Genomic DNA, 72,089 nt, shown 5'->3' with positions numbered 1-72,089 from the left:
CTATTGGGCAGACGGGTGACCCAGGGGGGTGCTTCCAGTGTTGCGATCGGCCCGCACCATGCGCAGTGTCTGTCGGAGCCTGGGGTTCAGCCGCAGGGTACTGAAGAGCGACCTCCGGAACGACTTGCAGAGGAAGAAGTAGATGAGCGGGTCCAGGACAGAGTTGAGGGCGGACAGCCAGAGCGTGCTCTCCTTCAGGTGGAAGAAGAACAGCTTGAGGGCGCAGTCGAACAGATCCCGCGTTTGGCTGATGGTGTAGGGCACACGGGCGAAGTGGAAGGGCACGAAACACACAAAGAAAACTGCCAGCACGAGGAAGACGTTTCCCTTCACCTTGCCCTTCTTTGGCCTGGCCCCTGGCCCCGCTCCCCCACTCTGGCTGCTGTGGGCACGAGTGTAGGAGTTGTACAGCTCCTTGGTAATAAGGATATAGCACAGTACTACAGTGGCTAGGGTGCCCCAGAAGATGATCTGGCAGACGTGGTTGACGACCTCATGCCACTTGAGGCCCAGCTCACTCTTCAGGCTACTGCACTTGAAGTGAGGGGAGGGTGGGGTCTGGTTGGTGAGGATCATGTTTGGGAGACCAAGGGCGAACATGAAGCACCAAATCGCTCCTGAGAGGAACTTGCGACGGGTAAGGCGAGTGGGGTCGGTGCCAGCGAACGGCCGGAGGGTCTTGCGGCAGCGGTCGATGCTGATGAGACCGAAGAACAGGATGCTGATGTACATGGTGAGGTAGAAGACCACGGAGGAGACCTGGCAGACAAAGACACGCAGCTGCATGGACGCCAGGTTAGAGTCAGACAGGATCTTGAACGGGAAGGTCAGGGTCATCAGGACATCAGCCAACACGATGTTCTTCAGGTAGATGATGAAGTGAGACTTGCTGGGGATGTTGAAGAAGACCCACAGGGCCAGGCTGTTGAGGGACAGGCCCAGGAGGAAGAGCAGGGAGTAAAGCACTGGGAATACCACCGTCTTGAACACGTTGTTTCTGGAACACTCTTCAGGCAATTGGCTGTGATTGGTCATGTTCTGAATAACAATCACCACAGAAAATCCTGTCACATTGTCCATCTTATAGACTTTCTGTGAGGAGAAATTTCTGAAAAGAGCAGAGTAAACAAGAGTTAGCAGGAACCCATCCCAAAAAAACAGTTCTGACAGTCAAATAGCATGCTGTTCATTTCTTCTTCCGAGTGAGTTCCTGATTCCACTTGGCTATTACCTTCAATTGTATTCAGTTTGTAATAATTAATTCACAAATTGAACTATTCAGGAATTGCAACTAAATGATTGTTAACCATATCTCAACACATAACTTCCAGTTGAGCCTGCATTGGTGTCTTGCTGGATGAAAGATTTAAGGTTTAAGGATTTCATGGTATAAATCTGTCTGACAAAAATGCAGTAGCTCTAGTGATATCAGCATACTTCAAAAATCTGCAAAGAAAAATATGACACCATATACATTTTTCAGGGTGTGGATTTATGATCACTACACAGTGATAAAAACACAAATCATATTATGTATAATTATTAAATGAACAAATGTATCTGTCTAATTAAACTAAATAATGGTCAGTGCATCTTTTCAGTAGATCTGTGACATTACTTACTCTCTCCTTGTGAGGTAAAGGCAACTGTGGGAACCCAAGCTCCGGTATAGCCGTTGGTCCTCGTGGTGCTGGTGAGTCTATTGTCAGGAGCGAGGAGACCCCAGGTTTTTATAAACTAAGAGTTCCAGAAGAAATGAAAGAAAGTGCATTTTACCCTTCTGAATATGTACGCCAAAGACATTGGGGAGTGGGGCCAAACTATCCTTCTGCTTTTCGTTTCCTGCTTGACTTCTGCAGTGAAAGTTTGGCCTTCAAAATTAGAAAAAAAAAAAAAAAAAAAAAAGTTGTGTAATTAAGGCTTGCAGCATGTGGTATGGGGCAGCCGCCTCACAGCAAGGAGGTCCTGGGTTCGAATCCCGGTCGGCCGGGGCCTCTGTTTGTATGTTCTCCCCGTTCTCCCCCATTTTTATTTTATTACACCTACTTATTAATGCAATTATCTAATCAGCCAATTGTGTGGTAGCAGTCCAATGCATACAATCATGCAGACACGGGTCAGGAGCTTCAGTTAATGTTCACATCAACCATGAGGATGGGGAAAAAATGTGATGTAAGTGACTTTGATCTAGAATGATTGTTGGTGGCAGGCAGGGTGGTTTGAGTATCTCAGAAATGGCTGATCTCCTGGGATTTTCATGCACACTCGTCTCAAGTGTTTTTTTCACTGAGTGTACTTCGCCTATATATTTTGAAATCTGTCAATTAAATTGTTAAATATAAAATGAAAGGTTTATTTATAGTGTCTGTTAAATCTGAGAAAAAACATATTTAGCCTAAATTTTGAAGAAAACATCTCATACAGAAATCATTTGAATATGGGAGAAAAAAACATGAAAAACATGACATTTTATTTTACATTTGGCACCCCATACACAAAAGCAAAATAGTACACATTATCCAAGACAAAGCCGAGCCGATATACCAAGCAATATATCAAGATTTAAAGATGAATGGACAGCCCCACATTCTGTGCGGGGTTTGCTTTCACAGAAATGACAGATGAAAAGGTGGATGCTTTTTTTTTTGTTATGGCTTTACTGGTAAACAGGTGTGTGTGTTTGTTGTGTAAACAGACATGTCAACATGTCTCTAGAGTGCATTCATCTTTTGATTTTCATGGCTCCCTGCCTGGCTGTCATCCTTCGCTCCATCCATCCTCTCTGTCTTGGGATCTGTATCACCCCACGGTCTTCATTGGCTCGGCACTCATTCACTAGACCTGTGGGAAAAGTGAGAGGGATTTTGTGAGGACTGCATTCGTGAGTGGGAAAAATTCAGTGACTGCAGTCATTTGTCTGGTCTGGTCTGCTCAGCAGAGGTTTGAGTGGGAGGCAATGGGTTTTTAATGATGACACGTTATTGCAGGTTGTGTACCTGTTGTAAGAGGTACTTACTTGCAAATTCTTTACATGATAACTCTCCATTACTTGAGCTTGACTCAAGCATACTATATTTAGTTACGGGTCAGAGACATCTGTCGGAAGAAGCAGAAACAGGAAAAAATACAGACTAAGAACTCTTTATGGCATTTATTCAGAAATAGTTTCAGGTGTTAGTCAGAACTGTGTGTGTGGCCAACACACTGTTGGTTTTCAGGGGACCATGAAATCCTCTAAACAGTGATTCTGGACATGTGACCTATAATTGACCCCTGATGACCTCTGTGTCTGTGAGCCTCAAACAACCTTAGTTCCAACGAATTTAAAACACACACCCACACACAGACACACACACACACATGCACGCACACACACAGCTTTTGTTCATCGGAACTCTCCTGAGAAATAATCTTACCCAGAAGTGCCTGAAAAAAGAATTAACCATGTAATGGGTGCATATTAAGATGTAATGCTGCTCTATCTCAAAGTGACATCTGGTGATCACCGATTCACATTCTTCAGATTCTATAAGATGTTCTTTCATGGTAAACTTGAGGCAAACTTCAGAGGTTGACTGTTCTATCTCCAGTTACAGGAAAACATTTTATGGTAAAATCCAAACTTCTTTTGCAAAAATAGACCTGTATGAAGGAATTTAGGTTGTTAACCTTGTTAGTATACTGAAACTTTTAACTGAACTTTTTATACGATATTCAAAGAAGGAATCATCACTTTAATTTTGAGAAATTGGGAATTGGGAGAACTTTGGCTGCATTAAAAGGAGTGTTGGCTGTTTACACAGATTGTCTTGCATGACGAACACAGATGTGCTCGAGGACCCAGCCAGGTGGAGCGGGACAGTGATCAAAAGTGTGTCTGTCAGTCCCAAACATGGCATTCCGGGACTTGCCATTCCATAGCATTTGCCCATGTAATGTTATCCCTGATGGTGTGCTCTCACTGTAGAGATGCTCCTGGTCCAGTCACACGAGTAGGGTAGCAGGCAGAGCCATTTTCTGTCCTCATGGTGTTCAACCAGAAATCAAACTGACAGCAACACCTACCTGTCCTGCTGAAGTTATTTTGAAAGATCCATCCATCCATCCATCCATTATCTTAACCCGCTTATCCTGAACAGGGTCGCAGGGGGGCTGGAACCCATCATAGCATACATTGGGCGAAAGGCAGGAATACACCCTGGACAGGTCGCTAGTCCATCGCAGGGCACACACACCATCCACTCACACATTCATGCCTACAGGCAATTTAGACTCTCCAATCAGCCTAACCTGCATGTCTTGGACTGTGGGAGGAAACCAGAGTACCCGGAGGAAACCCACGCAGACACGGGGAGAACATGTAAACTCCGCAGAGAGAGGCCCCGGCCGACAGGGATTCGAACCCAGGACCTCCTTGCTGTGAGGCGGCAGTGCTACCCACTGCACAATATTTTGAAATATATAAAACAATAATTTTAGCTCTTCCAGTTGATTCTGTTATAGTAGATTGTGCAGGCCCTGGTGTGAGTGCATCCCTGGCTCATATGGTGTTTTCTTTACATCTGTTTGCGGCTGTGTCCGTGCAATTTCCTTTCTTCCTTTTCTCTCATGTCCAGGGTCTAACCATGTGTCAAGGAAAAAAACTAATCTCAGGCCTTTAGGCCTTTGAGTTGGACAGCAGTGTGCTGACTTGGGCATCGGGTCAAGAAATAATTTAATTCTGGCCATTGATGTGAGATATTTGAAAAGCACTCTTGATAAGAATTATTTAAACAAATAGGCAACTGCAAATAGGCAACCGCAGTGGATGCATAAATGCAGAATTTTTTCCTGGAATTGGCCATGTTCTAAGCAAGAAGGTAGGAATGATCTTTTTGAATGTTCTTAATTGAATTTCCCTTTTTTGCGCTTTCAAAATAGGAACTACTGTAGAACCATATCCATGTAAATGTAAACAGAACTGGAGTAGAAGTGGATCTGAAACTATGTGCAAAGGAGAGGGGAAAAACACAGACCACTGGGAAAGGAGCCAAGGGACCTTGAGTAGTAAACGTTTCCAGATGAGGTTACCACAGAACATTGCATAACTGTTTGCTGGAACTGGCTGGTTTATAATGGCTTGGAAAGCAAGTTTGAAAGCCGCATCACCAGTTAGCCTTGTTTGCAGCTTCCGCTTTCATTGATAGACTATTACTTCCTCAGCTGTAGTAGTATGTGCATAGTGAGTTTAGTTAGAAAAGTGGTGGTGTTACATATCCTCTGCACATTAATAGCGCATATTTCACATCAAATTGCCATTGGAGCACATTGCTGATTTGCAGGGAGCAGGTGCTGAATTCCGGGATACTCTCCGGCCTTCTGGGATGTGATGGGATGTCTGGATTGGGTCTGTAAAATGGACAGGTGTGAAGGTGGAACAGAAGTGCATTTCAGCCAGGAGAATGGAGGGAGGTTAACCCAAACCACAACAGTCTGGGCTGCCTGACTAAAGACCATGCATGTACATTTTTTCTGGGTAAAAGGACGAATGATGTTTAAGAGGAAAACTTAATGACTGTCTCCATGGGGAGACAGAGGATTTCAAGGAGAACTGACCAAGAGACATAGTGATTCACTGCTGATCGTGAAAACAGTTCATACTGTGTTTCCCGCAGATTCTTCAGTTAAGGTGGTGGCTAGCTGGACTCATGCGCAAGTCCAATGTATCACGCCTGTAGTTTATACAGTGGACCTCTACGAATGGCCTTTGCAATGGGCCATATATTTCATGGGCCATGTTTAACCCTCTGCTCCTGCATATTCTGCAAAACATCCCTAGGAATAACACAATGACTTAACATTTAAAATAGACTATACGGTATGTTACAAAAATTTTATATGAAATAGCAGCAATTCACGTGGTAATAGTTTTTTTATTTTATAAAATATATATACATAAATGCACATGTTATAGTATTCCATTTTGTAAAGCCAGACAGAGTATTTTTTTGCCCGTAAACCACTGCGGATATACCAAGTCAAGTCTCAAGTCTCTGAGCTAGAGTTCAAGTCTCAAGTCATCACAATTCCTATGCTAATTGAAGACATAGAAACTAGAAATGTAGAAGACATATTTTGTATATGACATCAAGTGTGCGACAACTGAAAAAGCAGTAGTATCAGGGGCACACAGATGGTGTTTATTTCGTTTATTTATTCATATATCAATGACTACCTGTCATGTTTCTGATTTTAGTCTGTTAGTTATTCTTCAGTCACTAGTTTTGGGTAATGAAATTTAATCAAGTAAACTAACATACTAATGTTATCTCCAGTTGTGATTCTGCTCTGTAACTTTGCCTCTCTGTTCTATCACTAATTACTTGCTTTGATTCAGCGAAGTGTTCACACCTGTTCTCTGCTATCACTACATCTCTTAACTCTGTGCAATTGTCTACTCCCTAATGACGTGGTTGATCCTTCATCTTTTATTTTAATTCTCCACATTTTGCAAGTTGCAATCATTTTGTTTGGCTCGATGAGCCCAAATTATTTAAACTCAAAGGCGGAACAACATGCGGAACTGTAATCTTTGCGAGCTATGCAAGAAATACAGCGTAGGGTGTAGCTATAGTTGGAACAAAAAGGCGCATGGTGTGGCGCGTAAAACAACATTGGGTGTGTTTTAACTAAGGAATATATTTTATATAAATAAATAATAATCATTGGCTGTGACATTATTCACCTTGTCATTTTCACGATGCCATTTGGCAGAATCTTATTGTTCACGAGTACTTATTCACAAGTCATTTTTGGACGAGTCCAAGTTGAGTCTGGAGTATAGTATTTGTGACTCAAGTGCGACTCGAGTCTGAGTCACTGACTCGAGTCCCCATCTCTGGCGGATTCACCCACTCACTCGGTGTTTAGAGGTTTACACAATATGAAGAGGGGGTGGAGGAAGCGGTGAGGAAGGCGTGCGGAAGATGGGGACGTTGTTCTGCTTGTTCGGCTTGTTCGTGGCTGGAAGAAGCCTGGGATTTTATCTGCCACCTCTCCTTACAATGCGAGAGAAATGTACTCTGAATTTGCCTACTCTAACTAGCGGCTAGTCTACTGATAAATATTGAGAAACAGACATGCAAAAGTCATGGTTTCAAAATAGCATGAGAAAACAATTATCTAACTAACTAGCAAAATATTAAGATTAATAATTAACTCTCACCTCAAAGTTGGTCCCATTTAACAACTATTGAATGACAAACTGGACAATTTTATTTTCAACCAGCAGATTCTGCTGTTCGACGTCACCTTGCGGTGTAGTCATTTTTTTATTTTTATTTATTTATTTTTTTTTATTCAACGTTAGTTATGGTTTGGCCATTTTTTTAGAGTGCTGAAGAATCACCACCTTCCTTAAGAACAGTATGCCACAGACTCCATTACCTGCTCCGTATGGAGACAGATACACTGTTCATGTGACTTCACAATCAAAGGATGCTTTGATTGTCTTTGATTGTGAAAGAATAGGCACAGGGAAGTGTGTGAATGAGAGGAGCTTGAAAATAATGGAGGATGGGTCATGATTCAAGTGCAGTAGCGAAATTTTACGAAATGCCAGGGATCCCTGAGCGTAGAGAATGCTGAGATGCAATCTGGATGAATTGCTGTATCACTGATCTGTTCACCCCCATTGTCATTACAGAGTAGGTATGGGACCCCATCTTGCTTAGTCATCGTCTTTGTCCTCTGTGTCCTCTGTGATAGTTAGCACATTAGCTTCCGCTCTAACAATAGAATTGCCTGTCTGCAGATCGAGGCCTGCATCCTGTGTCTTGCATTTCCTGTGTGGCTGCCATGGTGACAATGGTCAGTGTCTCGGAGGAAATCGGTTACTCAATTGGCTTGGTCACTGTATAGTTAAAATGTAGGGGAAACCTAACTATGAACGCTGCTTTAATATATTAAGGCTGTTCAACTTTTAAGCACAAGTTCCATGCACCCTTGTATGTGCCAAAGCTGAGCCAATGGAAATATTATCAGCACCGCATTTCTCTGACCTTGTGCAAATCCAGACGTCTGCAGGTTCAAATTTCTATCAGGTGTGTTCTAGGGAAATGTTAGAAGTTGAGTGCCCTGTGTTTGTCGATCCTGTGCTATTAGTGCTATTTATGTTCAAAGATTTTCCTCATGGTGAAAGGACACAGAAGAGTTGCCTTTAATTTTCTGAAACAGCTTATCAAAACAAAAACAATATTGGTTGCACGAATAGTAATTTTCTGAGACATGGTTCATTGAAAAGCAAAAGAACAACACTAGAAATTTTTTGTACCAAATTATTTTTATTGAATGCTTTCATAAGCTGCAGCCTGTGTTCAGCTGGCTGAGAAGAATTGTCTACCTACCTTGTTTGCAGCTTTTGCTTTCTGTAAGAAATTGGCACAAGGGACGCCTGTTGAAAAAAACAGTTCAAGCTACTGTAGGTTTTGAAACAGTTCGTAACTGCTTGACCAGTTCAGACCAACTCCCAGCTTGACATGGTTTGACCAGCTCAAGCTATGTTTTAGTTATGTTTGTTAACCAGCTTCCAGCTCAGCCAAGCTACCAGGACTAGCTGGTTGATCAGCTCATACCCAGCTAGACCAGCTTTATGACCAGATTGGCCATGCTGGTTGACCAGCTCATACCCAGTTAGACCAGCTTTTTGACCAGATTGGCCATGCTAGTTGACCAGCTCATACCCAGTTAGACCAGCTTTATGACCAGATTGGCCATGCTGGTTGACCAGCTCATACGCAGCTGGACCAGATTATGACCAGCTCGACCTGCTCAATTTTCAAACTGGTCAAGCTGGCATAACTTTTTACAGCAGAGACCTGATTCATCTGAGTTTTTGCTGTCAGACCAGTACAGCTAAATTCAGTATATAAAATAAAGAAATAGCATGTTGATTAAATGCTCTACATTTTAAGGATGACTGACACGTTACGAATCCTAAACATTTGGTATTTCTCCTTATCTGGTAGTTGTGGGTATAGAGTATACACCACAGTGTTATATGGCTTGGTAATTCTGAACTTGCGATTGAAATGAACAATAGTTTACTGTATGTTCACTAGTATAAATTCTGTTCAAACCAATAAGTTTGATCTATTGAGGAGTTTGATCTATTGAATAGAGCCCTGACCTTCTGTCTATCTTGGATAAAGAAATACAGACCACCTCAACTACTGTGTATGTGTGTGTATGTGCGTGTGCCTGCGTGCGCGCGAGCATATGTGCGCATGTGTGTGTGCTTTATTTTCTTGATTCATGTCCAAAATAAACACTTCCCTGAAAATTGCCCCATCGCCAGGCTGTTCATATGAATGATGGAGGGGGGGTCAGGCTGGTTTTAGTGGACTCTGCATTTCCAAGCTTCTGATCCATTCTCCAGTAAATGATCAGACTGCTGGGAAGCCAGGAAATGAGGTCTGAGATGGTTAAGTATGTCTGGCCCTGGTGTCAAATTGAATCTTACAAAGTACTTCCCAGTATGCTTTTTCATCTTTATGGAGGACTGTCAACATACGGTAGGAGTGAGTACTCCCTGATAAACAGTAGGCTTATGGCCATTATTTGTTGATGCTAAGGAATGAAAATGACAGCCTAATAACTGACATCGGATTGTCACATGTTGAGCCACAAACTTCCTGATAAAAGTGTCTGACTTGCGCTTCCTTTGGATATGCGTGTTTTCGGAGGCCGGGCCAGCAATGCTCTGAGTGGCACGGGGAGGGGGGGTGGGGGTGCAAGTGAATATATGTGTGAAACGTGAAACCCACGTCCTGCTGGAGTGAGCGAGCATGTGGAATCAACAGACGATGGAAAAAGACTAAATCATGGACGCTTTCCACTGTTAAGCCCTCTCCTTTATGTGCACCCCGCCGCTGCCCGGCTACCGTTCTCCTGCCCGTGCCAAAACAAACACCAGACCCCTCTGGGAAGTAGTCAAGCTGGAAATGTTTCTATCCCAGCCTCCCAGCTGTGCTAGCCTGCCTCAGCCAACCAAAATAATCTCTTTAGTCTTCATATAAGGTCTTAACCCCCCTGCCCCCCCACCACCTGACTAGATAGCAACTCTGGGATTGATTAACCCTTTGACGCATACGGTCACAAGGGTGTTACAGCACTAGAGTGGTCCTGGAAGCGTATGCTCACACCAGTGTGATTAGAACACCAGAATGTCTATTTATAAATGATGCAACAGTGAAACCTTGGTCTCTAAAAGACTAGCGTTTTTTTTTCACAAAACACTGCACCAAATATGCTCATAGAAATGTTGCATTTCCTCCCAACATAACTCCTATTAATTCCCCATCAAGTTTCTAGGGAGATCAAGTGAGAAAACAAGTTATCTTAGTCATGTTAACATCTTTGGTTTGACCAGATGATGTTGTATTGCTGCGACCGTGTGAAGTGTACAATAACAGTTGTGTTGTATTACTTTTATGTTAGCATATCGTGATCGGTACAAACCTCGAAAAGGTAAGTTCATGGGTGTGCATTACAATATCTGCTAGAATTGGAATACAAAATTTTTGAAAACATGCAAGTAATATAGCAAACAATTAAGTTTTCACCTCTGGAGCCACATTATCTGACATTGACTGATAAACAAAATGGACAGAGCATGTAGCTAGCTAGCATTATTGGACTATTATAATTACAATAATTATCAGGACACATATCAAGGGCTAAGCCTACTTCCACTGAGTGAAGGCAAGTGTGATGTGACAGTCAAATTCTAGAATAGCTGTTACAGGCAGAAAAAAACTCACTCTGTGTGGCTGTTGGAAAGATTTCAGAACTGACGTGTGAAAGGGTTAATACATTTGTATGTATTTGTATGTTCCTGATGCCATGCAGCTATGACTAAGTTAATATGTTCCAGAGCGATGAGATATCAGTCTGTGCACCATGGCAGGAATGGGAGTTATGACGGGCATATCATACATTTTTTTATTTGACAAAAGATCAGAAATGAGCTTGACAAACTTTGGGGAACCAAAGGGACCATTTCTATTCTATTGCATGGATGGGTTCCATGGGCCGGGAATGAGTCCTGATCGTACTAGACCGTACTTTGGGCAGGAGCTAGCAGGGCAATGCCTAACTGGTGGTACTGTAGCATTACCTGGGGTTAAGGAAGGTTCAGTCTGCAGGGAGGCAAGTCTCATTGTTCTCTAGTGACCCTCAATGGTTGATTGGGAAGATCTGCCAGATCTGCCAGATCTGGTTATAAATGTCACCTGGCATTGCGTGCTTCAGAGGGAAGCATGCACTTGTCTGTGCTTTCTCAAGTAGTGGAGGATCCTGTAATGAGAGATTGGGCTTTACAAATTGGTGAAAAAAGGAAGGAAACAAAAAATACTTTATAACTTTCAGTGATTCGCTTTGAACTAAGAGTAGCCGATATGTACAAAGCAGTTTGTGCGTGTGTATTTGCAGTTGTTGGCTAGCTGACAGCTTGTGGCTCCTGAATGTGACTTGCATGTGCCACAGCCCTAAGTTTCAGTAAGGTTAGTCCTCCACTGATCTTGGTAGCACGTAGAGTACCATAGACCTGTTCAAATGGACTCTTCACTGCAGAATACCTCCCGGAATAAGGACTATCCCAACATACCTCTGAGCCGTCTCATGTAACTGCGGTTGGAGAGGGGAGTCAAAGGTCAGCCCACAGCTCTCCTCTCTGACGGGAATTGTCCCACTAGCCTCTCACACACTCAGAATGAACAAGGAGAGAAATTGTCGGAGTAGCTACTAAAAGACTCACATTCATGAAGAAGATTATGCAATCAGTGCACGCTGTAATGGCTAACAGCCGTATTCAGGCAGCAATGACGGGCCCCAAGCGACCAGTATTAGCCTTGAGCAGGTCTGTCAGTTCACTGCTTGTGCCAGGCTGACTCCGGACCACGCTGCATTGGGACAGACCTGACTCAGCTATAGACAGCTAGACCGACTGCAATTTGTTCAAAACGAAGCATGTGTCTTGGTGACCCTTTTCTATCGCGACATGGAAAAAAAGTTTTTGGTGTAGGCCAAGGCTTTTTATTCAGAAATGACATTCAAAGAAAGTGGATGGGGTTGTTTACACAGCTGGGGATTGACTGCAGCAGCCCAGGTAAAAGACCTAATCACACAGCTCCGGCAGCACTCATCCACCTGGGATCTGAGTCCACAAATCCACCGGCCCCATGTTCAGAGCAGAGAGCTGCCCCTATTCAAACTCCCTGTCCTGTCCCTAACACACACACAGCCTTTCCCTCCAGTGAGTGCCCTGTATTGATTTTCTTATTCGAGAATGTCGGTTTATGCTATGGTATGTGACCTTGTTAAAGCATTAGCTGATGATTCTTTTCTGATGTGGATGGGAGACATGTATCCACAGCTGGTGTCAGTGCCTGTTTGTGTAATCAGGAGGATTCATCAGGGCTGATTCATTTGTCTGAATCAATAAATCAATTTTACACTTGAGAGTGGAATTCTCTGGGAGTGGAAATGCACATTGGTACAGAGAAATGGCAGGAATATTGAAATCACACAGGAAGTAATACAGGTACAGGAATGTTGGCATCCTTCCCACACCACTGACCCTTGACCCCTGACCTGACATTTACATGGCCTATGTGGGGGCTGGGATACAGCATACTGTGCACCACTTTTAGAGGTGTGTGCTGATGCACAGCACACTCTCTGGATTTCTTTCACTGGTTCCTTGCAGGTGTCCACTGCCCTTGTTTGGTTAATTTTAGAACTTATTTTTAGAGAATAAGTCTCTTATTCAGCATTTGTTTCTTTAGAATTATCTTCCTAGTGTCACTTTCATTTTATCTTCCTCAGTCTCCCATCCCTTCATGTGTATCTAAACCAAAAAAACAAAAACAATGCACACACACGCACACACACACACACACACACACACACACACACACACACACACGCATACTCAAATGTCACAAATAAAATGTAGGTGACATGATGAGTAATGTGACAGTTACTGGGATGCTCATGAGCAGTGTCAGAGTAGATTTGCCATTGTCATGTGATGCCTGTCTGTGGCTTCTTCATGCCAGAGTCAGAGACATTGACAGCAGTGTGATCCTCACTGTGGCCAGGGGCTGGCAGCACTGCTGCATTCTACAGTCACAGTTCGCTCCTTGTTATGCTCTTCAGACTGACACTGTGCCCTACGTTCTTCTCTTTCTCTCTCTCTCTGCATGTGCCCAACTCATTCATTGCCCCCATTCCCTTATCACACACACACACACACACACACACATGCATGCTCACACATACAAACACACATACACACACATGCATACCCAGACATACACACACACGCACACACAAACAGCTCAATACGCCCAAAATGCACAATCAAAAACTCAAAAGCATTTCTTTTCAAATACTGTTTGTGACTTGACGTGGTAAAGGGGGTATCATCGCACAGCCCTCAACCAGGGGTGCTTGAAAAACATTGTCAGATTTGATTTTAGTGAAAAATTAGATAAGCACAGATCTGGAATCTTGAAATCCTCACCAATCATTCCGCTATAAATACATTACGTTGCAAATACAATGTGCAAATACAAAAAAATGTCAAAACAGAGTCGCTAGCTTTTCTTTCCAGTCTTCTTTGTTGGTGAAACAGCTGTAGCAATGAAATATATGCAAATTAAGTGGTATTGTCACAGCCCTTTTGACTTGCTTTTAAAATTAAAATTACAGCAGCACTGTAAATGTGTCCTTATTTTAAGTTTTGCAGGATAAAGTTCATTATAGCTATTATTATTATAGATTATTATGCTATAATGCTGCACAAGGATGACATTGCTAATATCAAGTTTAAATAAACACTGCCTTTATATTAAAGAAGGAGATCGTGAGTATCGGCCAGTTCTTACTATAGGTAACTTCCTGGTGAGAATCTGTGACAATCTATAGGGTGCCAAATGTGACAATAAACACAATCATTGTTCTGTGCATTTTTTCCCCACATAAAACATTTAGCTAAATATATGAAACACTTAGTTAAATATTTAGCTAAATATATAGCTAGATAAATAATTAGTTAAATGTATGCAACATTTTGCTAAATACTTATCTAAATATATAAATCTTCTCACAAAGTGTATGAAACATTTAGCTAAAGTTTCAAAAGTTCATTTATAAAGCCTATGCATTTATTAATAAATATGTTCAATAAATTTAGGGAAAGGTTTTACACATTTATTTAGATCTGTATATCTAAATATTTAACTAAATGTTTAATATAAAAACTAAACGTTTTATAAATAACACATTTAACATTTACACCTGTCATTTCAAAGATCGTAAATCTGGGAAAATTTGAGGCCAAAAAATGATATTTTGCTTAAATGTGGGAAAAAATCCACAGAAAAATGATAGTGCTTAATGTCACATTTGCCACCCCATAACAATCTCTCACCAAACTTCTGTCAGGCACATATAATTTAACCAGCCATATCTCCAAAATTGGTCAATCCCAACAATCATTGTGTAGCTATGATCTTATAGTTTTCAAAGACCCCCTTTACCACATTTGGTCACAAATAATGCCATGGTTACTCAAAAACATCCACAGAGTGTAATTTGTGCACGGTTCCACTGAGAACTCTCTAGATGGATATATAGTACTCTGGGTAAGTGGAAACATATTTATTTCATTTTTGGGTGAACTGCCCCTTTAAGGCATTTAGACTATTTGACACAAACCCTCTATGTATTCAGACAGGAGCCGCACACTATGCATCTCAGTGGATGCTGGAGCAAAGCCTGCTGTAACTACTGAGGCCGAGAGAGGCAACACCCACTCCTGGCTTCAAAGCCAACGAGAACACTCAACTGGACAGGCAAAGACAGGAGTGGGAGGCCTGTGACATCAATAAACTGATACTTGTCTGTTGTTCACCCCAGGTCTGTCTCATATCTCTTCCAGCTACCTGACTGAACAATGGATAAGATTTTTATGTTTCACTTTTGTGCTTGTGTAAATTATAAAGAAAGCCGCTTTAGTTGGGAGTGGCTTGGTCTTTGGAAACAGTGCAAGGGAGACAAGGAGGGCACATGCTTATATTTTGGTCTCATTTAAAATCTGGGGCACTCCAGTGCTCATGTGAAATATTTGCACGTCATGAAGAAAAAGCTGCTGTATGCTCTCTGCATATACAGGAGGACTCATATGTCCATCAAAAATATGTTTATTGTTTGTAAAAAAAAAAAAAAAAGAGTTTTGTTAATTACAGTAGGTGTGAGCTTCTTGTATTCTATCATTCAATCCTTAAAAACAGAGTTGGAAAACACATTTGCATAAGAATAATGCATATTAAAACACAAGATATTTGGCTGGGAGGTAGTTTTTTTTATTTTTATTTTCTACCTAAAATAAATGACCTGATGCTTACACACATTGCCCAGCAGCAGAACTGGAGCAAGGGGATGCACTAGAGTGCATTCTGCAGTGTAGAAATGTGCACTGATGAATTTATGAGGTAATGCTGGTGGCTAAAGCATGCTGTTGATGTTGAAAGCAGGAGTCCTGCAGTTTCACATAGCCTGCAGGGCCTGTAATAACAGCTCCATGAAACCAAAACGGCTTTACACTTCCTCCATGCCAGAGCAAATAAACCCCAGATATACTGTACTCTCACACACACACACACACAAACACACACACACACACACAGAAGCATACACACACAGCTCTTAACTTTCAGAACTGCATTCCTGCTGTTTTCAGAGTCATGCCATAGGTGATATATAGAACTGCAGGGAATAGTGAAAGACATCAACAGTGCTAGTTTTCAATGTTGGGATAACAGGTATGCCAAGATACATCGCAATGGGATAAATATCAATAGCAAAACATTATATAAAATAATTATATATGTATATGAACACAACATATATGAACTAAGTGATACATTATATGTAGCTTTTAAGCTGGTGTCGCAGATATTGAAAATGTACTTCTGTTTCTATCAGTAAGAATAGGATATTGGTATAAATATGCTGTAACTATAAATGTGTTTGTAACTTACAGGTCCAAGTTCAAGAGACTTCAAGAGAACTGTTTAAGCATAGCCAGAATGGCTGCTTTACAAATTCAGGAATGGTGGGCTGCACCTTTTCTGAAAGAAGAGTGTTATTAATATTGTTGTTATTATTAATAAATCAAATGTACTACTACTCCTACTCCTACTACTACTCATAATAATAATAATAATAATAATAATAATAATAATAATAATAATAATAATAATACATTGTCATATTGTCCTTATATAAACTAATGACGCTGCAGTAGTTCACATTGGCAGCCTTTACTTTCAGTGATTGGTCAGTGTTCCCAAAATGTACGAAATTATTATATGTATATAGTTGAATTGTTGGGTTGAAGCCATATGTTATATATCATGTTATACAAGTTGAAAAATATATGGCCTGCATGCACATGCCATGTATGCTTATTAAACATGATTTCTTACCCCTCAATGTGAGGCCATACATTCCATATGTAAACAACATGTGGCTTCAGCTGAAATATATACATCTTCTACAGTTTCTTGAATATGAGAACTAAAGACAAAAACACTTCTAGCATAGCGGGACAGGGAAATGACAATATTTTCTCTCCTTTTTTGTTTCCTTTTCTCCACAGTTCCATAGAGTGAATCAGCCTGAGTTAAACCAAATGATACTTCCATTTAAATAAAACAGGTTGAGTTTCACATCCATGGTCTTTTATATTCATTCAATTCGCTTATTTAATTCACACATACTGTAGCAAAGCTACAACAACAGCTTATAGACACAAATTACCAGTAAAAATGTTTTAGTTTGTTCTAGGAGACATTCATATTTTCCTTGATGATTTTTAACTTCCTCTGGAAAAGGGGCAGTTAAACTGCTGCCTGGGGAGTCAACTCTAATGTGAGCCAGGACCACCAGTCATTGGAAGGAGATGAACAGAGGTGAGACAGGAATATTTTGTTCTGGATAATTAAAGAGGTCTGGTGGTACATGTAGGAAGACCAGAAGTTCAAGACTAACAGAAGACCAGATGAGAGAGCACGAGGTCCTGGACTAGGAGATGCACTAAATCAATCGCTCAGGCCAGGTGTAATAATCAGAGCTGACAGTGGAGTCAACAGCTTCCTTGGTTACATTCAGGTCTTCTCTTTCCATCCTCTATTACTTCCAATTTCTATACTGACTGTGTGAATCACATCATTCCAGCAGAGGAAATGAGGTAAAGTCTGTTGCAGTGACCCCTGGTAGGCTGGATGATCGCAAGGAAAGCACTTTGCTGAGAGACAAGGCCTTTTGGAAACATGGTGAAGTCACTGTGTTGTGGAGTGAGACTAAGCCCAGTTCGCATGTTGAGCTCCTCACCTCCTTGAAAATGTGTGGAATGTGCCAACATTAATCAGCCTCACAGGAATTCACCTGAAGAATCTAAAGAGTACCGCAGTGTAGAGGTTATGGCTGACAGGTGAGACATCAGCGCTAAGCAGACGTTTGTAACAGGATGCTTCACATCTCCCAGAGTTAGAGCAATGTTATCATTTTACTGTGGTTATGAGAGTTAGGCCAAAGTCTGACCCCAGCATGTGACAATTAAACTTTTAGCTCCATGAAAACCCCTGTTTGTATTCTAATGACAGTGACTTCCCAAATGCTGTGCACTCAATCTCTCTCATGAAGTTCAAACCAGAACATTGGGTTCTGCCATTGTAAAATCATCAACTTTCTCTGTTCTTTGTTGTTTCACTCCAGAACCCATCAGTGTCATGGAAACAGTGGCAATTTACTTAACAGAATCCTGGAAAGACTTTTCAGTCGACCTTTTCTCCCCACGGGAAAAGAGAGTATGTGGTAATATAATTGCTCTTGGCCTGTTCCCTAGGAATAAAGAATACAGGCACTTTGTTCTCCACATTAATCTGATGGAGGGGAATTTCAGTGGAAGGCTGTGACTGCAGTGATTGAAGTGATAGCAATTTTTTGCGAACAGAAGAACATGACATGATTTCATATAAACACACTGTGTTTGCACACCACTGTGTGTCAGTCGTGTGTGACTAAGAAACATCAGACACATGGTTCCTCAGATAATGACAGATAGGGCTGAATGAATTTTTAAACAGGAAAAGTAAGTCTTACATCTTTGAGGTTGGGCGTGTATGGTTAAGTATTATTTAGCAGCCTGTCTGGGATTGTGCAGACCTATGCTCCTCTGGGTCTTTGATATATTATAGTAAAATATAGACCGCCCCCACCAGATTTACTCCCAGAGAGGGAACTGTCTGGATGGGAGCCAGCTCTTCAGGCCTATGAATGAAAAGGCAGCTGACTAAGTCTGTTTTGAGAAGGTGTTTATGCGCTGCAAGTTTCTCTCTGGCTCAAATACCTCCAAGTGAAATGTATCCACGTCTTACCACCCCTCCACCGGGGGCTTCTTTCATCAGGACCATGAGGCCAATATTGTCAATTTCCAGGATTTGAGATTGTGGGAGGAGGTGATACCAGAAACTGTATGTTGAGATTCTGTTGGGATGTACTTTTGTTCCTTGGGGAAAAGTTCCCCAGTGTGGAGGGTGATTCTCCAGTATGCATGCAGAGGACAGGGATCTGGCTCCCAGGACGAATCCCTGCAGCCAACCCGCACAGCAGAACAACATCCTGATGAATCTCTGCTTTGTGTCCAGAGGGCGAACGTGTGGATTCTCGCATTCAGATGTGAAATTCAGACAGCGTAGGGAATATAGAGAGACACACTGATCCATATACGTAGTGGGGTGTCGTTAACCCCTTCAGAGAAAGCCCACACTCTTCCACAAATGCGCCGCTTCATTCCAAGTCTGGTTTCGGCTTTTTTCTCCTTCCAGCATTTTTGTTTAAGTGGTTGTGAACTTTACTGCCATTTCTGCACCGAATGTTGGGATAATTGACCATATTTAACTTGGCACGCACTTTTCTTCAGCATCCAGGTTTCCATGTTCAGTCTTATTTGTGTGTATTGTATAATGTTTAAAGAGTCTGAAAATTATGTGGAGTGGAATTCCGTTGACTAACCAAAACTATGTCTCACTGTTGCTGGAATCTGACTCTTTCCATTTGCTTCAGCCTCCTCAGCCAGGGTTTCTCACTTGCTTCTAATTCTTTTGAGCATGGACCTCTGGGGCAGTGACTATAGGATAACACAGACATGTCCTTGCTGAAATTCAATGAATTGGCCAGCCAGTTAGCTGGACCAGAAAGCAAACATTAAAGTAAACACTCAACTTGTGGAAACTTGCAGAAAATGATGATGATGAGGACACACATACAGAAGCAGAGTGGGAGAAGGGGGTTAGGAGACCTATGGCTTGCTTAAAAACAACAATGATGGTGATACAGCGATGCATTTAATGAACCGGGCCCCCAGATTCCAGCTCTTTTAAGTGTTTTAAGTAATGGTGTGGAGTTGGGCTTTGCGAGGGAGGGGGGAGGGGTTGGCAGTCCAATCATTAATCATGATAACAGAGGTCCCAGGTTTCTGTTTGAGGCTCTCCTCAGCCACGATCATGAAAGAGAAAATAAACATCACTGGGCCCACACAGGGCCCATGGGGCTCTGGTATGGACTGGAAAATGGAAACTGGCTCAGTTTCTCTGTGAGGTGTGATCCTGGGGCCGAGGCTTCCTATATGGGGCTGGGAGAATCTTTGCCATTACAATGATGGGATTTGACACACGATGCCTACTCTAAATTGGGACTACTTTGCCTTCAAATCAGGATTTGACCTGTAACAGGAATACTCTCCTCTCAAACACAGGTTATCCCAAGCAAGTCGGTTTGTCTCCACTTCTAAAGAACTGATCGTGTCCTGGACGTGTTTCTGGGTGGGCGGCCATTTCCAGTCAGGAAACAAGGTGGTTAAAGCCAGACTGCCTCTTTTTCACTTTTTCCTGTGAACTGTCTGCTTAAATGCTATTCTTTTCTTTTTTCCATCACATGGTTGGAAGAAATGGATTACATTATATCTTGGCGATCCAGATCAGAAGTTTTCTGAGAGGCCAACACAGGTAGCAAACATGGCATGGCCAATTGTGAAGTATAAGGGTCTGTTATTTTAATGGGATAACATAAAATCATTTCACTGCAGTTATATGTGACATCAGCATTTCCCCACTATGTTAGTAACAGCAGTAAATGAGAAAATCATATACCTGGTGCTGGTCTCACAGCAAGGAGGTCCTGGGTTCGAATCCCCGTTGGCCGGGGCCTCTCTGTGCGGAGTTTGCATGTTCTCCCCATGTCTGCGTGGGTTTCCTCCGGGTACTCCGGTTTCCTCCCACAGTCCAAAGACATGCAGGTTAGGCTGATTGGAGAGTCTAAATTGCCTGTAGGTATGAGTGTGTGAGTGAATGGTGTGTGTGCCCTGTGATGGACTGGCGACCTGTCCAGGGTGTATTCCTGCCTTTCGCCCAATGTATGCTGGGATAGGCTCCAGCCCCCCTGCGACCCTGTTCAGGATAAGTGGGTTAAGATAATGGATGGATGGATGGTTGGTGCCGGTCTAAATATCTGTTCTGAAGTAAAAACCTTCCAGTCCCCTCAACACACTTTGGGAATGTTAAACTAAAATGATAAAAACAAGACCAGTGCAGTTCAAAATGGCTCATTAAATGACCAGCTGTCACATTTGAACAACTTATGAATAACATGTGTTTATTGTAGAAACACTCTTGCCTTGCCAGATAATTGTCTATGTGTGTACTTATACACACCTGCAAGGGCTTTCTCCAGGTGTTGCAGAATTTTCAACATTGAAATTTAGTAGGGTGCATTCCATGTTCCTTCCACTACCTTCCCAGTCCATGACACTCGGTTGGTGATACAGCTGTAAATATTGTATCAGAGCTGTTGGAATAAGAATAATATATTTCTAAATTTGAGCAAGTGAGACTGTGGCAAACTCATGATCAAATGTTGCTTTGTAGCCACCTGAAAACAGTAGCAAGGATGTTTTTCTGCTAATTGTAACCCTCCTCATAAAGAAACTTGTAATTAGTGCGATTTCCTCTAAAATGATTCCCAGCTGCAGGGATTTTATTCGCTATAAATTACTCCTGGTAGATTCAGTTCTTCTGAGCCAGTGGTATAGAGAGGAATAAAAAGGGTGTGTAAACATTCACAGTAAAGATGCAGATGCAGATTTAATCTTCAGTTCATTGAAACAAATCACCTCTCACTAACAAAAACTCTTCACATTTAATTGAACTTGAAGCGATTTAAGATATATGACCCGTTTTTAAACAGAATTTTTGTAACTCCCTCTACTTTCTCCAGTTGCATTCAGCTGTACAAAAAACAGACAGAAATATAAACCATGCTTTAATTAAATTGACATTTATATTAGAACTCATGACAGGACGGGTTTGAACAATGGTCTTCTTTGTTTTCAGGAAGATTGTAAAACCATCAAATGAGTACTGATTATATGATTGTCGTGGCACTGAATACAATGATAGGACTACAGTGCCAGTTGAATTCAGGCCCCCTCTTGAAGAGGTGGATTGGCAAACACTGTCTGTAGCAAATGTGTTCTGGAGAATGTATTCCCCAATGTTATTATTAATATGTTTGAGTTCCTCCAACAAATCCATTTTGCCTCCATTAAAATGTTATGCATTGGTCATAAAAAAAAGGACTGCATAAAAAATGCACACAATGGTAGGGAGATGGACCCGGCATGTTTCTTGTCCTGCTAAAATACTGGCCAGCAGCCCCATCGGGTGGGGAATAATTGTCACAAAATGTTTTATTAAAATATTAAATGTATGCCAAATTTCCTAAGCCTTTGTTCACACATGGATACATCAGAATGATGTACTACATCAGAAAGCATTCAGTTTTGGCTCTGGTTAGCTTCTGGGATTTGTACTTAAGACGACTTTGGATTTTATTGGCGTATTGGAAAGGTCAGCTTCACCTGAGTATGACAACAACAGAGAGAAAAGTCACATAGCTCAGACCAAGACAAAGTCATAAACACCTTTAGACAGCCCTGGAGTTTATGGACTCTTTTTTCTCCTGGAAAAGGCAAGACACCATGGATCGCTCTGCAAAGTCATTAATTATGTACAACACACACACACACACACACACACACACACACACACACACACACCTCTGCAGCAGCAGTGTGATGGCTCTTTATTCCACTGGATTTTTGAACAGCTGGTTGTCTTTAATTTTACAAATGATCCTGCATGTGCATAATTATAGGTGATACGTAACATGTGGGTATGTGGGCCTACAAAAAAGGACATTCTTGAAGTCCAGGAATATGCCCTAGGCCTCATTTAACCAACTTGCTCACAGAAAAAAGACAAACATTGAACACAGAACATGTTTTTATTTTGTAAACATTTTTTAAGAAGGTGGTCAAACGTCCTTGTCCTACTTTGAAGGACACAGGAATCAGATCCATGGTGCCCCACTAATATTTTTCCGTATCTTTTGTATCTTTAAATATGTAACATAATCTTGCCATGAACAGGCTATCTACAGAAAAGGCACTGAATATGTAAGGGAAATAACTGCCTGACAAGAGTGCTGCTACGGCCCAACATGAGTTATTTCCTCATAACTGACTCGTTCATTGGGTATTATCCCGCTTAACCCATGGCTAACTAGCCAAAATAATGAAGCTATCGACTATTTCTTTTTAGTTGTATGTACAAATGTATTCATTGAATCACAATGTTAATGGAAGATAAAGAGTCCCTGTTTCTGAGAAAAAAAAGCCAACTGCATCATCGCCGAAGGAAGATTCGCTAGCTCATCATTGGCAAAATAAAATAGTTAGGCTATTAAGTAATGTTAGCTCACAAAATAATGGTAAGACATTTATCGGAATGTCATGCTGTATTCCATATTTCAGTGCCATGCAACTGAACGGAGCGCTCCCTATTTTGAACTGAAGTATAGAAAGACCTCAATCTTCATTGAGTTTCATTGACAGCACTATAGCTGTCGAAATCAGCTGTCTTATCTCGTTCTTGCAGCTAGTCCTGCAAAACGTACATATAAGATTATTACGGATTTATGAATTAGAAATGCATTGCATAGTAGAGTATGTTGCGCGCATTGATATTTGTTGGATATTTTAGATGTGAAAAAATTCTACACATGTGTTTGATCTCTTCTCGTTAGCAAGGCTTTACAAAATTAATCACCACCCACGTGACATGTCTCTCCAATCAAAATGTGGTATTTGCCCAAGGGCGTCTGTAATTTTTCAGTGCCGTAGTATAACGCAGCATAATTTTGCTCTCACAGATTACATTAATTACATTTGGCAGATGCTCTTATCCAGAGCGACGTACAGTTGATTAGACTAAGCAGGAGATAATCATCCCCCGGAGCAATGCAGGGTGAAGGGCCTTGCTCAAGGGCCCAACGGCTGTGCGGATCTTATTGTGGCTACACCAGGGATCGAACAACCGTCCTTGCGTGTGCCAGTCATGTACCTTAACCACTACGCTACAGGCCGCCCTACACTACACAGCTAGATCACTGGCAAGAAATGAAGACACAACTGCCTTCATTGATAATTATTACATTCTTAAATGCATGTGAACGTGCTACTGACTGCTCTGAATCTACAATATATTCCTTGTGTTATTGTTGCTCCTGTGATATATGTTTAATGTATTTTTATGATGGCCTTGAATAATGCAAAAACATAAAAGAACATTTTCCTTGATCTGGTTTTCTCTTAACCTGTATGGATATTAGCAATAGCTCTCCAAGCACAACATTGCAACATGGAACTTGACAATCACCTTTCACCTTGAGTTTAATTGTGTGTTTGGGTACCAAAAAGTTATTAATATATACAGAAGAAATAATATATTCATTAAAAAATGCATAAATATATTATCCACTAAAAGTGATGTACATTTGAATGTACTTTGTAAAGTTATTGAAAAATGGTATAAACAGCATTTGAATGGTGTATAATTCATTTACATCCATAAAAGGCGATTCAGTGAGCACGTTATTAGGTATTTATTTGACTTATTTTTAAAACTTATTGGTCTGATGCTGGTGTAGCCTATCCACTTAGAGGTTTGACAAGTCGTGTGTTCAGAGATGCTCTTCTGCATACCACTGTTTAATGTGTGGTTATTTGCGTTACTGTCACCTTCCTATCAGCTTTGACCTGTGTGGCCCTTCTCCTCCTCCTCTCATTTACAAGGCATTTTTGCCCACAGAACTTGTTTTCTGCATCATTCTCTGACTGTTGAGCATGAAAATTCCAGGAGATCAGCCGTTTCTGGCCCTCCTGTACAGGTCCTCCTAATAAAGTGCTCACTGAAAAATAAAAAAGACATATTTGGCCCAAGCCTTACAAAAATCATCTGGGTGAAGAATGCAATAATTCTGATATCAGAATATATCCAGTGTGTACAATTGGTATCTTTCAGAATACACCAAAGGTATATAGGTAGATATTGCTTCATACAAGAAGACTGATCATCACTTTAAAATTTTGTAAAAAGTATGAACTTTAGACTGGCCTTGTAAAATCTCTGCTTACCCCAAACTTCCTCTCTCTCTCACCCATTTCATTAATAGGTCAGTCAATTGAGGAATAGCACCTTATGGGTTGTAGTTTCCAGAAACTCTCTTGAGGGCCATAACTGAATCTCCACCTTTTCTGGGTCAGCCATTCACAGTTGTTAAAGGGATATGCTTCCCAGATCTGGGCTACTGGCCATTCGAAATATGTAAATGAGAAACAGTTGAGAAGCCTATATCATTACAATAAAAATAACGCTGGGAATCTGCCACAAGTCTCTACACTGTAGAGTCTGTCTCTCCCTCCTTCTCCTTTTCTGTCTCATTGCTCATTATTCATCGCCTGCCCACTGTTGTGAGATGTAAGTAAACTCAGATATTCCACAAGCAGTAGCCCTCAATGATCAGCACAGGATACAGTCTGGTTTCTTTCTTGCATTGACTAGAATAGAAAGTGGGGAGTGCATGTACATGTGCCAACCATGTGCCATCGATCATTAGTTCTGCTTTCTTTGCCCACTTTAGGCTGTCACAGTACATGGACGTATGTGGCCCTGGTATCCGTGCCCATGTGATTCTTGGCCATGCACTTGTAGGTTCCTGAATCAGAGCTGGTGGGTTTCTGAATGACCAGCGTTCCCTGGGGGTGGAGCAGCTCGGTGCCTGTGTTCCGGCCCTTATTGGCTGTGGACAGGACAGAGCGGTCCGGCAGCTCCCATGAAATCTCAGGTTTGGGGATCCCAATGGCCATGCAGTTAAGCTGCACAGACACTCCCACCACCGCCCGCACATTCGTTGGAGGCCCGTTGGTGATGCGGGGAGGATAGGCGATGATGGCGACGGGGACAGAGAGCACTGCCTCACCCATATCGTTCTTCGCTCTGCACAAGTAGTTCCCACGGTCATGGAGGGTCGTCTCCCGAACTACAAGAGTCCCGTTCTCCAAGAGGTGGTAGCGACCACTTACCTGCGGTCGAGACAAGACTTGGCCTCCTGGGACGGTCCAGTGGATATTAGGTCGGGGGCTGCCATCAGTGAGGCAGTGGAGAAACAAGGAGTCCCCAGACACACCGCGGATGATTCCTCGAGGACGAGTCACTATGTATGGCCTCTGTCCCACCTCCAAGACCACCAGCTTCTCTATGTAACCCATCTTGTTCTTAGCGGAGCAGCGGTATTTGCCTGTGTCTTCCTTGGTGGGATTGTAAATGACTAGGTTGCCATCGCTGCCCAGATAGTAGCGGGATGTACGGGCGTCATTGGTGAAGCGTGTTCCGTTGGGCAACAACCAGCTGATCTCTGGATTTGGATTCCCATCGGCAGAGCAGTTGAGCACGACGGTCTTCCCCAAGCGTGCCACCACTCTCTCATTGAAGGGGTTTTTGAAGATCGGCCTCCTTAACATGCTCGTGACCTCCAGCTGGACCACCATGACTGCCTCCCCACCGTCGTTCCGTGCCATGCATATGAACTCAGCCGTGTCCGAAGGGCGCACATTCCGGATCTCCAGAGTCCCATTGGGGTGGACGTTGATCCTGCTCCCGTAATAGGGGGCGGAGAGGAAGATGTTGTCGGGCATGATCCAGGTGATCCGGGGTGGTGGACTGCCCTCTGCTTTGCAGTCAATCAGCTTCCTGGAATGCTTGGAGGCTGAGTCTTTGACGACAGTTCTATTTTGCCGGTGGCCATTGATGATAGGAAGGTTTCCATCAATTGCCAGGTTGTAAACCTTTCTGTCGTCCCCAGCAGCATTGCGAGCCGTGCACACATACTCCCCGGCATCGACTAACTTGATGTCCCGGATGTCCAGTGATCCGTTCACATGCATCAGGTAGCGGTCGTTGGAGGCGGCAATCATGTCATGCGAGGGCAACATCCAGAGGATCTTTGGCTTGGGCTCACCCACGGCCTCGCAATCAAAGCGCATGTTCCCGCCTGGTTTCAACTTGGCATAGGTACGGCTGGGCCTAATGCGTGGGGCTGCTGTCAGCACGCTGATATGCACATGCATCTCATCTTTGCCCAGTGTGTTTTCAGCATAGCAGGTGTAATCCCCCTCCTCTGTCATGCCTATCTTGTTGAAATAGAGCGTTCCATTGTCGAAGAGGACGTAGCGTCGTGTGCGCCCCCTGCTGTCATCTGCCTGCATCGCGCTGTTCAACACGGTGCCATCCGGTAGGCCCCAGGAGATCTCTGGCTCGGGTGTGCCAGAGGCCTTGCAGTCTACCTTCAGGTCATTGCCAAAGGGCACCTGTTTCTTACCCAAAGGTTTGGTCATGATCTTAGCTGGCTTCATGGACACAGAGACTTTCATAAGCTGTAGGTCATCCCCAATCTTGCTGCGGGCAATGCAGAGATAGTCTCCAGCATCCTTGTCACTCACAGAGTCAATGATCAGGGTACCATTTTCTAGGACTTGAATCCGACTGCCCATCCTGATTAAAGATAGAGAAATACAGACAACATTTATGAGTAACCAGTGTAAAATTATGAACAGGAGACAGGTAAAAAAAACTGAAAAACACTTATTTGTTTTCTGAATATCTTTCCTTCGTGTAATAGCACTGTTTTCTTTTGAACATTTCAGTTTTACAACACAATGCTGAAAGGACAATTACTTTTTGTGCATATACATAAAGATACCATATATCTGCTCTCTGTTGTGTGCTACAGTATATGGAGTATTCCATGCATGTATGCAGACAGAGAAAGAGACATGCCTTGCTAGTAACAAGTAACAGAAAACCATAGAACATTTATTCATACTTTTGCAAATGAGTTCTGCTGCAAGCTGCAAGTTTCAGCAACAATAAAGCATGCAATAATCAAGAAGACAGAGAATATTCTTCCCAAAGATTGCTTTGATTGTCCAATTTTCTGTGCAAAACAAAAAGATATTAAGGAAATCTTAGAACCACTGATCATTAATCTTTCTTGGGAGTAACACAAAATATTTGTGGAAAACCACTATGAATGCAACCAAACAAAGAATTAAATGCAAGTTAATTTTATGGTTTAGAAGACAAATTATGAAAACAAAGTTGTCTGCCATAGCACATATGATATGTTTTATGATCATTCTTGAGACCACCTTTTGACATTACAGTACAGGCTGCAATCATGGAAGAATATTGAGTTAAATGCTTGGTAGAATATGATGACCATGTTCTGGATGCCAATATTATTGTGCTGTTCTTATGTTGCTCTTTTAAGACATCATGCTGTATTCACGATTGAAAAATCAAAACAAGACTATTCTTGTTTAAAAAAGCAATTTCCACAGACTGTATCCCCTGTTGATGTACCCTTTACAAAGCACCTTTCCTGCTAAGAACAACACAAAAACTAAAAGAAAAAATGAAAATCCTGCTTAGATTTTTTTGATTTTATTTAATCAGGTTCAATTCATGACTGTTTTTGGCTTAAATTGCAGCTACAGTATGTCCTATTATCCAATATCTTTTACTTTTTGTTTCTCACCTAAATTTATCATTTACATTAAAACTGGAACGTTACATGTGGTCTGCATAAACCTAAATCACATTGTAAACACATTGATCACATAATTACTTTCTTGTAAACCCTACTGAATTTTTGGTCAGCAGAAACCTACATTGGAAAGATGTCCAAGGATCTGGTTTCATTCAAGCATGCTGTACATTTGAAAGTTAGGTCAATTCTAGACTAAATAGATCCAAACTAGTTAATACACATGGTTCCCTTACCCGGCTATAAAAAATTAACAATTATCTTTTTAGAAATGTTCCATTGCAGAAACATAATTTGTTTTCAGTTTATGCATTTCTGGTCTTTATTGCAGCCTCCCCAGACAAGCATGCTTTCTCCTCCACAACATGCCAAGCTGTTGCTTCTTTTTACTCCAAAGTTTGCTAAATCAGAGTAGGATTTATGAGAGTTACTCTGTAAGATTAGCCCACTCGGCAAGACATGCAAGCCCCACTGTTTGAGCTCCCTCCCTCATTGGAGAAAGTTATAACCAATTCTGGCAGGGTCCACATTCACAGGGTCCACATTCACAGGGTCCACATTCACCCTTTATTGTAATTCAAGTAAGCTCAAACCACTGTAATAACTGTCTGTGGCCTACTTAGTTTGTTTCCTCCATCATCATTGATAACATGACATAAACATAGAATTCACAAAGGAATAAATTGCCATGGTTAATCACATTAAACAACCAGACGTAAATACAATTATTTAAAATCTGGTTAGTGGAGGCCACAGATGAAGTCCATGTAGTTATCTAGATTGAGGTAGACTTTTTATACCCGTTTTAAGTGTCATATCATGCTCTTCTCTGGTGACTAGCTATCATGCTGTAAAGTTAGCCAAATCATGACTGAGGCTACAGTGTGCAAATGGGGTATATATGGGGTATTCTATCTGACCATGTGTGGAAGTTAATCTATTGATTGAAAATTATATAACATAACTGGATAATTAGTCATAATTATCTATCTAGATTCTGATATTCTAATACGTAAATAAGTAACTAAGTAATCAATACCAGTAGTCACAGCTAATTATTCCTAATATTATGTATTTGCTCACATTATCATTTTCTTTACAACACACAGATAATATGCCCAGATTATTCTAATTTGATGCAGGTTAAATATGCCCTACATTAATTAACTGTGCCTGACTTCAAGAACAGTGAAGATGAAAAAAGGAGGAGTTGAATATAAAGAAAACAATAATGATATCTGGTGATATCTTTGACCCAAATATGGGATTTAAAAATAAATATAATTTAAAGATAATATAAAGTAATACCATTTTCAACTGCATATTTGGAAAATATTTCATACAAGTTTTATATATACAGTAGATTAAACTGGTGCACAATTAGACATCCAGACTGAGGTGGAAAGGACACCAGGTTTTAAAAAGAGAAAATATCCTTCCTCTGAGAAATGTAAGTGTTAATCTGTGCTATACTTTGAAAGAGATTGAATTTGATTAATTACTTTTAGTCAGATTTGACTACTCCACACAAGGACTTTAGGCTGTGTGTGCTGAGGGTATGCCATTCCAGGAGGGATAGCCTGCACTTTACCTGTGCCACTGGTCAACAAGTGCCTTCGAAGGGAGCCTCCAGAGGATCCTGGGCATGGGCTCCCCCACAGCAGAGCAGTTCAGCCAGAGCCGTCCCCCATAGTTCAGCTCTGTGCTGCGCTGAGTCACCTCCACAATCTTGGGCATGGTCTCTGTCTGCTCCACAGTCAAGCTGACCACCCTCCTTTCTGACCCCGTGGAGCTGGTGACGATGCATTCGTACTTTCCACTGTCCGAGACTGCCAGGCCTCTCAGGAGCAATGTACCGTTGGTAAAAACAGATGCCTTGTGACCATGGCCATTTAGGGGTCTGACTGCAGTTCCATCAAAGAGCACCCAGTGCACAGTAGGCTGCGGGCTGCCCTGAGCTGTACACGGGAGCATCAGGCTCTGCCCACTCTCAACCTTAACCTGTTGCCGTTTTTCCTCCAGGATCCCAGGGGGCGCAGCCACGACCTGCAGGCGAACAGTGGCAGTGTCTGCTCCTGCTGGGTTACTAGCTATGCATTTATAGTGTCCCCTGTCAAACACAGTCACCTGCTGGATGACCAGAGTACCATCAGGAGTCACGCTCACCCTCCCACGGTCCGTGTTGTAGCCTCTCACTTGAGTACGGTTGGCCAGGATCCAGGAGACAACAGGTAGGGGCCGGCCATCGGTTCTGCACTTAATTTCCACTGTGTCCCCAGTATGGGACTTCATCTCCCTTAGCTTAGGCTCCAGGATGCGGGATGGGTAGGAAACCACAGACAATGTGACCAGGAGCTTGTCTGAGCCATAGTTATTCTCTGCTTGGCACAGGTACTGCCCACGGTCCTTAATGTTGGCATTCTGGATCAAAAGTGTGCCATTCTTGAACATCTCAAATTTACCCATCCTGCCCCTTATGGTCAAGGTGCTCCCTTCAAGACAAAGGAAAAATAGAGAAAGGCATGTCAGTATGTGTTTCCGTAATCATGTAAACAGACTCTTTCAATAATTATACAATGCAGGAAAAGCACATATTGTGTATCCTCTTACTGAAGTTTATCAACGTGTCTATGCAATATAGCTCATGCAAAACCCAAAACACAATTATGAACTGCTGAGAAATAGGGAATGTCTTTTCAAAAGCAAAATATTTTTCAGGATTAATAGTATTTCTAGGCAACCCTGATTCCCACCATCCTTTGCAGAAAGTGTTTTATTGTACATCCATAATAATTCTATTCATCCAGATTCTACTAAACATGTTACATTTGTAAAGGTACCACCAAAAATTGACAGGTCATAAACCCAGACACAGTGCCTCAGACTTTCACTGAATAGACAGCATTTTTACCTGAAGAGAAGCGTTTCCAGCTGATTGCTGGCTCAGGATTACCCACAGCCTCGCAGGGCAGGAAGGCATCTGAGTTTGACAGGACAGTGAAGCTTGCTGCATTGCCTCCAATAATCCTAGGTTTGGATTGTAGGTCCCTCAAGGATGGCTCAAGACCTATCACATTGGAGGTAGTCTGATGCCCATTAAGGTGGTCATATTTATTGGATTGTGCACTGTCCATATTACTGCTGTTTGGAATAGTGGAAGTGGTGTAGCCCGGTTCTGCTGTAGAAATGGTCAAGGTATCAGATTTTGTGGTCTGTGTGGTCCTATCTGTCACCTCAAGCTGATCCAAATGCTGTTCAGATTCAGAGGGTGTTGTTCTAATTCTGGACAGAGAAGGTGTGGGTTTAGGATGTGGCTGATTGCTTCCAATTCTGGTCTCAGATTTTCTCTGAGAAAATTCTGTGGGTCGGACCTTTCTTACAGAAGGGGTTAGATATTTACTTTCCCACCCTATGGTTTTTGTAGCACTTTCACTACTGCTTGTTGTGGAGGTGGTGTGAGGTTGCCATGTAGTATAAGACCTTGATGTGGTTATGGGTTTCGCAGATGTTGGTTTTGTTGTTATTGTGCTAAGTCTTGCAGTTGTCGTGTATGTTCTTGGATGGCTAGTGGTGAGAGCCCTTGCTGGACTTCTCCAGCCATACTTTTCTAAGTCGTTGGTGGCATCACCTCTTGAAGTCCCAGAGACAGATGTTTTGGATTTCCAATTATTTGTTACTGTCAAAGTTGGAACCAAAGTTGTGGAGAGAATGTTTGTGTGAATGGATGAAACCATCCTAGAGGGTGATGTTGTTTGAGATTCTGTCATCAGAGTTATTTTCGTATTAGGGGTTACCACAGTAATTTTTTTGCTTGGCCTTCTACGCCTTATACCTATCCTCCGAGGTCCACCAATTGGCCTCCGAGGGAACCCATGTCTGTTCACAGGTCCTGCGTCAGACTCCCCTGAACCAGAAGCAGAACCTTCAGAGCTCTTTTCTGTGGTAGCAGTCCTTACTGTCGGAGGGGATTCAAGGGTTTCAGCAAATGGTGAGATTTCTGTAGTGGTGGAAAACCTTAATGTGAAGCTAGGAGCTGTTGTAGGAACATGACCGACTGATTGTCTGTGGCCAACACCTGGCAGAGGTACGGTTGAGGAAGACTTTCTCAATGAAACCCCTTGGGATGTTGTTAGTGGGAACAAATATCTTGTTGTGGGCAGGAGGGTTGTAGTCCTTGCTGGGGCAGCAGTGGGTGTAGTTTCAACTCTTGTTGTGGCTTCTGTTGTTGTTGTTAGCTTCACAGGCTTACGTAACCTGCTGAGGAGATCTTTTTGACTCTGGTTAGTCCCAAACAGTTTTTCCCAGGGAATCCTACCTCGGATAACTTTAGAGGATCTTGTGGTAGGCTTTATAGTGGTGCTTTGTTTGTCAGTAGGTGCTGTTTTCCTCTCCAATTCCCTAGGATCCTGTGTTGTTTCAAGCACTGGAGCATCTGCAGAGGTCATAAATCTAGTGAATTCCTCTGATCTAAAATGTGAGCGAGTAGTGGGTGGCTGTGTGGTGGATTTCACTTTCCGGAAATATGTTTTTGTCACAGGTGGTAAAGTGGTAAAACTGAGTAGTGGTTTTTCCAGAGCCACTGTGGATGGCTTCTCTGTTCTGTGCAGGAAAGAGCTGTGAATATTAGGTTTAGGCTTTGATCCAGTGTTGTAGACCAGACTGTGTTTTGTCTCAGAGCTGGTGCTGTTTTCATTTTTCTCCACATCAGAGTCATCACAGTCACAGCCTGTGGTGGGTTCCACAGTAATTGGGATGGTGGTAGTACCTTTGTGCTTTATTGAAGGTTTCTTTAGTTTGTTCAGGTAGGCATGGATGTCATTGATTCTGCTGGGCTTAAGAACCCTCCTCCTGTTAGGGAAGTTACGCCTACGGCCCACACGCTGCTTGTTTGGGGGGATGATGTGGATCTGTTGATGGGAGATTATCGTGGACCCAGCAGGAATTCGGGGTGATGTGATCCTCTGAGTGGTGTGGAATGTGATCTCATCTGGCTCATGTCCGGTGGTAGTGACTGCCGTGAATGTGGTCAGACTATCAGGGTCAGTGGACGTGTGGACCACTGGCTTAGTCCTTGGGCCTGGGCTGTCCATCATAGTCACATTTGGATATTCCATCATGAGCAGGGGTGTTATATCTGTGACCATCTCCAGGGCATCGTCCGAGATCCTCAGCATCTCACTGGCTGATTCAGTCACTTTGAGTTTCTCAGTTACTGGCAGATTCAGAGGTCTGTTTGTGCTTCTCTCAAGAGCATATATATCAATAGCACTAGGCGTAACAGTGTGATAATGTGAACTTATAATCGGTGTAACTGCATTACTTGCTGCTGCCCGGTGGTTAGTAGTGAGACGGGGAGATGGGGACACCGTCAGTGCTTCGGTTGTTTCACGCTGCAAACTAGTAACTACCTTAGCTCTCACTGTACTTGTTACTACAGTACTTGGAATGACAATGAACTGTTCTTCGATAAAGCTATATCCTGAACCCCCGTCCTCATCCCCAGAGGTCCCTGATGGTTTCTTAAAAGTGTTTTCCTTTCCAGTATCTGTTTTTTCTTCATCCTCCGCTGTCTTACCCTTTTGTGCCCTTTTCATGATCTCTGCCCATTTCTGAGGGTCTACCCGATTGGATGTGTTGCCGAAGACCCTCCTAGTCCCCCAATTCCGCCTTCCAGTGGAGGGGCCCCTCCTCCTCTGGGTGAAGTCACTGGAGGTCCTGCTGTGTGAGAACCTGTGCCTGGGGTATGGCCTATCTGAGGTGATAGTCCTGGACTCCTGACTTGTTTTCTGGGAGGGGCCAGAAGAAGGTAGCTCATTGTATGAACTTTCACTTTCCTCTGAGTTGGACTCGTGCTCACTACCTGAGCCCTCACCTTCCAAAAGCACATTACTATTGAACTTAGTTCCTGAAATGGTAATCAGAGAGGCTACTATATCCACTCCCAAATAATTACCTGCCAGACATCTATAAAATCCTCGATCCCTCTCTGTAAGCTCTTGTACTCCCAAAGTGCCATTTTGATATATTCTCCTGTTCCCATAAGACCTCTCTAACACTGTGTGGTCAGGTAAGACCCACTGAATTGATGCTTTAGGGTTGCCAGATGATTCACAGTCCAGGAACAAGCTGTCGCCCAACGATTTTGAGAGCTGCACTCCATTCACATCATCTTCCTCCACATCCGGAGACAGAACTGTGATCCGGAAAGTCAACACATCCGCATCCAGGTAGTTTGTTCCAATGCAGCGGTAGAGCCCAGAGTCTGAGGTGTCTGCTGCCCTCAGTGTGAGTTTTCCTGAGGCTGCGATAACAATTCTTCGGTCTTCACTGTTGTATGGTGCCCTAACTTTGCTGCCATCTGGTAATATCCAGTCGATCGAAGGCTTTGGGTCCCCCCAAGTCTGACAGTTCAAGTCAACTACCCCACTGGTCAGAACAGAGTGCTCGGTTTTTGTGAGGTTGTCCCTTTTGATCATTGCCCAGCTGTACCTGTCCTTCCTCTGTGCTTTATTCTCCATACGCAGCTGAACAGTGGATGTATACCTCACATGTAGAGTAGAGAAGGTGGTAGTAGTACGGTCAAGCTGCAAAGTGACCTCCCCCTGCATCAGCCATGCCGGGTTAGCTTTCATCTCTGCCTCTATCCCAGTGAAGACCTCATCCTCATTCTGTCCTGGTCTCCTTTGCTGGTACCTGTAGATCATTTCTGGTGTTTTAGCAAGCAGCAGCCCCCTCTCCAAGTGCATGGGTGAGTCACTATACGTGGCCAATATGCGCCAAAGCTTCTGAATGTGCTCGTAGTCAATATTACAGATGAGAGATGTGGCCACAGACACACTCAGGCTCATAGTGTCGTCGTTGTGTACTACAGTAAGATTATCCATCCCTGAAGGCCTTTGGACAGTGCAGACCACACTAGCGTCATTATGAAAATGGTCGGTCATGTTCATCACCAATGATCCAATGGGTGCAATGAAATCCCGAGAGGACACAGGGGAGTAGTCCCCCTCATCCACAGTGATGTTCTTTTTCTTTAGGTGAGGGTAAATCCAAGGCTTAGCACAGGACAGGGCAGCACGTGCGACCTGAGCAAGGGTCTTGCCTCTGGAGGCTGCAGGAGATTCACACACAGGGCAGAGCTGACCCCTAGCATACTTCCTATCCCGCTTGCATTTCAGTATCCCTGGATGAACAGAGAAAAACAGTTATGAGAAATATTCAGGAAGCTATAACTTGAAGATATTCAATGCTATCAATCTGTTTTATTTTTCTTGTCTTTTTTGTCTTTCATCATCAAGAGCAAAATGCCAAGCAGGAAATCAGTTGAAACAGCTCATCCCAGCTCCTTGTCACAACTCTGATGATTTATACAACAGTCTGTTATATCAGCTGCCTGCTAGATGCCTCCCTGCACCATGTGAGGACAGAAAAGAACCACAGTTTTGGCCTTCTGAAGGAAATGTTTTTCTCTCCATTCATATTAAAATGATTTTTTCAATTCATGCACCCGATCAGAAATTAAACCAGATGAGAGATACCTGATACAAACTGTCTGTGTACAGCTTCCTACCTACAGACATGCAACCGTGCCAAAACATTCACCTGCATTCTGCTCCACCCAGTCCACAAACCACTCCATGCGGCAGTCGCATGACCAGGGGTTGCCGTGGAGGTACAGATTTTCCAGCTGGGTGCAGTGGGAGAAGATGTTCGCAGGCAGACTGCTCAGGGCGTTGTCAGACAGGTATATGTTCTTAACGGAGGACACCTTGAAGATCTGGCTGTAACGTAATGTGATAAAGGTGTCAGGGTGCAGCTGCTGAAGGAGATTCCCTTCCAGCTGCACCAGCTGCAGGGCAGTCAGACCATAGAAGGCCTCAGGGTTGATGAACTCAATCCGGTTGTGGTCCATGTGCAACCGAATCAGACTCGTCAAGCCCTGGAGAGTATCCTTGTTTATCATTTTCACTCGGTTGTAGCTCATCTTCAGGACCTGAAGTAAATCATATAAGAGTTTTGTTAAAGCAGCTGTGTAGCAGTGCGCAAGAAATCAGTGTACTATGCTGCTATCCAGATGGCTGCCAGCATTAATCTTTTTTGGAAGCAGCTATTGTGCTGTGGAGCACATGCAAAAACATCCAGCTGTATAAAGAGATTTTGGAGAAGCAATACTATAAGAAAGTTTGTCTTGACAGATATAAGCAAATAAATGTCATTAGAATACAACCCATTCAAAACAAATTTGTGAGTCATGTGGCAATGACAGCAAGTTGCTATGCATTTCTCTGCATCATTTTTTTAGTTATTATTAGTTATTATTCATGTTATTATACTACTACTACTACTACTACTACTACTACTACTACTACTACTAATAATAATAATAATAATAATAATAATAATATACATTACTAATCTTCATCTTTGTCATTTTCACAAGATGAATGTGATATGACAGACAGAAAGTCAAATTTATTGTTTAACACATCCTGCTCTGGAAAGGATAATGTTGCCGAAAGGATCTTTAGAAATGTGTGAGGTTTATTGCATGACTAATCCTGTACCTGCAAGGACTGGAGATCATCGAAGGCCTTGTCTTCTATTGTGTGTATGGTGTTGCTATGCAACATTAACAGTTCCAGATGCCTCAATCCAGAAAAGTCAAGCTCTTTTAATACCGTTAAACTGTTGTATCTGAAAGAGAGGGAGAGATATTTCTGCTGGCTGTCATTTAATATATTCACTATAATTTAGAAATATATATATCATCTCTTGTTAGAAGGAGAGAGATAGGGTAAAATATTTAAGGGTAATTGACTATTGAAGGTAACTGACGGCCTGTGAAATTTAAGAAACATGCAAAATGGCGACATGACCAACATGTAAATTTGTTCAGTAAAGGAATCCTACATCTTGTAACACATTTGGCAAAAGGTGAGTCTACTTGGGCTGAATAGCCTGTTTTTTTCATTAGATGTTTTTTTTTTTTTTTACAAAAGAATAACAAACATTTTGATACGAAACTTGTGAATGTGATGTCTTTGCATGTGTGTGCGTGTGTGTGGCAAACGCACCCCAGGTTCATCCGTTCCACAGTAGGCTGAATCTCTCCTGGTATCGCTGCCAGGTATCTGAAGGTGCAGTGCACTTCGGTTGGAACATAGCACGCGCATGATTTCGGGCACGCACTACCAGCGGGAACTGCTTGCATGAGTACACAGAGAAACAGTAATAACTCCTTTCGCAGGCGCAGAGTTCCTCTATTAAGGGCGTTCATTATGATGAGAGATGGGTTTCACATTCACCATGGGAGAAAGGGTCACTTGGCCATTACATTGGAAACCTGTCTGGAAGAACATATGCGGTTAATTATTTAGGTTACTTGTAGGTGGAAGTGAAACACCGCAAACTTGAAAGAAAACAAGTGAATTGCTAGCGTCTAAATATAATAAAGACAGCTTCAGAATACATATTCTGCTCATTTGAACTCATTCAACAATACTATATAGCCTACCTGAAATAGGTCAATACATATACGAAGTGTACATTTATCAAAACGCCTCATTTTCCTCATTTCAATTCCTCCATAAAACATCCATGAAAAACCTTAAAGCGGAAATTAATCAATATGTAGCCTATATCTGCGATCTGAACTAATAAATTTCAAAAGCCCATCAGAGACAACAATATCGCCACTCGTTAGGCTTGTCATGGATGAAAACGCGTATCTCACTCCTCACTCGTATACGCCCCCAGTGTCTATTAGCAAAGCATACAGTATGTAAATGTAAACATGAACGATTAAGACAACAGTTACATTAATACCCGGATAATAAAAATTAACATTAAAATACCCTCGACACAGGTTTATGCTGAAGTGCTATTATCTTGACTTAGTGCACTAACTGTTTTTACACCACCAATTTAGTAAGATCACTCATTTAGGCAATACTAAAGACATAATTAGAATTATTTTAGGCTAGAATTAAAAAAAGAGGAAGTTACTCTTACCTGTTCAGATATACCATTCACACAATCGTTGCATCTTTCCATAAAAATGATATAACGCAAAGCTGAAAATTTTTTATAAATCCACTTTCTTCGCTCACCGAAAAGTTGGGCTACTAGTAAAATCCGTAGGGATGCAAACCAATTAGGCTAATCGCCTGTGTCAGAAGTCCATCCAATACACTACGCTGTCGCTGTATCTCAAGTCCAGACAACCGTGAATGCTGTAGCGTGTAGGTTCAGAGCGCGAGTAGCTTGTTCCCACCCACCCGATATTCCTCGTGGCCGGTGCCTTTCAATACTGCAGGACAAGGCTCTCGTGCTTAAACAAGACTGCTTATAAGCATACAAGCGCCCACTCAGTCATATTCAAAGGTAGCAAATCGCAAACGAGTCGAACGATAAACATGCCACGTGCGAGGCTTACAACTGAGTTGTCATTATAAAGCGCGATACATTGTTTTATTAAGATTGTTGTTTTGCAATAGGAAAAGTGTAGTTTTACTTTAGCTCCTCTTCATATTAAAGGTGTGCACATCAGATTAGTAAATGATTCCAGTTAGACAGTAGTGCTTTACACAAGACCCATGCCAGAGTCAATCATTGCGTTAACAGTATGTGTGTATATGTGGAAATGTAGAATAAGACATTATTCAAGTTGAAATCTGCATCGACAGGTGCACCACAAGCCAGTTTTTGAAGTACCTAAATAAAGATAAGTCATAACGAGGCCTTTGAAGTAGTTAACATAGTCCATCATCAGCAAATTAAATCTTACTTTATTGTTTTATTCCTTTTTATAAAGGCATGCACCAAAGTTTGGCCTATTACAATCGACATTTCTGCTAAACAATTAAAATGATTGGCAACAGAGCAGCTAGGCAGTAGTTCTGTACACAAGACCTACGTAAAAGTCAGTCATTGTGTCATTCGTCATATGTGTGTGAAAATATAAAATGCTGCATTAACAGAATTGGAATTCTGGATTTATTGGAATTATGGTCTGGTTTTACTACTAAATGTTGTAACACCTAAATGGGCCCCAGTACAGGTTACAGGTAATTATCTATGCAATATTATTTATAAGATACGTGTGTGTGTGTGTGTGTGTGTGTGTGGCCAGTTAGTCATAAAAGTTATTTGTGAATAGGGTATTATTACCCCAATCACAATTCAGACACCCCCTATGAATTAGCCGCATGCATATGCCACAGAGGAACCTTCCTTGTTCCCCATCTTTATTACAGAACGTAAAGTGTAATCAAAGTGTAAACTCTCAGACCTGATGTAAAATATTGGATTCTAGTAAAGGAACAAAACTCAAAAAGTTATTTATCTTTGACACCTCTACTGGATGCATAGACGGTGGAACTATTTTTTGTTGGGGGGTGCTGAAAATGATCCCCCCCTCCCCCGCCCAACTGCATTTCTAGCTACCGCATGCTGCGTATGAAGCAGCCACAGGGAGATTCACGGGAGGAAGAGGAAACGCAGAAGTTCACAATGCTATTTGCTGGTTATTGGCAATGAGGAGTAACTAGAAAGAAAATTAATAACAGTTGGAATATTGGGGTAGATGAAATACATAGAACCTGAGACCTGGAGCCATCTAGGAATTGTTTTAAAAGAACGGCTGTGAAATTATCATCTCTGGTGAATTTTAAGGGGAAAATGCTTAGCCTACTGAGCAAAAACGACTGGGAGTTTGCCACAGAAAATGTGCAACTGTAGCAATAGTAGGCTAACAAACGTTTGAAGTTACAAAAATCCATTTTCAGATCTCCTTGCAAAAGTGATCTCAATGGGGTCTTCATGGTTAGGCTACATAAGGTCAAATAACAGGATATCATAAAATATACCATTGGTAGTACAGTTATTCACTGGCAACATTGTGTCTTTTCACCATTTTCTTATGATATACACTCAGTGAGCACTTTATTAGGTACTTATTAGACTTATTTTTAGACGTATTGGTCTTCTGTTGCTGTAGCCTACCCACATAGAGATTTGTCACGTTGTGTGTTCAGAGATGCTCTTCTGCATACCATCATTGTAATGCATGGTTATTTGCATTACTGTCAGCTTCCTGTCAGCTTTGATCAGTCTGGCCCTGCTCCTCTGACCTTTTTCATTAAGGCATTTTTGCCCACAGAACTGCTTCTCACTTAATGTTTTTTGTTTTTAGCACCATTCTCTGCTAACTTTAGAGACTGTTGTGCATGAAAATCCCCGTAGTTTCTGAGATACTCAAACCTCCCTGTCGGGCACCAACAATCATTCCATGATCAAAGTCACTTAGATCAATTTCTTTCCTGCCAAACCCTTGGAAACCCGATTGGATGGATCCAAAAATAAAATAAAATAACATGGTTTAGGGCCCACAGTATTTACGTGTTAATTATGTTAGTGAAATAATTTGCTTAATTTTGTTTCATTTTTATACTGGTTTAATCTTGCAGCTAAATAACACATTTAATCTCCTTATGGTTTGGAGAAAGGATTTAATGGCCAAAGGTGGCTTGACATAATGTATCCCCCATGATCTGTGGAATGTTTCCTGGCGCAGGGGTGGATACTGTATCTATGAAGCCTACTCTACAACACATGGCGGTGGGTCAGAACCACAAACCTCAGCTTCAGCAGCGAGAATAAAGAATATGAGTGATACTTAAAGCACAGAATGTGAAAAGAATGATAGAAGCAGTCTTGCAATCAAAAACAATATATATTTACTGTTTTTTTTTAAGTGACAGCTGCTAAAAGAGCTTTAAAAAGCCCCCTCCCCCCTCTCTCCTTTGTTTTTCAAAAGTCTCAAATTCACAGCTTAGTTCTTATAGAGATGGGAGTTGAAAACTATAAATCGAGTTGCAGCGGTGCATTTTCATTTTGTTTAGAATATATAGGTTTGACTTTATTTCAGTGTCCTAATTCTTTATAATTAAAATTTTACAAAAATGAGATAGAAAGAGAAAGACAGAGAAGGAGAGACTTAAGCAAGTGTGTTTTTGTCCTGATCACAAAGCTCTTTTTCTATTTGGGAGAGAATTTCCTTTAAGTCTAATTTAATCCAGATGATGGAATAGTATGAATGCATTTCATCAAAAAATGTTGCTTGGTTCCTATTACAGAAGGCACTATTAGATATAATAAGAGAGTATACACCATGGACAAATACCTATAAGAATAATCCAAAAAATAATGTCTTTGAAACAATCCCATGTGCCTATGTTTGAACAAGTAAGGAAGCTCATTTGCAGTAGCCCCTTCAGATGCAGTGTCAAAAGCATAGCCTTTTTTAGTGACCTGTGTCTTCATGGGCCAGTTTCACTCACAGATTAAGCCTAGTCCTTTAAATTATATTTTGAACAGGGATTTTTCATACAAAATCAATTTAGTCCAGGACTAAGCTTAAATCTCTATTGGTGAAACTGGTCTTGTACGTTTGTATTAAAATGCGGTTCTTTACGTTATACTTAGTCATGAACAACAATATAATCTCATATGTGATGCAACATGGTAAATGGCATATCATAGCGGTCACCCTAAAGTTCACAAATCTAAACCCACATCAGATAGTTTCTGAATCACGCAGAAGTGGAGGCAATGTGTAGCTCTGCAAATTCTGGGCAACATTGTTGCAAGGTGATTGATGTGCATCAGCTAGAATCTAACAGTTTTTCATTTTGATTTGAATGGATGCTTCGCTGTGGAGTTATAATTGAAATATGAAAACAAGCATTAGACTCATAGCAGTGGTATATAGTTATTTTATCACTGCTATTAACCAATCAGATTGCGAGATTTGTCCTGCCTATTTTAGAAAGTAGTTTACAGTGGAACACTATGTGCCAGTTTCACAGACACAGATTAAGCTTAGTCCCAGATGAAATTTAGTTTTATATGGAATTCTTTTGTATTCAATTTAGTCCAGGACTATTAATTTCTGCCTGTGAAACTGGCACAATATGAGTGATGCTGAGCTTATCCCTAATGGAAACTCGATGTCAAGCCATCAGTTTTATATGTGTTACAGAAGCCTCCCTTCTCCATGTTGAAAAATTATTCCGGTTACAGTAACTTGAGCATCATCAGTTCACCACAAGCCCCACACAATGATAGCTAAAGAACCTTGAAATCAGTAATTTATTACACTGTGTCCTTATATCCACGTCACACCACAGAGCCCCTCCCAGGAAAGGCCAGTCATTCACCTGAGCAGAACTGAGCGTCTTGCACTTCTCTCTTTGCCTGGGAGAGAAGAGCATGGAGGTCTGGGTCAATGCTAAAAGTCACAGCTCCCTGGCAGGGTTTGAGGAATCTGTGAGCACACACTGCATTGGCTGGGTTCTGTGTGAAAAGGTGGGAGAGGTGGGGTAGTATAGGAGGAGAATTCTGTGGGGATTTGCCATTTCATCTCACCATTTTGTGTTTGGACAATGTTTACTTATCAGTGGGCATACCTTCAAAGAGAGTTCTTGTAGGCACACTTTTCTCTTTGATATGCGTTCCAGTATTTGGTTCTTCCGTATCTCTTTTTGAGACTCCTTAATGTTATTCCCTATACAGTGATAAATATTCATACACAATAAACAGCCTGTAAGGGCTCACAAATGGCTCAGTCATTAAAGGCTCTGATTATGAGTGTAGACTGGGCCCCAGAATGTGGGTTTGAGCCCCACTCTCAGTGCATTCAGCTATGACTGGGAGTCTACACCAATAGGCAGGGTGGGTTTAAGGCAGCCAGGCTTTCTTGGGATACCAAAATGTGAATTCTTCCACAATGGGTACAGAAAGGCCACCTGTTGTATCATACAGTTTGTTCAAACATTCTTTTTATGTGGTTGGCAAGTCATTTCAAGTAATTTGAACATTTGTACCTCCTGATCTGAGAGTATGTTTATCCGGCATATTTACTGGAAGGATTTAGATTATTTTTTCATTGAAATCAGTTTTTAGGTTTTGTGATGGTAACAATTTTGAACACTTTTGAAAGATGAATTTTATAAGTGCCCCTAATTCAACATTCACCCATATATAGACATAACTTCCTCCTTGTGTTTATAAGGCAAAGATTGACAAAGCCAAACTCTTGAACAAGGCTGTTTGACTCATGCCCATCAGAAGCTGTCAATAGTCTGAATCCCTTGGGTGACCTTTGACATTTTGGGGTCACTTCATCTCACAGATCCCATGCATGTCAGCAGGAGAGGCTTGTGGGAGTTTGCTTTCTCAGTGCTGTCACTGGATTCCAGGAAGCTCATTGCATTCATTGGAACAGCCCAAAAATGTCCATATGAAAATCTTCAGAAAGATGTGGAAAGATTAAGTATGAATAACTAACTAAGAATATTCTTGGGTAAACAATGGTTCTCAACAGGGCAGAATGTTAATAAAATAACGGGACTGACGAAAAGAAGTAACTCTTCCAGGACGAAGTGAGCTGAAGGAAAGAGCAATGTAAAACAGGAAGTGAAAAAGAAGGCACAATTTTGGGCTAATTAAATGCAGATGTCCTTTACATTCTTTCTGTATCTTTAGGACCTGAGGGAGCATGTAAATGGTAAATGGTAAATGGCAGGCATTTATATAGCGCCTTTATCCAAAGCGCTGTACAATTGATGCTTCTCCATTCACCCATTCATACACACACTCACACACCGACGGCGATTGGCTGCCATGCAAGGCCCCGACCAGCTCATCAGGAGCATTTGGGGGTTAGGTGTCTTGCTCAGGGACACTTTGACACAGCCCGGGCCCGGGTTTGCATGGAGCAAACATAGAGGAACTCTATACCCTTAGAGATGAGGATGAAGGATCTCTAACACCTCAGGCTGCCATGGTTCCATTTGAGCTATTTATACATTTTGTGTATTACACATTATGGGCCAAATTTATGTATATGAAGCTCGCAGCTCAAAATGCGGCCTGAAGAGGGTATATTGATGCGGTCTCGGTCTGCCTGAAATGAACGTCTTATTTACAAAGGCTACAGCATATTACGCAATCAGTGATGGGACTGCTTGCAAATCGAATTTTGCAAATTAGGCAGATCTTAAACGGCGCAGTTAACACGTGTTTAGTGCATTGAATACCTTCATGTGCCGATATCCATGTATATGGTGCCTTGTAAAAGCATATCCAGAGCAGGATGAAATGTGTACATATCCCAGCTGTGGCAGCAATTGTTTTCGTTTGAACTCATTAATTAACGTTGCAATGAACTTGATGAAACAGAATGAAAATGTTGCGTGGGACGTTTCATGATATATTTAATTTATCCTAGAAGCGCAATTGTTCGTACGGCTGGTCGTTTGTAACAGAAGCCTTTCCCCATTTCTTTTCCGTGACTGTTTTGTAGGATAACTAATACAAACAAACACACAGCCCTGTTTTCATGATGGTATCAATGCCAGTTGAGCGCGCTCTGTTTCTAACAATGTTCTGTTAAAGGCAAAAGCATGTCTTTCCACGATGGACAAAAGCAATTAAAAGCAGCATATCAATGCATTCAGGCTACTCATATTTCTTACTAGCGGCAATGATTTTTGAAGCTTCAAACACTTGTTACTGTCACTTTGGTTGAGCATGTTATTTCAGTCGTTTTTCACTGTTTCGCATTAGATATTGGTTAATTAAAAAAATATTTTCAAAATGTTTCTATTGGCTGCAATCAATAATTCATATTTTATATTAATAATCTGTTTGATGATTTCTTGCAGTTGAAATAGTATGATTTTGTTTTGCAAAGATTATTTCAGTGCATCTGTCTCACTTGCACCATGGTTTAAGCCTGCTCTTTAGAATTTCACGCACAAATTGACCCTCGTTAAATACATGAACTTTACATGAGTAAATTAGAACTAGTAAATTCAGCATAATACCTAATCAGCCACACTTATATTATCCCTTTATTTGCGCGCTCCAACCATATGCATTAAGGAGAGAAGTACACCTTGCGATGACTCACCTCGACAGCACGCATACTGCGGTCCCAGCCCTGTGCGGCAGTTTGATACATAAAACACATGTTTCCTGGGCAGAATGCGTCATATGTGCGCCGGAAAATCATTGCAAAAGGCTTAGTACACCTGGACCTATGTTTTATAGTGTGTTCTTCTGCTGTGTTACATCATTACTGTTGTATGTAATTGATCTAATTTACACCATATAATTATTGTAATGGTTGTGAAATCTAATAATGTACCATTGCAGGGAGGTTAAATCATTGGATTGTCTGTTGAATAGCCTGATCACTGGAGGATTACAGCTGTGTTGATATTTACATCTGTGCCTTTCCATGGCAAAATATGAGCAACAATTATAATTAAATAATCCCCTAAACTACAGTATAACATCAATGTATACCATCATAAAGACATAGTATATGCCACTGGCTCATGATGCAGTCTAGATCACATAGGATATATCAATATATTGGTGACTGAATTCAACAGCCAGTGACAGCCATCTGTTTTTGGTTTACACCACGTTGTTTGAAATAGAAACCTCTTGTATGGTCATGTGACTTGGTATAGTTGACAGATTAAATACATATGGACATGAGGAACACAAGACAGGAAGAATTTCACAAAAGGGGCTAGGGGAAAAGTAATGGACGGAAAGAGAGAAAAAGTGGGGTGTATTACGATCGGGCTGTGAGGAACATATTAAACCACCTGTGGCTAAAGCAAAAGTTGGAGAGAAGAATGCAGAGCGACCTGAAGCCACATTTGAGTTTGCCCCATTCTTTTTAGTTTTTCTGGACCATCACACTACAGAATGCAATATGGAGGAGACCTATGCGGTCATGATCCTAGAGGCTCCCAGGGGATCAGTAAAACACTTGTTTGTTTGTCCCACAGCCCCCATATCATGGGTGCCCTGGCCTCCATGTGCATACCTTGTCCTCAATTCCTTAGCTGGCTGCTGATTGAGAAGATACCACAAATAGCTGCAGACACTGTGACCCTTCAGGATTGAGTTTGCCACCCCTCCTCTATATACAGCCTGTCTTCACCGTCAGAAGTGGAACAAAGAGAGTTTAGCATTGTGGAATGCAATTAGCCTGGTCACCCACAGACAAATATTGGGAGAAGCCAGCACAAGATTGATCAACAAAACCCCTAACATGGCTGGTACTCTGTACCCTGCAATTTTTTCCATATTGTGAACATTGTTTAAAAATGTTTTTCCACATGTGTTTTTTATTAGTTTCCATACTCTGTCTCACAGCTTAGGGTGTCCATGCTCCTCGATTATGAACTAATGGAATTAATATGATTAGGAATCAGCATGCCTGTATGCTGACTCCTCTTTGGTGGAATCCTCCCAGGACTTTGTATAGTGTCATTGGCTTTGTGGTCAACATAAATATTACTATTATTCCTAACTGCTCTAACTGGGAACAGCGTTCTTTGGCGGTTTCTAATCCCCAGAGGCTAAACGGAAAACCTCAGCGCATTTGTCTGGTTATGAGGAATCAACAGACATTGCTGGGCTGTCTGAATATTGTGTGGTGCTGATAACCCAGTGGACTGGGAGGATGGAAATGTTGTCCTATTCAGGTGTGGGCTATACATTTCAGGGGACTAATGAGACAGAATACAAGGTGGAGTATTTTTATGTGCTTTCTTCAGAACCGTACCTGGAAAATTTAAATACGTTTGACTTTGACTTTATTTACAAATGCAATTAGCATTGCCTGCTGTACAACTAAAGTCAAGCTTGAAATCATATTCAATGTTTCAAAACAGAAGCTCCAGTGAACAAAAGACAGAATCTAGATATATCAAGGGGTGGAAATCTAGGTTGAGGAACAGACTTGGTTAACGTCAATGTAGCTCAGGTTTAACCAGGCTATGCTATAATCCACCAGAAAACTTTAACTTTTCAATCCAATGCTTTTCACCTGAAGTGGTAGATGGAGTGTACCTGACTTTTAAAAAATGTTCACTGGGGCAGGTTTGACCCTGCCTTCCCCTTCTTTTTTTGCTTTACAGTACATGGCTTACTGTACACAGAGGCGCTGGACAACATCTCTGGAGTGCTTTTGTTTTGTTAAGCAGATCCAAGTGAGTGTATTGTGGTGGGCCCAGTCACTAAGGAAGGCCCCCACTCCACCTCCAACAAGCGCTGCCTCAAATAGCCCTCTTCTTGACTGTTAAAAAATCAGAGATACACAGATACACAAAGGGCCTATAAAGTATCTATTTATGGGTGCAAGTGCCAGAACAAAAATAGGAACAGACATACCAGACATTTTCCACAATCTATTTTCAAAGCCGCGTATGAATGTGTACAGAATGTGTTCGTATAATGCAGACAATTCCCAGCTAGAGTCCATATTATTTATAGTTTACTGGATGAAGCATCCAACGGTGATAATGAGCATGCAGAATAATGTTAACATTACAGCTCAAGACATAATTCTTTCCCCCCTTAATTGAGTGCAAATCTGTCGGGGACGCGTGGCTCCCTGCCTGCTAACAGAGGATCCCACTCGTCTCATGTTTAGGATTAAGCAACTGACAGACAGAGCAGATTCTTGGCAGATAGGCATACTTGGCCAATCTTTACACTTTTTTGTGTAAATCTCTCATAATAAACCTTTAACAAAGAAATTTGACCTGCACAAAACAGTAAATTTACTCTTGGTTGTAATTTGTAAATATTCTTTTTGTTCATGAGCTTGTAGTGGGAGTTCACTGACAAATATTTTCAACATGTGGCTCTAAAGTGACCCCTGCATTAGCTGTGATACAGAAGTGCCACAGATGCCCAGGATGGTTTTCTATATACGTGAGGCATCGCAGGGATGTCCTTCTGTGACCTGTCACAAACGTGAAACAATAAACAAAATCAGACTATTCCTGGGCACATTGTGGGGTAGGACAGCCCAATACCAAGGACAAGTCTCTGAAACATTGTTTTTCTAAGATGGCTTCTCAAATTTGTCTGATGTTTTAATATTGACATGGGCCGATATTTTACTGACAGTCATATCAAAACATATTCAAACTGCAACATGAGATCACCGAAACCAAACAAATCAGACACAGAGATTTACAGAATGTGCCTGCCCAACAGACAGAGATTCACATCTGTATTTTGTTATAATGACAACAGAGCATTATGGGCAACTGCCTACAAATCTAGCTAAACTAGGAAGACAGATAGGTCTATAACTATCAATAGAGAAGAGTTTCCCTGATATTGAGATTGAGTGTGTGTACGTATGTGTGTGCAGGTATGCATGATTATTAATGTGTCTACTGGGTCTGCAGCAGTCCTGAGGGTCATTACTAGTAATTACTACCTGCAGCAGCGAAACAACATCAGTCTCGCTCCTGGAACCCACATCTGGGCAGTCCATTTAGGCAATTATGGGACCAGGAAACCTATGAGGAAATGGAGATAGGGGGGCACAGCCCTAAAAAAGCAAAAAACAAAAAGGAAACCACATTTGGGAATTATTCCAGACCACAGGAAAATAGCAGTCTGGATGACTGCTGTGACTGATGAGGTAAATATTCCTGATCAGTCAGTACCTGTTTGTATAAACTACCGCATTGCTGCAGGTGACAATAATATTGAAACCTTTGTTTTACTGCTTAAAAAAATCAATTGAAAACTAACCATGAACATTTAATCAAGCAGGTTTTAGAGAGTCCTTTCAGGTAAAAACGAAATCAAGAGTTTCAGTTTTAATTTGAACACCCACTCAGAAACACCCAGAAGAACCAATTTATGGTTCTTAGATGATTGTATATCACAATATACTGATCATTCTAGAAAAATAACTGGCTTAACACTTTACTATATCAGTACAGGTCATCACACTCTGAAGATATGGTGTGTCCCAGTCTGTTTCTCTACATAACTGTCCTCGGCCCTCTGTTTAGAAAGTATAGACTTAAGCCTATTCTCTAACTTGGAAAACGTTAACATTTTGTGAATAGTTCAACGGAATAGTAGACTAGGGAGAAATATAAATCTGGAAAATGAAAATGGAAACCACAAAGGAAATGTCAATTTGTGGTTAATAATACACCTTCAACAAGGCAGGAGTTCAGAACCAGCCCACTAATGGCAAACATTTGTTCTGGAATAAGTCGTCAGCACCGTGCTGAAATCTGTAATTATAAAAACAGATCTTTTATAATTACTACGCAATATTTTGAAGGCACTATGGACCGTTAACCTATTATTTATTTAATTCCTAGGCTTCATGGGGATTAATAACCTCTTTATGGAGATGAAAAATGTTGATATTTAAAAATAAATATATTATCCTGTGTCTGATGCCGGTCTGGTATCTCCTTGTTACATATGTTTATGACTTGAGTAACAAGGACATACCAGACAGGCTCCTACTGTTCTGATGTTGAATGAATGTTCATGAGCAGGCATGTTAACAACATATACATCTATAAACTATATAATAAAATGGCCTCTTGCCTGCAACTCACACTCTTGCCTTTAACTTGGGTCAATTACAATCACCAGCAGGCCTTAATCAGTCACATATTCTGAGACCATTAGCTATTTAAAGTGGGCTGGAATTATAAGTGCTAAACATAAAGCATGTTCCCTTAACATTTACAAACATTTCAATCATTAATTAGCTAATTCAGAGTGAAGTAGCCTTCATTATCGCTGGTTCACCTGGTTAACTTTTGTCAGCATGATTAAATGTTCTACAGCTTATGCTAATGATGTCACAGTGGGACACAGGAGATTCTCGAGAGCATATTCCATTTTGAGAAACAGCAGAGCTGTCTCACAGCTCTCCTACCGTAGCCTGATTGTGAGCAAATGGAGAGTGATATATTGCAGGGTAAGAGCATATGCACAGTTTAATAACAACTCCTCTGAGATAACAACTGAAATGGAAAGGGGAAAGACAGAACGTACATGTAAAAAGAAAGCCATATGGCTTCTATTTAAGCACATATTTTCATGTCTATTTTCTCCCACTTGTGGTTTTTTACAGGGACACATTGTTGTGTAAGAAAAGCCTTAACATTCAAAATGTGGGCTACACTCGCTGGACTGGGTCATCAGCCAGACTTCACTCAGAGATTTCAACAGTATTCAGAGCTGTGTTATTTAAATTCTGATCAGATTAAATGGTCAGAATAAAGAGAGGTATACGCAGTACAGTACAGACTGCAGAGTTTATACTGATTGAGTATCAGGATACTCTCTGTGGAAAATTATTTTTGCCACATGCCCCAACCATCCAACCCCATGACCCTTCATCTAAGCTCCCTCCCCCCATTGCCCAAGATAAACACAAAAATGTTCAATTGGTTTGCCCATTGCATAACTATTTCCTATCAATGTACTTTGAATTTAACACTTCAAAATATTTCACTACATTTTAATGTGTTAAATTCAAAATACATTGTCAATGCAGGATATTTTTAAATGATCCTGCCCAAACCCCAGAGGGTCCTCTCTGCCTTGGGCATTTGAAAGTGCATTACCCCTTCAAAATGTCCAGAAAACTGAAAACTGTTGTGACATAATGTGACGGGGCGGCCTGTAGCGTAGTGATTAAGGTAAATGACTGGGACACCCAAGGTCGGTGGTTCTAATCCCGGTGTAGCCACAATAAGATCCGCACAGCCATTGGGCCCCTGAGCAAGGCCCTTAACCCTGCATTGCTCCAGGGGAGGATTGTCTCCTGCTTAGTCTAATCAATTGTACGTCGCTCTTAGTCTGCCAAATGCCAATAATGTAATGTAACATAATCCTTACAGAAAACTTAAAGTGTAATGTTCTTACTTGCATTGCATGAAGCACACTTGATGTGCTCAGAGGACATGAGGGCCGCAAAAAAGGGGGGCATTGTGGTGCTAAAAGTATTTGTTGTTTCCCTTGCTGAAATATGCTAATGTAAAACATACTACTCTGTATATGCCTGTTTTCTTGTTCATAGGAAAGTATTCATGACTCATCCTCTTTATCGGCTGTGCAATGGAATCGGTCTAATGGCTTATAAAAGGATCCAGCTGAGTTTATCTCAGATCTTCATGTCTTTGTCACTGATAAACATATGTGTTTTGGCAGTTTGCATGCATCATTTCAAATATTTTTTTTATCCCGCCTTCCCATTGGAGAACTCTGTATAATTACACCATTTGACCTGTACAGAACATTGTGCATATGATATAGCATAATGATATAGGTGCTATAGGTGCTGGTTTTAGTACAGAGCTGTCCAAATTGTAGGACCACAGAGCAAGAAGTAACAGAAGCAGAAGTCCATTATAATGATTTTTTTCAGCTATCATAACAAGCATGTCAGTCTCATGCAACTATAGTGAATCTGTATGTTGACGTATGCTATAAGGACACAACTATGGCAAATGAAATGGAAACTGAAAGACAGTTAACTAGAGATAGCTCTGCATTCATTATAATGGCTGTACTCAAATACAATTAATTGAAAATTCCCATTTATAAGTATTTGCAACCACTTTGTGGCAAGCGCACGGTTCGCGGGAAGGGAGCTTCTGTCCTTCCCGGGGGTGTGTCATGGTGTGTGACAGTTTGGAGCCAAAACCTGGGACAGAAGAGTCTCTGAAGAGGGAAACCATCTTGCTGCTGCAGATGGTGAAGCAGCTGGCATCACTGCAAGAGTCCCAACACCAAGCTCTCCATATCCTGCAGGAGTCCCAACACCAAGCTCTCCCTATCCTGCAGGAGTCCCAACAACAAGCTCTCCATATCCTGCAGGAAAAACAACACCAGGCCATGCAGGCTATTGCATAACTAAAGCATCATCATTAAGCATGTATAGTTCTTTGCCTGGTGCTCCAATAACATCAAATTTGAGCATTTACAGTTTGTTGTGCTTTGTTTTAACTAGAAAGGGCAACATGAAAAACTTTCTGAATCAAGTTCTAGCTACCTTGTCTACTGCTGGAGCAAAGGTGGTTGTTGACTGTGTCAGGGAAGGGGGTCAGGTGGGCCACTGCATGCTGAGTAGCACTGGATAGTGCCAGGATTGAGTGGCATGTGCAATTGTGTGGTTTTGGTATGTTTGACATTCCGTTGGTTTGGGGACAATTTACACAAACAGACACACACCACTGGTTCACTGAGGTTAACATTCTAAATCCCTTGATATCCCTGTCCTTGGTTACATCATAAAGGATCAGCACAGAGAACCAACGCTGTTTGCCTGTGTGCCTGTGTGTGTCCATGTGTTTAAACCATCTCCACAGTGAGCTGGAATATTATGTGAGTATTTATATTATTTGTATTTGTTGGCCAATAATCACAAGCTGAGATGAGTCACAAGGTAGAGGCTGCTGTAGATATACTACTGCTAGATCTGGCTGAGTGAGCAATTTAATACACTTTTCATATTCCATTTGGATGTGGCGTCCTGGAAGTGCCTGATATTGTAGAGCGCTCTAATGAAATTATAAGGCTCAACAACAGAATAGCTCCCAACACCTTTCAGACACAAACTCAACAAGGGTTGATGAGTGGAAACTCAGAGAACCCCAGAGAGTCTCTAAATATTCTGATTTATGGAGCAGAACGTCAGCATTGTGAGAATCATGAAAGGGCACATTGAGGGAGGCAGATTCTCACAGGCTCTCCCCTGCAGTGGTGCTGTGGTTCTCTGGGCTCGGGATACAGGGAGTAGGCAGTCTGCCTCATTTCCATCATCCATCTTCTGTCCTCCTTTCTCGCCTGATGGTTTATGCAGAACGCAGGGTGAATGATGGCAGTGTATTGTTTTGATGAGGTGACATGTAGATCAAAATCCTGGAGCGCACTAGATGGTAAAATATTTCCTTTTCCTCCCTTTATTGCTGCTCGGAACTTATGAGTCACAATCTCATCGGCTGCAAGTCATTTTTTACAACCAAGAGAGGGAATCTCCCCTTCTTCTGATGATCATGCTAATGAAAATTTCAGATTTTAAGACAAAGCAAACTTTTTTTTACAGAATAATGTTGTATAGTATTAAGCTTGGCTTACAGATATCCATTTGTGAAAGTTGCCTTCCTTTGGCTGGTTCGGAGTAATCATTAAGGCACGCAGTTTGGAATTCTGGGAGCTCCTGCAGTATATTCAAGCACGTATCCCAGAGTTCTTTACAGAGAGGAATACAGAATTTTTTTTATTTAAAGAGCACTTTTCATTGTATGAACAATTTCAGAGTGCTTTACAGTAGGAAGGTTAAAAGCAACAATACAAAAATAACATTAATATCAGTAGTAAACAAACAAAACAAAGACAAGAATATAAATAAAATAAAAGGGACCGCTATGTATAGGCCAGACAGGAGAAATGAGTTTTCAGTGCTGGCTTAAAGTTTTCAATTGATTCAGAGGTCCGTGTGTGGTTTGGTAGGGCATTCCAGAGGCGTGGGTCCAGACTGTGGGTCCTGTACGCAGCCTCGTTCTGGGCACATTGAGGAAGAAACCGAACCACAGCAACTATATCAGGGAGCATAGACAAATGACATGCCAGTATGTATGGCCATTAGTTTGGAGGGCTTGCAATGCAAGGCATCATGCTCCTGACAGCACAGAGCTGTTCTGTTGACTTCAGGGACCCATGGACGTGGCTTTTTTGCAGCCTCTGGGAAGTGTAAATTCTGTTCCACTGTAAATTGCTTCTGGCGGTATTCCAGGCTCTTTGGCCACAGTGCGGCCTGGCTGTCCTCTCCATTATCTGTGAGCCTCAAGAGCTCTTCCAGCTACTGTCACCACTTTATTGGAGGGGGGTTGAGGGGGTGGGGGTGGGGGTGGATTTGGCGTCAGTCTTGTTACTATGGTGATTTATCCTCAAATTTGAACAACACAATTATGATGATGCTATGTTTTTCTATTACCTTTCTATAATCTTAAAATCTTTTTTTGATACTTGCATACCGTTAAGGAATTTGAGGGTCACTGGCATTTGTTTTTTAAGAAATAAATATATAAAGGCAGTACAAGAGTAAGTACAGAGTGACAGTGGTAAGTTTGAATGCTCCGTTCGAGAGTGAAAAGTGGATTCAGGAAACCGAAGTCGCGTTCTTAAACATGGCCGCCAGGCGGAGTCATGATCAGACTCAGGTGGCTTGGCTTCAGATCCCACATGTGGTGTTGTGGTCGTGTTCTTGCGCCACGTGGAGATAACCCTGTGGAGCACCTGTTTCTGATTTCGCTCTAATGAACGTAGAGGCAAAGACCCCTAACTATCGAGAGGATATGACCACCCCCCATCCTCAGGGCTGGGCAGAGGTCCAGCGCTTAATAAAAACCTCACAGGAGATTGAAGTCTGTGGAGAACATTAAAGAGAACATTAAGGGGGGTGTGGGCTTGGCTCTTTAATGGCAGCTCATTGAGGCTTAATGTGGGGACAATGCACACGGCATGCTGGCTCACTTCATACTGCTATTTGGATATACTGCAAGTTGTTAGATGGAAATGGTTTGGCCACTTAATTAACTTGAGTTTTTGAGGATTTGTGCTAGTTTTTGCTCTTCCAAATGCAGGACATTGCAGAATTGGGCCAGAAATTAAGACTGGGCATTGCAAATTGGGATGAGTGCAAATGTGTGAGTGAAATCCAGAGAGTATAGAAGTGCAACCTCAATTGATGGCAATACAATACATCCTACATTACCAGATATTTGTACATCCGTGTGTGTGTGTGTGTGCGTGTGTGTGTGTGCATGTGCATGCATGTGTGTGTGTGTGTGTGTGTGTGTGTGCGCGCATGCGTTTGTGTGCGTGCATGCCTATGTGTTCTTTTATTTCTGTTTGAGAATGAGGTCAACATTTGATGTTTTGTGAAAGTACTCTTTTTTTCCCCCACGTGTGGCCTTTATGGATCCAATTGAAAGGCTGGCGCTGAGATTATGTGAGTTTATAATGCATGAAGGAATGACAGCCTTCTGGCATTAATGACAGCCTTAAAGCAGCATACCCCCTTTTCTCAAACAGTAGCGCTTTTTGTTTCTCTTAGGAAACAAATGGTAAAAATACGGTAATATGGTGTGAATTTCTGGTGACTAATATATTTTAAAGACCTTTTAATCAATTCATTGATTTTTCACCTATGGGGAGTAAAACATCTTACTTTACTTAAAAGAGCTTCTTCCCAGTCAGCGCAGTAAAGGATGTTCATAAAATCTTCACAGCTTCATGTGTGTGTGTTTTGTAGCTGAATGAAAATGAATAAAAACCCATGCGTGGGCAGATGTTGACCTTTCTCCCCATTCAACTCACTGGACGGTTCTGATTGTAAAAGCAGTTATGGGTTTCTGAAACAATGATCCATTTTATGCTACCTTGAATATATCCTTACAGTGTACAATCTGTGGGAATGAGAAATACCTGTGCCACCAGATCCTAACTTTTCTCGGGCATGTCCCAATGTTCTGACTGCATCATGAGACATCACTCTTTTACGCCTGGGGAGAAATAAGGAGAGAGGGTTTTTGGGTTGAGAAAATTGGATCCTGCTAATGGCTTTTTCAGAAGCTAACTACTGCTGGTATAATCCTGTTTCATTTCTGTCCTGTTTCAAGTCCCCAGGCTTGGAGCTTGAACTTCAGCTTCTAGGTATCTGTTTGATGGGTGGATTGGATATGATGGCAGAAAAAAAAACAGGGGAGACAAACTGGACTGCAACATTGTGTGACTAAAGAAAAAGCAATACATCAAGTTTTGTGTGAATCTAAACAAGGTGAATAGAATGAAAGGCAGAATCAGGTGGGAACTGATTGGGGGACGTATTTTGCTGAGAAACATATGGCAAGCTACAAGTAATACATCATGGTCTTCTGTCTGTAGATGGGTTTCCAGTTGCAGGTATCCATTCAACAGAGCAGAACTGCTGGCTACAACTTGCCAGAACAAATTTCTATTTCTCTTTCCAGAGACTGGCCAAGTTTGAGCATGAGTCTGTGTGTGTCTATGGTCTCTTTTGGTATCCGTATGTGTGTTGGAGAGTGAGCATGTGTGTCCGAGAGAGTCTGTGCGTGAGAGTATACGGTGTGTGTGCGTGCGTACATGCGTTCATGTATGTGAGAGTGAGTTTGTTTTTAGAAGAGATGCACAGTCAATAATCACAGGAGAGTGAAAACACTCTGTTTGTGTTCACAAGTGGAACTGACTCGAACACCAGGAGCCATTAAATCTGTTCTAGTAATAACCTCAGGGAGAGCCATAAGAAATATGCTCCCTAATTTCAAAGCCTGGTGGGAGAATTACGTTATTGGCGTGAATCCCTGGACAGCTCTTCCTCAGACATTTTTTGTCAGATGACTACAGTTTCCCAAGTCCAGGTTTTTGAAGATAAATCATCCATACAGCTTCAAATTCCCTCAGTTTCTTTGTGCCATCTGGGAGAGGAAGAAGGTTGTCTAAAAAGGTTCCTCTCAAAGTTGAAGAGGCTAAAAGAGGCCCCTCATGTTTTTAACTGAATTGGTGATGAGAAATGGAGATAGTTTTACCACATTACCCCTTCCCATGGAGAGTGCTCACTGCTCTATGCCTTGTTCACATTGTTTGAGCCGTCACGTACAGTATATTCAAACATGTACTCACATACCGCGGAACGAGAGAGAGGCCTTCCTCTCCTGTGTGCCCTACATCATTCCACACTTCATCCTCTCGCCTGCTTCAGAACAAAGTTCTCCCCTCGACAGCAAGTTTATGATCTAGGAAAATATTACTGGACATTCTTGGAATACTGCGATTCATTTTTGCTGGGAAAAGGTAAAGAAGTGGAGGGGGAGGAGGGGTCATTACAGCCATCTTTACTGTTAAAGAAAAAAACTGAAATTGCCCCCAGAGGTGCAGTTGCCTCCTGACTCACCTCCTGCACTGCAGGGATGAGCTGTGCCTGAGAAATCGAACCTCCTGGAGCGGTAAATATGAGGCAGCCTCCCGCGTTGGAATCACAGCACATCCATATTGCTCACGATTGCCGCAGTGCAGGAGAGGTCTGGAGGGTCCACTTTCTCAGCCCTGTAGTTCTCACAATGTGCCACTGCTGTTTTGCCTACTCTGTGTAATCAAGCAGGACTTTTTACTATGAGGGTATCAAAATTAGCACATTTTCAGACCACAAAGTATCAGTTTTAAAGATTGGGTGCATGGGGCATTGGGGGTGTTGCTACTAGAAGCTTCACATACAGTTCCACAGTGAGTAATCATACATTTACTGTATGACTTGATGAGTCATTTGCAATTACACACAAGATTGATTAATTTCTCTCAAAACTGTACAAGATATAAGAATGGTGTGAGCTCTGTGAGGGAAGTCCACCTGTGTAATGACTTACTTTGATGAAGGACTGACACTAGGGCATTCCAGAGATGTGGGTCCAGACTGTAGAAGGCATGATGCCCCATTGTACACAGCCCTGTTCTGGGCAAGTTTTAGAAGGAAGAAACACACCCACAGCAACTATATCAAGGAGCATAGACACACGCCAGTATGTATGGCCATTAGATTGGAGGGCTTACAATGAAGGCCCATCAATGTTTTAAAAAAAGATTAAATAAAGTCAAAACACTATCACTGAGAACAAGAGTTGCACCTGTCCATTGTTTAGTCCTGTAATGACTTACTCACCATGACTTTGTATTTGTAGTTTTCCATCAAAACTGTTTCAGTTAGCAACATATTCTTCCCCTTCTGCAGTGTACTACCTGAGCAGTGCAGTTGGAACACCCCTGACGTAGCCAGCACAGGCAGGCCACAGATGCCCCATAAAACAAGGACTCCCTTGCACAATAGGGCAGTGGACACCTTGCCAACTGATGCCTGGCTCCCTGGGCAACACTATGGCTTAATATATGTAGCCCTGTAGGGCCTGCTAGTCACAATCCAAAAGTGTAGGGTCCGCATGCATCAAGTGGGGCATATCAGTACTTTGACCCCAACCTCCACAATTAGTTTTTAAAAACATTGGTTGGCTAAAGCAAATCACATTATTTAATGACCGCTGAGGATATGGGCAAGGCTGTATTAGACACATACACTCACTAAGCACTTTATTAGGAACACCTGTACTAGAAACACCTACTTATTCATGCGATTATCTAATCAGCCAATTGTGTGGCAGCAGTGCAATGCATGAAATCATGCAGATGCAGGTCAGGAGCTTCAATTAATGTCCACATCAACCATCAGAATGGGAAAAATGTGATCTAAGTGACTTTGACTGCTGATCTCCTGGGATGTTTAAGCACAACAGTCTCTAGCGAATGCAGAGAATAGTGCAAAAGACAAAAGAACATCCAGAGAGCAGCAGTTCTGCGGGCAGAAACGCCTTATTAATGAGAGAGGTCAGAGGAGAAGGGCCAGACTGGTCAAAGCTGACAGGAAGGTGACTAACGCAAATAACCACACATTACAACAGTGGTATGCAGAAGAGCATCTCTGAACACACAATGCATCAAACCTCTAAGTCTAAAAATAAGTCTCAAATAAATATATACTCACTGAGTGTATACTGCAGCTGTACTGCTGGGACAAGTGCTGGGACAAGTGCCGGGAAGCAAAGAGAATGAAATTATCTGTGTGGATGTGGACATCAAATAGTTAAGGTACCTTATGAGAATTGTGCATATTGGGGAAGTGGTATATGGCAGAGAAGAACATGGTGGAGTCATCTGGTTGTTTCAGGGTCTCAGAGCCTGTCCTTTACATCTTCTGCCATATTTACTCAGTGACAGAGAGCCTGTCCAGACCAATCTAGTTTTTTTTCTATTTGTTTTACTGTAGGTAATGCAGCTGTCCTTATACATTTTCACTTATGACAAGGCCAGAAGAAAATGCAGTGGAACATCTAAACTGCTCTCTCCTAACCTCATAATCCTTAACGATGGAATTACTATTCCTCATTCTCCCAAAAAACCAAAACTCTTGTGGATTCCTGGGAGGAGGGAGATGACATCACTGTCTGGTTGCCAGAGTCCTGTGGGGTTTGGTAGGCAGCATAACTGTGGGTGGTAAGACCAGTGAAACCAAACTCCTGCTGGCAGCCATCTACATCCCCTACGTGCTCTCCTGTTTCAGGACAAAGCACAGCATCTCTGGCGCTGTTCATATTAATAACATCGCCAAAGCAGCGACGGGCTGCCAGCCCACACTGCCGGTTCGCGTTTTCAAGCGTTCACCCGAAATGAGGCGTGGAGGTTAGGGTTGCCCCCCCGACACGTGCGAGGGCGAAAGGGCAGGGCTCCCTCACGTAGATGATGACAGATGATTGGAGGGAGGTTGTGAGTGATGGTGAAGGCAGTCCATCACCGCTTCCCCATATCAGATCACCGCTGCCACTCACCGCCCTCAAACACTGCCATCTGTGTGTGGGTGGCTGACCTGCCCTGACCCCCTGACCCCTGAGAGAGAGGTCAAGCTTGCAGCAGGCATGCATCATATCGCTCTCAACTGTTGCTGAAAAGTGACCTCTATCTCTCCATGTTGTAGGCAGGAGGCTGACCTCCACTTGTCGGCTAACATGAAGCATTTTTGTATGCATCAGCTTCAGATTCAAAACTTTTTTCTTGTATGTCTACAGTACAATATGCGGAAAATCTACTGTACATATAATGGGGTGGTTACAGTCACCAAAGATTAGTATGGAAGAAAATCCTATTCATGCTGGAATACTAGATTATCTTTAAAAAAGAACATATTGAAATGATGAATTGAACGTTAAATGTAAACACCTGCTAAATAGCCCTGCAAACCTGGTCATGAGTGCTAGTGCCTACGCATTTTGGGAAGACATTTCAATGACCCAAAGTTGAAAGCTATGGAAAAGCTATTAATTTTTACGAGTTTGTCTTACATCCAAATGATTTTACTAGCACCGGTCCAGAACAGTGTGAGAATGAAGAAAAATGATTGCACAATAATCCTCAGGAGCATGCTAATGCAGAAAGCATGAGCTCCACTGTGGAGTTAAATGCAGGATGGGCTGTGCAGTGGAGCCCCGCATAGTAATGAACAAAAATCTGGTTTCCACCATCGTGGTCCGCACAAAAAATGCTCAAATGATGGATTCCACTGTAGCTATGTACAGTAGCAAGATATTGTAAAGAGAATTGGCTGCAAATTATACCTCTGCATAAGAACAGGCTAATGCACAAAGCATGAGCACCACAGCAGAGTTCCACACTGGACTACAATAATTCACAAAGCATGGGCTCCACAGCAGAGCTCCACACTGGACTACAATAATGCACAAAGCATGAGCTCCACAGCAGAGCTCCACACTGGACTACAATAATGCACAAAGCATGAGCTCCACAGCAGAGCTCCACACTGGACTACAATAATTCACAAAACATGGGCTCCACAGCAGAGCTCCACACTGGACTACAATAATTCACAGAACATGGGCTCCACAGCAGAGCTCCACACTGGACTATAACAAAGCATAGGATGGGTTCCACAAAGTACTGGTTCAGGTACATTCATGTGACCTTATGTTGAACAGCTGCTAATTGCAGTAAAGTAACTGGCAAGTTTCAGAAATGTATTCAGGAAAAGAATGTTTTCTCTTGAGTGTGGTCACACTATTTCATGTCTTTGCAAAAGCAATGCCCTCCACCATAATAAGGGACCTCCTGTATACCTGTGTATGCCATTTAACATCTTCATGTGTGTCCAGATGGGTTCTGGGAGGCCCATTATCTTCAATTCACTCCTTTCCTGAACTTTCTGTCAAAATGCACAGCTGCAGGATGCCATCTAGTCTTATTTCAGACATCTGTAGAATATAATTCTCTCTTGTGTTTCAGAATATGACCATTTGCCATTACTGTATACTCATATGCTGACATATATATTACTGTATATCAGAGTAGTGTTATTGCATTGCACATTATAACACTACTCTGATGAGAACTTAAATAAGAACAATATTTGTTACTTTTATGCATTCATATTCATTATAAATGTATATTTATAAACTGAAATACCACTGTACGCATGCATTATTCCAACAGATCCATTTTCGGTTACAAAACAAACATTATTTGCTGAACAATAACTATGTTTATCCATATGGTAACCATTTTTACCTTCATATAAAAAGTAAGCACGGAGGTCGGAGAATTAATGCTGAAGGAATTTCGAGGAGTTTATTTCTAGAAATTTTTAATTCATAGTAGCCGTTTGAAATATTGTCCCACATGTGTTTCTCATTTTAATTTTCATTATATAAAAAAATAATAATGCATTGATCCAATAAATTAAGCTGACATTTTTTCAGGTACCAAAAAAAGAGGAAAATGCAAGCCCCTATTTATTCTTATTGAAATCAACTGCAAAAATGTAAAGTGTATAGCATACTGTTAAATATATTTTTGTCTCCTTAAAAAGCACAGAAAATTTAAACAAATAATGAATGCTTTAAAAAGTCACAGGAAGCTCATGCTCAAAAAATAGTATCCCGTTAGATCTCAATGAAGTCTGTAAACATGAAAAGTTTTACAAATTAATGATTTGATTAATAACTCTCTGGGAGTAACATGAAAATAAAGTATGTGGATTTAGTGCCATCTGTCGGCCATAAGTAGAACTGGAGTCTATTTAGACTGAGGAATTCCATGTTTTAAAAAAGATGGTCGAATTAAAAAAAACCCTTCCTAGATGGTGTTTTATGCCTCAAAAAAGCTGTGAAAAGTGAAAAAAGAGTCATGCATGCATAAGAGCCAGTGTGCGTGTTATCATGCAAAGGTTGTATACTGATGGATAAATTAGAATTAAATTAATTCATTCACCAAGGCTATATCTGAAACACATATTCACCCCATTACGATTAGTGATCACGCACCAGTTACTATGACAATCACAGAAAAAACGAAAACACCAACAGTTAGACAATGGAGATTTAATACATCATTACTCACAGACCAACAGTTCATAAAATTTTTCGAAAAAGAATGGACAACATTTCTACATATCAATGACATTCCCGGCACCTCACCCTGCGTTCTCTGGGAGACAGCAAAGGCTGTCATGCGAGGTAGAATAATCTCATACTCGTCATACAAGAAAAAAAGGGACCAAGCACTTGAATTAGAACTAGAACAGAAAATGAAAGCCCTGGAGATGGCACACGCCACCTCTCAAGAAGAACACCTACTAGACGAGTTAAGGAAACTTAAAATAAAATATCAAGAACTAATAGATATGAAAATACAATTTCACCTACAAAGACTACGCCTCAATAATTTTGAACATAGTAATAAATCAAGTAAATTCTTAGCCAATCAGTTGAAACAAAACAAAGAAAAAGTATTGATCACCTCAGTTACAGACTCAACTGGAAGACCAACCCATGACCCAGAAGAAATCAATAATATATTTAGGGAATTCTATAAGAAATTGTGCTCATCCAATATCAATCCTTCCAATACAGACATAGAAGAATTTTTGAATACTATCAACTTGCCAAAACTTAATGATGAGCAAAATATAATGCTGGAAGTACCGTTATCAATAACAGATCTCCAGGAGGCCCTCGAACACATGCCCAATGGGAAAGCACCAGGCCCAGACGGCTTCCCAGCAGAATTCTACAAAACATTCTGGCCTATGCTTGCACCAACCTTCCATAGAATGGTTAGAATTAGTTAAAGAAACCTCCAGACTTTCCCCTAACATGAACTGTGCAAATATAAACCTCATCCTTAAGCCAGACAAAGACCCTACACTCCCATCTAGCTACCGCCCAATATCACTCATAAACGCCGACGTGAAAATTATTTGCAAGGCACTGGCAAGTAGAATCGAAAAAGTAACACCTCATTTAATACACCAAGACCAAACTGGATTTATCAAGGGCCGTCAATCTACTAACAACACACGGAGACTAATTGATCTGATAGACCACTGCAACATTAAAAATACAGAAGCCGTAATTGTCTCATTGGATGCAGAAAAGGCGTTTGATAGAGTAAACTGGAACTTCCTCTTCAATACCTTACAAAAATTCGGATTTGGTTACAACTTCATAAATTGGATTAAAGTACTATACAATTCACCTAGGGCATGTATCAAAACAAATGACCAAACCTCTCCAAACTTCAACCTTGGGAGGGGCACCAGGCAAGGATGCCCACTCTCTCCCTCATTATTTGCCTTATTTATTGAGCCACTGGCAGCCGCAATTCGACAGGATGTGAACATTAAAGGGATTCAAACAGCAAACATGAGCCATAAAATTAGCTTATATGCAGATGACGTATTAATTTTTCTCCAAAACGCACACACTTCTCTACCTGCAACATTATCACTCATAGACAAATTCTCATCTATCTCAGACTACTCTATAAATTGGAACAAATAGCCCTTCCTATTGCTCACGACTTCCATTTAAGCGCAGCCATCCCACTAAAATCCGGGAACATCAAATACCTGGGCATCAACATCTCAGATAAACTATCTGATTTAATACGCTTAAATCACGCTCTCCTACTCAAAACAATAGAAGATGACCTCACTCGCTGGAGCTCTCTGCCCATATCACTCATGGGAAGGGTAGCTACAATCAAAATGACAATTCTACCAAAAATCAACTATATTTTCTCAATGATCCCCAATAAACCTCCTAGGGCATGGTTCAAATCATTAGACTCTGCAATGACTAAATTCTTATGGAAATCTAAACCACCGCGGATAAGCATAAAAACATTACAGAAGGCCAAAAATAGGGGTGGACTTGAGCTTCCCAATTTCTATAATTATTTTTTGGCCAATAGACTAAAATATATCGTACAATGGATGACGCAAAATCAACAAGATTGTGGCTGGTTGGATATTGAACAATCACTATGTAATGACATCCTAATACAGGATTTACCATTCATCAGTCCCATCATCAAACATCACTGCTGCTTCAAGAGTATCAGCATTAGCTCTTCGCTGACAGCATGGTGGGAACTTCTTAAATTAAACAGGTCCTCATTGGTCCCATGCAGACTCACACCCATCTGGAACAACCCTGACATACTACAAAATTAAAAAAAAATTAACTTTACAACTTGGTATGATAAGGGAATTAGACATCTGGAGCACATTTTTCAAGGTAACCACTTCATACCATTTACCCAAATAATAGATACCCATGGTATTGACAAAAACAAATATTTAGAATACCTCCAGCTGAAATCTATAATTCAAACCAGGTTCAAAACTAAACATTTGGATCTCGGAGTCCCGCCAAATATAATAAACCTTCTAAAACTCCCACCACAAAAAATACTCTCCAAAATCTATATAAGATTATCTGAGTATGATTCATCCCATTCACTCCCAACCCATAAATGGGAAAAAGATTTACTTATTAACCCGGACCCTCACTTTTGGTCGCAAATGTGCAAAAACACCTTTGGAATGACCCAAAACTCAAACCTACAGCTAATCCAATACAAAATTCTTCACAGAACACACTATACAGGACAAAGACTGTTTCAGATGGGTATCAGTGATACTAACATATGCTCACACTGCAGAAACAAACTGCCAGATAACTATTTACATGCCACTTGGCACTGCACACCTGTTAACGCATTTTGGCGAAGGGTCTGTGAAGACCTATCTCTGCACCTAGAACACCCCATCCCGGCCTCCTCCTCCCTTTGCCTACTTGGTGACCTCACTAACCTTAACATGAACACAAAACAATCCCACCGGCTCCTCACAATCCTTACTATCGCAAAGAAAACTATTCTCCTGAACTGGAAGTCCAAAGAAAATCTGAATTTAACGCAATTCAAAAATCTACTGTCAGATCACGTTTCCATGGAGAGAATGTCTGCATGCAGGAAAAAACAATTGGCAGCATTTGAAGACACCTGGGCCCCGATAATTAATTACATCACATAGGGTGGGGGGCTCGGCGGGGTACCCCTCCCTGGCCTCCGGACGTGGGCTCCTTGTGGACTCTCCGGCTGGGGCCTGGGGCGCTTGTCCCCGGGGGGCCGCGTGCCTGGCCCTCCGGGGGTGGCGTGGGGGGGGTCGGTGGCCTTGTGGGCGCTGTCCTCTTGGGCGGGTGGGGGCTTGGGGAGGGTGGGTTGGGGTGGCCGGGGGGCCTTGGGGCCCGTCTCGCCCCTGCGGCCGGCTGTGGTGGCCGTGTTGGCTGCCCACTTGCGGTGGGGCGGCGCTTGTCGGGTCCGACCCCCGGGCGGGGCGGGGCGGTGCTCGCTGCGGTGCCTGGGGGGGGGGGCGCCCTGGGTCCTGCGGTGGTGGGGGTGCGGGGGGTGGTGAGGGGTGTGTGGGGGGGGGGGCGGATGGGTGGGGGGCTGCGCATGGCCGGTGTCCTCCTCCCACCCCGGGCCGCCCTGCCCGCTCCTCCCTTCCCGTTCACATGTCACTAGGGTTTTGGGGGGACGGTGAGGAGGGGGGATAGGTTCGGGGCGGCTTCGTCCTGTTTGCCGGACCCTGCCTTGTTGCGCCGCCCCCCCCCCCCCCCCAAAAAAAAATAAAAAAAAATAATAATAATAAAAAAAAATGTAACAACACACATTAGTCACCATATGTCACTAGGGCTCCGGGGGGAGGGATGGGGCAGACTAGCTCTCGGTCGCCCAACCGCGGTGGGAGCCCCCTGCCCTGGTCACTCCCCCCAATTTTAATTGCACGTCAGTCAGAGACACACTCCACCCACACCACATATCACACATGTGGCCGCCTGGGAGCGGGGGCCCCGGGACCCGGGGTGTGCGCGGGGGGCCCGATGCTTGGGGGCCACTGGTTGGCGGGGCCAGCTGCGCCCTGTCGCGCCCCTCACGTCCACCAACGTTCCACAGGAAGTGACAAACCTGCTCACGCCCACTTACATGCGCGTATACACACATACCACTTAGTGAATATTTCGTTCATCTTGATGCTAACCTCTTCTCTTGTTACAGCCAAGTCTTTAGTATTGTAGTTGTCTTTGTACTGTCTTTAACGTATGTCTTGTTATGTTTGGTGTCTCTCCCCATCACTTGTGTCCCCCTCCCTTCCCCTCTCCTATGCCACTCCCCCCCCCCCCCTCAATCTGCGGCGTGGGGGAGGAGAGCAGTAACAGCCTACTCAGGGAAGAAGACGAAGACGAAGACTTGCTACTCCACCCCCCCCCCCCCATCTCATATCCCATCCCCATATGCCTAAATAAAGTATGAAATAAGCAACAGGGGGAACATCTGACACCTCTGGAAGAATACAAGGGTACCAATACTCCCCTGTTATAGATCAAACTGGCCCCAAAACACACGGCACCCAGATCAATCATACTGCTTGCCCGGGGACAAGATACCGGGGACAAGATACCGGGGACACAAAAAAAATAAAAATAAATAAATAAATAAATTTAAATTGAGGATATAATTAATTAATTAATTAGGATAAATTGAGATGCCCTGTTTTAATGTTCATTTTTCATCTTTCATCTTTCATCCACTCTCCCCTCTTATCTTTCCCAGTTTCAATATCCTCCATCTCTCTTCCATGTCTTCCTTTTTTCTCCCTCATGGTCTCATTTTCTCTCTCCATTCCTTGATTTATCTTCCCTGATCCTTGCTGCTCTCTTTCTACCTCCTCCCTCTCTTTCCTAGTTCTCTTCTCTTCTCTCTTCCGCTCTTGCTTCTCTTTGCTGTCCACTCATTTCTTCATCCTTCTCCTGTTCCCTCTCTCTTGTCCGTCATCTCCATGTCTATCTCAGCCAGCTCAGACAGACATGACACCTTGACAGCCTCTGCCATACTCTCCAGTTCGCTCACCATTTCATCTTCCTTCTGTATCATCCTCACCTTCTCTTCCTCAATGTCTAAGAGAGTGGGGGCGGAGGACCAGGAGTGACCGCAAGGGGTTTTGATAAGTCACCCACCAACTGTGAGAAAACCACTAGTGAGGAGGGGAGAATAGGAAAGGAAGAGCACTTTCTGGCTAAGCTTGCCAAACAAAAACAAACCCCAATAAAAGCAGGCGAAAAGTCCCACCAACTCAATACCATATTCTCCACGAGAAAAAAAAAAGAGAATTAGAATCCCAGAGAAACTAATAAATAAAGAGAAATAAAGAAAAGACACTCAACCTCTGAAAACCTCCAATACCAGGAGGGGTTTTAGGGGAGAGGTGAGCCAGAAGCCAAGTAGACTCAGACGGCAGCCCAAAGACCAGACTGCGCATCTTGTGAGAAAGCAGACAAGGGCAAGGAAAATAAGGCAGGCCAGGGATACCAATGCCTCACTCTAGCCCAGGGGTCGGCAACCCTGGTCCTGGAGAGCCGCAGGGTGTGCTGGCTTTCGTTGTTACTTGGCATTAATTGATCAATGAAAGCCGTTGATTGCACAGTTAACTCACCTCACCTGGAGACGAAAGCCAGCACACCCTGCGGCTCTCCAGGACCAGGGTTGCCGACCCCTGCTCTAGCCCTAAACAACAGAAGTTCCTGCTTAATTTTCTTTTTAGTCTTCAGACTACCTCTTTACTGGCTTGTAACCACATCAGAACATGACAACAAAGCCCTGAGCATAGAGCAAACCAACCTTAAATAGGGTAGCCACACCTGTAATTAATAACGGGTAATTATGTCTGCCTGTTGCAGGAGGAAAGCATTGTGAACCAGCAGAGCCCCCTCTGGTGGCCCTAAGAGGCAACACAACTGACCAAGGTAACCCATGAGTCTTCTCTTTCTCTCATCATTTCTCTCTCCATTTCCTTTTTCTCCTTCTTCATCCTTGCCTTTTTTTTCTTATTCTGTTATTTTTCATTGACCCTCTGTTTATCCCTTCTTTCTCTTTCTGCATCCTTGTCATGGTCTTCTCCCCATCTTCCAGCGCCCTCAGAGTGCAGTGACTTCCCAGGCTCATTCAGTGTGATAGAAATCCTCCTATGTCTCTGGCCAAGGGAGATCTGCAGGGATATACAGTATGGGAAAGGGGGCTTCCATCACTCAAATTCCATTCACTTTTGAGTGCTAGACTGGCGGTATTGGTTACAGCACTGCTAGAGGTGGTAGTCAAACAAATAAGACTCTCAGAGAACCAAATCACCTGCAAGCTATGTAAAGCAAATGTATGCCTAAATTATTCTGCGCTTTTAGAAATGGTTGACTTGATAGAAATTACTTGCAAATTCAAGTAGCTGCCTCTCTAGTTAGACTACTCACCTTCCGGCTTCTGGATTTACAACGGTTCATTTAAAAAAAATAAAAAATAATAATAATAATAATAAAAAATGATAGAGAAAGCACGCAATAGATGGCACTTGACTTTTCAAAGCCTTGTTGTAGCTTTTCAAATGTTCTGTCCCATTACATTATTTATAAAGCATGTTCTAGGGATGATGTAATTCGAAGTAAAACCAAAGTAGGCTACTTATAAAAAACATAGATGTATTTTATTAGTCACAATATTTATCGTCAGGGTGTTTCTTGTTAGGCCACAAATTGCGGTTTTCTGTTGACGTCATACAATTCTGCAAATTCTGTATCTGCATTGCAAAAACACCTCGCATAGTGATAACACCAGGCTAATCACTTGCTAAATACACAGATTAGCCACAACATTAAAACCACCTGCTTAATTAAACCATTTTTTTTTAAATTATGTAAACTGGGTAAAATTGCCCTGCGATGGACTGGCGACCTGTCCAGGGTGTATTCCTGCCTTTCGCCCAATGTATGCTGGGATAGGCCCCAGCCCCCCTGCGACCCTGTTCAGGATAAGCTGGTTCAGATAATGGATGGATGGATGTAAAATTGCCTATAGACACTTAATATTTCATTATATGATGTGTGTACTTATATAAGCAGATGAATTGCAGTGAAGTGAATTGCATTCAAAAGTTACATTTTTGGGATTTCTTGTAACCCAACGACGTTTCAAGATTTCCATTTTCATTTAAAAATGAAACTTGTGAATGCAATTTACTCTTGTTTATCTGCTTATATCAGTACACATATCATATAATTAAATATAAAGTGTCCATGGACAAGTTTATACAGTTCAAAGCATTTTTAATCAAGAAAAAACTGGTTTAAGCGGGTGGTTTTAATGTAGTGGTTGATTGGTATATGCTACATGGGGCATTGCCAACAAACGATTTGCTAATAAGTCAGCAATGCACCCTTGCCTCACACTTCCTTGTTATTAATTAGGAACTTTACAAGTTGCAATGCGTATAGCACTAGCGCAGTGTTTTTCAACCTTGGGGTCGCGACCCCACGTAGGGTCCCGCGGAATTCAAATGGGGTTGCCTGAAATGTGTAACAATTGATACATTTTTTTTATTTTTATCAAGCCTTGTAGCTTACCTAACTGTACATGCATTTCCTGATCACGGAAAATAAAATGTCACTTTGTGCACTAATCTGGCTACTCTGTATTTGCAACACAGTATAACAAACATGATCAAGAACTAATTCTAGAAAAAAAAAGTCTCTGTGGTCGCCAGAAATTTGTGATGTCAAAATGGGGTCACGAGCCAAAAAAGGTTGGGAACCACTGCACTACCTTGTTACCAATCTGACACTGTGTCGGGTATTTATTCATCATTCATTTATTTTCATTTACATTCGCCTGTTATGACCGTCACAATATCCTACAATTTGTCTTCATAAAAAGTTTATCAAATGGCCAGCAGATGGCAGGATACCTCTATTCCGTGTTGCGCTAGTTGTAACTCTTTCAAACATTCAGTGGTATTCGTCATTTTTTCTCCGTGCATTTTGAGATCACAGTCAGAACTTATTTTAAAACATATCCATATTTTATTCTAAATTGCTCTAGTGTTGTGGTAATACCAAAACAAATAGTTACAGGCGGCACGCCTCACAGCAAGGAGGTCCTGGGTTCGAATCCCCGTCGGCTGGGGCCTCTCTGTGTGGAGTTTGCATGTTCTCCCTGTGTTTGCGTGGGTTTCCTCCGGGTACTCCGTTTTCCTCCCACAGTCCAAAGACATGCAGGTTAGGCTAATTGGAGAATCTAAATTACCTGTAGGTATGAGTGTGTGAATGAATGGTGTGTGTGCCCTCTGATAGGCACCAGCCCCCCTGCGACCCTGTTCAGGATAAGTGGGTTAGGATAATGAATGAATGAATCAATTATAGTTACATGTCTACGATTTTTCTATTAATTAATAATACTTTGAAGTGTAGGCTGCAAGAGAGGTTACTGGGCCTTTTAAATACAACAACCCCACTGTGAATGGACCTCTAACATTAACATTCTACCTTGAGACTCATGGACAACTTCCAAGAACAAATAGTTTCATTACCAAGGGCCCGAGGTGAAAGAGAAGTTACAGAATGGGTGTGTATGGGTGCAACTTTTTTCCTGGCATCTTTCTATGCCCAGGTGCACTAACTGAAAAGCCAGAGCCAACACCAACAAACCTGTGAAAGCTGCAGAATGATTTGGAAACCAAATACAGTGGCTTCAGAAATAATTCAGACCCCTTCACTTTTTGCACACTTTATTGTGTTGTAGATTTTATTTGAAATGGATAAAATTGCCATTTTTACCCACCAATCTTCTCTCAATAACCCATAATGAGAAAGTGAAAACATGTTTCTAGATATTTTAGCAAATTTATTTACAATCAAAAACTCAATTGATAAAAGTATTCAGACCCTTAATTGAGTACTTTGTAGAAGCCCTTTTGGCAGCAATTACAACTTGGGTAAATCTCTGCAAGCTTTGGACACCTGGGTTTGGGCATTCGTCCTGGCAGATTCTCTCATGCTCCATCAGATTGAATGGGAAGTGTCTGTGAACTGCCGTGCCATTGAGAAGCTCCCTGTAGCATGATGCTGCCACCACCATGCTTCACCATAGGTATGGTATTAGCCACATGATGAGCAGTGCCTGGTGTTTGCCATACATAGTGCTTGGACTTCTGCCGAAAGACAAGTTTTGTTGCTCATACTCTCAAGAGTCCTTTAACACCACTGAGAACCCCTCACCCATTTTGCAGTGTTCTACTTTGAGACATCATAACTCCAGAGATGAGCATCACAGACACTTGAAAAATTTGAGGGTGATAGATGAACGTCTGAAGATCTATGAACAAAATGTAAGCAGGAGGAATTGTACGTTGTGATAAATCATAAAATAAACATATTTTATATGAAATAACACATTTTTTGTAGTTCTCGACATTATTCCCAAGTGGTAATTACTGTATTTTCAACAACATAGGGTCTTAAAATAACTAGGGGTCCAAAAACCTACTCAAAACCTCCCCAAAAAAAAATGTTTTTTTGTCCAGTATAAAGCATTTATATTTGAATTTTTATTCACAGTTATCAAGCACAGATACTCATCACAATACGTTTTTGAGGTTATCAAAAAATAATGCCACTATAATAATAACCTGTAAGAAGACAACGAGCTGTTAACAACTTCCATGGACTCTAAAATAGTAAAAACTATTTCTATAAGACTCTGGGCTGCATGCTCAGTCCTTCACAGTGCCTGTCTCCTCTGAAGGTCATGCCATGCTGGGAAGAGAGGAACATCACAAGAACGACACCGTTGCCACCACCCCCTCTTCCCCCTGCTGTGTGCTGCCATCCATGCCCACATTAGCTTGTGTAGATGACCTCCCCGAACGTCTTCTGGGTCAGTGGAGTGTGAGGTTTCTCCAGAGCCTTTGTGAATGATGAAGCTGTTCACCACTACAATGTCACATGAACAAATATAGTAAAATGTTAGAACAGGAACAAATTACATTATTCAAATAGCATAATACACCTTGGTACACACACCTAAATATGTAATCATGCACTCCGGTACTTAAAACATAACAATAAAACACTACTTTGTGCTGTACTTTAGATTAATGTAATTATGTGTTTCACAATTGTTGCCATATACACTTAGTGAGAACTTTATTATGTATTTATTACTTATTTTTTAGACTTCTGCTGTAGCCTATCCATTTAAAGTTATGATGCGTTGTGTGTTCAGAGATGCTCTTATGCATACCTCTGTTG

At 41.9% G+C, this 72,089-nt stretch overlaps 2 protein-coding genes across 2 annotated transcripts in view; both read right to left on the bottom strand.

Annotated features, from left to right (window-relative positions):
• Positions 1–1,778, bottom strand: part of p2ry12 (purinergic receptor P2Y12) — a 4,097-nt gene extending 2,319 nt beyond the window's left edge. The window contains exons 1-2 of the mRNA XM_061217959.1: positions 1,623–1,778; positions 1–1,108 (exon numbers count right to left, since the gene is read on the bottom strand). The exon at positions 1–1,108 is cut by the window's left edge and continues 2,319 nt beyond it. Of these exons, the coding sequence (XP_061073943.1) occupies positions 1–1,080 (1,080 nt within the window). The 5' untranslated portion in view covers positions 1,081–1,108; positions 1,623–1,778. The remainder of the gene's footprint in view (positions 1,109–1,622) is intronic.
• A 22,306-nt stretch (positions 1,779–24,084) lies between these two features.
• igsf10 (immunoglobulin superfamily, member 10) lies at positions 24,085–37,387 on the bottom strand. The gene is made up of 9 exons (XM_061216522.1): positions 37,185–37,387; positions 36,675–36,804; positions 35,713–36,103; positions 33,568–35,293; positions 33,232–33,378; positions 31,995–33,192; positions 31,022–31,361; positions 29,702–30,602; positions 24,085–27,056 (listed from the first exon to the last, which is right to left on the bottom strand). The coding sequence occupies exons 1-9, from the start codon at positions 37,385–37,387 to the stop codon at positions 25,151–25,153; spliced, it is 6,942 nt and encodes a 2,313-aa protein (XP_061072506.1). The 3' UTR covers positions 24,085–25,150.
• Positions 37,388–72,089: the final 34,702 nt, after the last annotated feature.

The sequence above is a fragment of the Conger conger genome, chromosome 13 (assembly GCF_963514075.1).
Source record: "Conger conger chromosome 13, fConCon1.1, whole genome shotgun sequence".
NCBI classification, from domain to species: Eukaryota; Metazoa; Chordata; class Actinopteri; order Anguilliformes; family Congridae; genus Conger; species Conger conger.
The sequence above is the reverse complement of the archived record's forward strand: the minus strand, read 5'-3'. Positions and strand labels throughout refer to the sequence as shown.

Excerpts from the sequence above, each read along its gene's own strand:
- igsf10 (XM_061216522.1), bottom strand. The coding sequence starts at position 37,387 with ATGAACGCCCTTAATAGAGGAACTCTGCGCCTGCGAAAGGAGTTATTA. Across the intron at positions 35,294-35,712 it reads CTGGGTGGAGCAGAATGCAG|GGATACTGAAATGCAAGCGG; the intron begins GTGAATGTTTTG and ends CTGTTCATCCAG. Across the intron at positions 31,362-31,994 it reads GGGAGTCTGACGCAGGACCT|CATTTGGATCAGCTTGAGGT; the intron begins GTGAACAGACAT and ends GAATCTGAACAG.